This window comes from Salvelinus fontinalis, chromosome 36 (genome assembly GCF_029448725.1).
Source record: "Salvelinus fontinalis isolate EN_2023a chromosome 36, ASM2944872v1, whole genome shotgun sequence".
NCBI lineage: Eukaryota > Metazoa > Chordata > Actinopteri > Salmoniformes > Salmonidae > Salvelinus > Salvelinus fontinalis.
Genome location: NC_074700.1, coordinates 15567280 through 15622609, shown reverse-complemented (window position 1 = coordinate 15622609; position 55330 = coordinate 15567280). Strand labels below are relative to the sequence as shown.

Below are 55330 nucleotides of genomic sequence, written 5' to 3'. Positions count from 1 at the left end.
TGAGCAAGGCACTTTACCCAAGTCGCTCTGGATAAGAGGGTCTGCTAAATGACTAAGATGTAAATTATTTAACCTTTACATAGGATGACAGCAGTGAGCTCAACTCCGCTTGACATCTCGGATCACCCTGATGGTTAGACATAAACCTGACTGCAGCACCTTGGACAGCGCACACAGGAAACGGATGGCACATGCAGCTCTGATATCACAAGTGCTACACACAAACACTTGTGATAGGCTTACTGATGACAAGCAAAATGATAATGTCTGCAGTCACTCGCTGCAATTATAAATTGGGAGGACAACACTGACATGCTGGAATGTTTTTTGTGCATGTTTGAGAATATATTATACATAATGAAATGGTTTATATGTGTTAGAGTCAACCAATCACTTATAACGAATAGTTTATTAGAGGGACAAAATGTGGCTTTTGTAATTTTTCTGTGGTTCTTTACTAATGCAACATTGCCGTCTAGTGGTCATTTCTTTGTAATTGTTTTAATCTGACAAAATGTATTTAGGCTACGTCATGTATTGTTGCATAGTTCAATTCTTTGGTGAGCTCACATTTGCATCGAAGTTACATTATGAGATCACATAGCATCGTGAAGTTAAGTTCTCTGTCTTGTGATAACATTTCTAGAATGGCTGGTTACAGTTACATTCAAAGGCCGATTATATAGATGTGTAGATCCGGTTTCCTGTTCCTCTCTATCCTCTGAGTATCATCGGAGAATTTAGGAAAAGAGAATGTCGGACCAATCAAAATGCACCACCATCTATATGTCTCGGGAGTTGAGACAGGCCAGCGACAAGGCTCTATCGACAGGTGCTCAAGAGATACGCTTTCCAGACCATAAATCACCACCATCTCTTCGGTAAGAATGTTTATTTTATAGCCAGATCCAATGATATTCGGATAATCTGTGATTTCCATCAAGTGCATACCTTGGCATCCAGGCCTGCTACTTGTAGTTTATTGATAGGAAGATGACTGATAGCAAAACCGAGATGCATTTTTAAAAATGATTCCTTGAATGTGAAAATGTTTCAATCCCTCTCCCTCTCTCTGTGCTGTCTGTTGTGTGTGTAAATCAGAATTGGTCAAATTCAGTCACACCATTTGAGTTTAGGAATCCGCCGCTCTTTCGCCTCCACGGACCTGCTCACCAATGCGCATCCGCATTCAGCACACAGTGCACTTTCCCTGGACAGCCTGGAGAGGGTGCTATCGCTACACTCAGGTATGGACCAACCACAGCCATTGATTTATATTCTCTCTCTCTCTCTGTCTCGCTCTCTCTCTCTCTGTATTTGTATTTTTTATTTTATTAGGATGCTACTCGTCCTGGGGTCTCTTTCTCTTCTTTACTTCTTGCTGTGGATGGATGCCCAGTTTCTTACACACACTTCTCCTTTCACCTTAAAACCCCACGTGTAACTTTATGGGACACTCCCTTTCTGTCTTGCATTTCTTACAGAAAAAATCCTCAGTAATGTCTCTCTCTCTCTCTGTCTCTGTCACTCCCACTTCCCCTCCCCCACCTTCTCCAAACACTTACTAATTTCATGACAAAAGAAAGTGAAAGATACAACACACCCAATTTATACAGGAAATAGGTGAGGAACGGGTTTAAGAATTTCTAGAAGTGCACTCAAATTCAAAGCCCTTGAGCATTTGTGTGTTTTAAGTTTCATAAGTCATATGTGCGGGATAATGCTTCTCGATGCATCAACAACAAGAAATAATAAAAGATAAGAATAGGAACATAAAGTAAATGGCTCAGTAGAATAGAGTTTATATTTTAGCATAAGTATAATACAGGAAGGCACAATTTATAGTCCAATATTTACTCGTGTTTTGGGGGAGGGGGGATTGGGGGGCAATTGTTTAAATTGCGCAGTATTTATCAATCTTAATAAGAGTCTGGAGATTTTTTAACAAGTTGGTGCTGCTGAGTGTGGTGGGATTTTAGCATTTTTTAACAGCTGTAACTGCCATTACCTGCAATCTATAGCAAAAACTTGCCTTATATCAGTGCTATTCAAACTTTTTCAGAGGGGACCCCATTTTTTTCTGCCAGAATTTCTTGGGAACCCAATTGTTTTACAATCACTATATCGTGACCGCACCACACCCCAAATATAATGACACTATGACACAACCTTGCTGCTAATGTGCTGCACGCCAAACGGCAGTACATTGGCACACACAGTAGTGGCTTGTATGGCTCCCTGGGCGAACCCTCCCACCCCACTCCGACAAGGTTAATTAACCCACAGTCCCACATGGTCACATGATATCGTTGACGTGATGTGTAAATGAGAGATAGCAAACCGATCCCGCAAATGTCACCATTCCCAAAAATGCTGGTGTGGGCGCTTCGTGCCGCCCCTGGCATGTTGCCTCCCTGGGTGTCTGTCCATGTCGCCTATAACTATCTGCCACTGGGAACACACACACAGCTCCTCCCAGACAACCACACACCCACACACCAGCCAGGCAGTGCACTGTATTATATCATCACTAATGGCACTGAACAAATCTACCAGACTGAACGTTTTAAAAGTGTTGTAGGCTAAATGTCAATGCCAAGTTTCGGGTCCAACGGGTCATTGCTGTAGCCTACAAAAAATGTAATCTCGGTTATAAATTGCTAGGACAATAGGACACACAAGCGAGTATAAATGAGTCAACTGCTATGTCATCTACTTTATGAAATTACAGCCTGAGGCGCTTGTATCGGTGAATTCAACTTCAATCGCGCTACTTTCCTGTGTCCCATAATGTGCAGCGGAGGGAAAGTGTAAGGACATGTGCCACATTACTAGCTAGGCTACTAAAATGTAGCAGTCTACCTTTGGTTTCTAAAGCTTGACAATGAATAACCCAAAAACAAAACCTGCAATAACAACAAAAACTTGCAAAAGGAAAATGTGTAGGCCTATACCAACATTTGAGCAGTGGCCTAGGCTGGCTACTCAACTAGGCCTACAAGACATTTTGAGTGCACCATACAGCAATGCTGCATTGAGCCACACTGGTGATCCATGAAATGCAAAAAAATAATAATGTTTTATGTTTAAATGTTACAACAACCTAACTACGTTTTTGTTATTTTATTATGGTCTCAGGATATTATGCACATCTGCTAACAGCAAAGGCTGAACACATTTTATTTATCTCTTGTTTTGATATGTTAAAATGCTATATACAGCATCTTATGTGCATAAGTGGACATTATAAAGGGTCATGTTTTTTCTAATAAAACAATGGCCAGTTTGGTTCGCAGTAATGTGCAGGCTTCAGTGGAGGCTCCTCAGAGGAGGATGTTCCAGAGGAGGATGAGGAGGAACATCCTCCTCGGTGAATTTAATAAAAATAAAGATTGTAAAACATTTAAGTTATCCTTTTTAGATAAAACTAAACTAAATATATTCACGTCAACAAATAATTTATTAAAACACACTGTTTTGCAATGAAGGTCTACAGTAGCCTCAACAGCACTCTGTAGGGTAGCAGCACCATAAGCTACAGCTAGCTTGCACTGCAGTGCATAAAATGTGGTGAGTAGTTGACTTAAAGAGAAAAACAATAGTTGAACAGTTTTTAACAAATGTATTTATTGAAAAATGAAGGAGAAGCAAGAGATAGAGATTTCATCCTCTTTTTCACTTTCAGTTGCACTTAGCTAGCAAATGCAACTAGCTAGTTTAGTTACTCAAACACCCTGCTCAAACAGAGGGATGCTATGTTAGATAGCTGGCTATGACTATCCAACACAACACTGGAACTCTTTCAAGTCAAGGTAAGCATTTGGTTTTACTAATTTATTGCCACCAGGGCCCGTTTAACTGTTAAACTGCTAACTGACTATACACTGTAAAGTTACTGCATGATTGTAGCGGGTTTACTAACGAATTCATTCTATTAGCTATGTCAACTATGACGTTACTTTAGCTAATATGGTGACAACAATGTAGGCTGTCTGTAGCAGTTATATGGTTAGGGTTGGAAAGTATTTTTTTCACCTGATCACATACAGCTGATGTATTGTGCATTTAAGTCCACAAACAAAGGGAAAAGGTGTGAGGAGGAGAGTGCATAGATGCGAGAAGAAAGAGACGATGGTGACAGTTGTGCGTGATAATCAGCAGCCTGATGACCTAGAGGCAGGAGAGGGAGTTTTCGTGACACTTCTATCTCCCTCCCCTGCTTTCCCGCTCTCTCAATCACTCCCTTCTCTCTCCCTCTGTCTCTCTCTCACCCTCTCCCTCAAATTGACTAATTTCATGAGAAAGGAAAGTGGAAGACACAACACACCCATTTTACACAACCTACACAGGAAAAAGGCGTGGAAAGGGTGCACCCAAGTTCAAAGCTCTTGAGCATCTATGTGTTTCAGGTTTCAATAGTCATATGTACGGAATAGGCTTCCAACAAAATGCTTACTTGCAGGTTCCTTCTCGACAATGCAACAACAATAACAAATAATAAAAGATAAGAATACAAACACAAAGTAAATGGCTCAGTAGAATAGAGTTTATATTTTAGCATAAGTATAATAGAGGATGTAACGGCTGTCTAATTCCTCCTCATCGGATGAGGAGAAGGAGTAAGGGTCGGACCAAAACGCAGAGTTGTTAGTGCTCATATTGATTTAATCAAAACGAAACTGAACACTTCCAAATACAAAAAAAACAACAAACGTGACAAAACCGAAAACAGTCCCGTGTGGCACGAACACGATCACTGACACGAGATACAAACACCCACAAACACACACGTGAACCCCGGCTGCCTTAGTATGATTCTCAATCAGGGACAACGATTGACAGCTGCCTCTGATTGAGAATCATACCAGGCCGAACACAAAACCCCAACATAGAAAATAACACATAGACAACCCACCCCAACTCACGCCCTGACCAACTAAATAAATACAAGGAAAAACAGGTCAGGAACGTGACAGAGGAAGGCACAATTTATAGTCCAATGTTTGGGGGAGGGAGGATTGGGGTGCAAGTGTTTACATTGTTCAATATTTAGCTATCATAATAGGAGTCTGATAGCATCAGTTGTGATCTGTGTGCAGCATGAATGTGTGTGTGTGCAAAAAATAAAATACATGTTTTAAGTTTAAATGTTATAACAACCTAACTATGTTTTTGTCATATGGAGTTATTAAAAACTTTTTGATTATGGTCACAGGATATTATGCACATCTGCTAGCAGCAAAGGCTGGACAAATAGGATTTATCTCTTGTTTTAATATGTTAAAATGCTATATACGGCATCCTATGTACATACAGTCCCTTCTGAAAGTATTCAGACCCCTCGACTTTTTCCACATTTTGTTAGGTTACAGCCTTATTCTAAAATTGATGAAATCATTTCCCCCTCATTAATCTACACACAATACCCCATAATGACAAAGCAAAAATCGTTTTTTAGATTTTTGTATAGATTTCTGTATAAAAAATTTAATAACAGAAATATCACATTTACATAGGTATTCAGACCCTTTACTCAATAGTTTGTTGAAACACCTTTGGCAGCGATTACAGCCTCAAGTCGTTTTGGGTATGATGCTACAAGCTTGGCACACCTGTATTTGGGGAGTTTCTCCCATTCAGGTTGATGGGGAGTGTTGCTGCACAGCTATTTTCAGGTCTCTCCAGAGATGTTCGATCAGGTTCAAGTCCGGGCTCTGGCTGGGTCACTCAAGCACATTCAGAGACTTGTCCCGAAGACACTCCTGCGTTGTCTTGGCTGTGTGCTTAAGGTCGTTGTCCTGTTGGCCACTGTGTACTCTCTGTTTAGGGCCAAACAGCATTCTAGTTTGCTCAATTCTTTTGTTAATTCTTTCCAATGTGTCAAGTAAAAACATCCCCACAGCGTGATGCTGCCACCACCATGCTTCAACGTAGGGATGTTGCCAGGTTTCCTCCAGATGTGACGCTTGGTATTCAGGCCAAAGAGTTCAATCTTGGTTTCATCAGACCAGAGAATCTTTTTTCTCATAGTCTAAGAGTCTTTAGGTGCCTTTTGGCAAACTCCAAGAGGGCTGTCATGTGCCTTTTACTGAGAAGTGGCTTCCGTCTGGCCACTCTACCATAAAGGCCTAATTGGTGGAGCGCTGCAGAGATGGTTGTCCTTCTGGAAGGTTCTCCCATCTCCACAGAGGAACTCTAGAGCCCTGTCAGAGTGACCATCGGGTTCTTGGTCACCGCCCTGACCAAGGCCCTTCTCCCCCGATTGCTCAGTTTTGCCAGGCTGCTAGCTCTAGGAAGAGTCTTGGTGGTTCCAAACTTCTTCTATTTAAGAATGATGGAGGCCACTGTGTTCTTAGGGACCTTCAATGTTGCAGAAATGTATTGGTACCCATTCCCAGATCTGTGCTTTGACACAATCCTGTCTCGGAGCTCTACGGACAATTCCTTCAACCTCATGGCTTGGTTTTTCCTCTGACATGCACAGTCAACTATGGGACCTTATATAGACAGGTGTGTGCCTTTCCAAATCATGTCCAATCAATTGAATTTACCACAAGTGGACTCCAATGAAGTTGTAGAAACATCTCAAGGATGATCAATGGAAACAGGATGCACCTGAGCTCAATTTCGAGTCGCATAGCAAAGGGTCTGAATTCTTATGTAAATAAGGCATTTCTGTTTTTAATTTTTAATACATTAACAAAAATGTCTAAACTGTTTTCACTTTATCATTATGGGTTATTGTGTGTAGATTGCTGAGGAAATTGTTTTATTTAATCCATTTTAGAATAAGGCTGTAATGTCACAAAATGTGGAAAAAGTCAAGGGGTCTGAAATCTTTCCAAATGCACTGTAAGTGGACATTATAAAGGGCTATATTTTAGGCCAGTTTGGGTGGCAGTTGCATGCACTTTAAAAAAAATATATATAGGCTACGTAATAGGCTATTTTTGTTAGCCTACATGCCAATCGCAAAAATGCTTTTGGGAACATCCAGAAAAGGTTAATGTAGATCCACAGAGGAAAAAAGGCCACTGTCGGAGTTTAATACAATAAGAGAAAAGCTGTGTAATGAAGAGTTGGAAAAAAAAGAAGAGGGCCAGAAAAGTCCTGTTTGGGAAAGATTTGGTGAAGTGGTTAAAGGGGGTGATAGCAGTGCGATGTTGTTTGTGATGATTGTGAGGCACTATACACATTTGACAGTCACAAGATTAGGACTTCAAATAGGCCTATGTCAAGGGAACTGTAGCCTACTGTTCAGATTGGACACTGACTGTAGGTCTATAACCTCTCACATAGTCTTAATATTAACTCCTGCAGAATTTCTTGCAGTAAAATTAAACACCAAATGTACATTATTTCTTTCATTCAGCATCTTGAAAGAATGTGAATGGCAGGTAGGGACCATCTGTAGAGGTGATATCTTTATCAGCATCATACAATCTGATAGTAGGCCTATATCAACCACATAAAATATGAATCCAAGCTGAAATCTGATCACAAACATGTTGGGCCGTTTTCACAGCTTTCTATTTCCTTACAACCAGTCTCACTGATTTCATTTGGAAATTTTGCACAGAAAATCTTTCTTATTTCTTTGTTTTTCTGTTATTGCATTTTCTTCCTGGTCCCTAAATGTATTTGCTTCACACAAAAAAGCAGAGATGATAGAGAACTTTACTGATGTCAACTAGATTGAAGCATTCGTTCGACCATTTATGACATTCTTCTGGTGAGCAATGGTTTATTTAGTCTTCTAGTGCAACATACTGTATAATGACTGAGGAGAAGCTGCATGTATCTAATTACAGACAACTTGACTAACAAGTAGCTGGCCAAAGTATTGGAAATTATAAGCAGAAAGATATCTAAATTAGGCAACAACAAAATAATCCTGCAACCCCGGTCAAAAAATAATTCCACTGTCTCTGGCTGTAGCCTACAGCTCATTTTCTATATTTTGCGGGTTAGAGTCGGGTGCGGGCTTCAGATTTTTACTTTATCACATATAGTCAGGCGGTTGAAGATGGGTTATTAGCAATTGTGTGTGCGGGAGCGGGTGAACAAACCGTTGACCCGCTCACCACTATCTCTTATATTCTTTGGGGAGAACCCTGATGTCTGTGTGGGAGTGTGTGTGTGAGCAAATGCATCTGCGCTAAGGTGTAGAGAATCAGAGCAGGTGGTCAGTCCAGTTCAAGTGTTCAGCAGATGGCTTGAAGCAGAGACGAGCCTGTTGGTATCAGACCTTATTAGGGGTGTGCCGAGTAGTCGGACAAAACGAGTATCATAACGGATATGTGCAATTTTCTGGATACGTTTATGTTCAGAGTATTTTTTTGTAATTATCCGTGATAAAAAAATACAATTAAAAATGAGGTGCCAGCAAACATCTTTTCATGTCAGTCAGTCATGTGCAAGGTTCCATGTGGTTTAAATCATGGTACCGGGCCGTAATGCAACCAGTCAGGATACTCTCGATGGTGAAGTGGTAGTATTTGGAGAGGACCCAGGGTGGCATGTCTATTTGTGTGTGTGTGTGTGTGTGTGCAGGCCTAAGTGCGTGCGTGCATGCATGCAATTGCCTATAGCCTTGTCATGTTTCTGCTAGTATTTTCCAGTTCCCCACATGCTGTGTACCACAACTCATCAGGATCAAATTTGTCCTCCCTGGTTTACACTTTAACCCATGTCATCTAAAACCATGACATCCTTTTCCCTATATAGTGCACTACTGACCAGAGCCTCTTGTCTTCAAAGTAGTGCACTACTAAAGTAATAGGGTGTCATTTGAGATTTGGACATTATTGAAAGTTTAAATCAAGGTGGACAACTCCAGTCCTGAAGAGCCGCAGTGTGGAGGCTTTTGTTCAAAACCAGATTTGGCCCATGAAACATAATAGACTACCTTTCCCCTTCTCTATCAGACTCTAGAGTGGAGCTCCAGCCTACCAGTGACACCACCCTGAACCCCAGGAGCTCCCACAGCAGCCGGCTCTCCCTGGAGGACATAGCGCTGCCTGCAGGTGGGGAGGGGAAGTGCAGCGACGGAAAAAAGAGTTTGGGCACGGAGCACGAGGAGAACTGGCAGGACGCCAGGGACAGCGCCAACGAGTTGCACCCTGAGGATGATGAGGATTTGGGGTCCCTTGAGTCCATCGATGAGGAAGAGGAGGAGGAAGGGTTAATGGTGGTAAACCTCAAAGCAAGTCAAGAGAAAAGGAAAAAGAGACATGATGTGGAGGGGACTTCAACTGAGAGCCCATCAAAGTACCTACAGGTCAGGCAATGTAGAACTGATGTTTGGGGTTGTTTTCTTTAACATATTGGGAGACATGTGGATGGTACATATTGATGGAGGATGGGGTGAGAGTTACACAAGTTATTCCCATTCAATGTTTTTCAATGAGTCCCTTGTAAAAGTACTTAACTTAAAAGAAAACCCACTGTTATCATTAAGGTTGTTTGAATGCGCAATTTCGATGCTGAAACTATTGTGTTTTTACATTTCCAATGGTTACATCCACCACCCAGGAAGTGAAAAATATGTGGCAAGGCTTTGAATACTATTGTGGTTCCCCTGGCTTTAGATTCTGCAGCATTATAAGAAACTTTTGTCTTGTTTGTTTCTGTATTTTCTATGGCTTTTGTCCCTGCAGGAATTCCATAGTTTACCCAAGAGGCTAGTGCCCTCTGAGATCACCCACTGTCTGTATGAACTAGAGGTAAGTAACAGACAGAAAGCAACTAAAACTGTGGGCTGGGTTCAAGTAGTATTGGGTTTTCTTTAAAATACTTTGAGCATCTGATAGAGCCTGTCCGGAGTGTCAGATGGGCGGGTTCTGCACATTTTGGACTATTCCGTTGGTTCTATTGTGCCGGGCAAGCTCAATCAATTGCAGTTAACGTTTCTTTACGATAGCAGATACTATTTGAACTCAGGTCTGGTGTGAACAATAAAATCTGTCAAGTTCCTTCTCAGAAAATGTTCAGATTTTTTAATGGTCATTGCAGTCAAAAATATGTTTTTCCTGTGTTTTATATACTGTACACTGAGTGTACAAAACGTTAAAAACACTTGCTCTTTCCATGACATAGACTGACCAGGTGAATCCAGGTGAAAGCTATGATCCCTTATCCACTTCAATCAGTGTCAATGAAGGGAAGGAGACAGGTTAAAGAAGGATTTTTAAGCCTTGAGACAATTAAGACATGGATTGGGTGTGTGTTTCTGTGCTTTTGAACGGGGTATGGTAGTAGGTGCCAGGCACACCAGTTTAATAACTATGTCAAGAACTGCAACTCTGTTTCCCATGTATATCAAGAATGGTCCACCACCCAAAGGACATCCAGCCAACTTGGCACAACTGTGGGAAGCATTGGAGTCAACATGGGCCAGCCTCCCTGTGGAACGCTTTCGACACCTTGTAGAGTCCATGCCCCGAAGAATTGAGGCTGTTCTGAGGGAAAAAGGGGGTGCAACTCAATATTAACAATGTGGTCCTGATGTTTTGTACATTCAGTATATATTTCCACACTATGAAGTTGGAATAATATTGTAAAATGTGAAAATTATGATAATGTCATTTTGGTCTTAGAGCTGTTTGAAAAGACTGAAATTTTAGCTTGTTTGCACAGGTGGGGTTTTTGGACCGGCAGACGACATTGCCAGACGATATAAGTTATTAGACCAATAAAGAGTTTGCCCTCGTCTCTGACAATAATAGTTCGTTTTCAGGTTACATATCCCACCCATTAGGCTCCTCCAATTAGGTCCCTCACTCAGGCCACTCCCAGACAGTGCTATCTTGAGAAATAGCTTTTTGATAAGAATCTATTTTTGTTTCCTTTTTGACCATTTTAATTAAACAATCAAAGTACGGTACTTAATTCTTACCCAGAAAATCTTTGATATTGACATGAATATGGCTGCAGTGAACCTTTAACCTCAACAGATGTGTGTGGAGATGTGGGTTCGCTACTAACTCCTCTGTCAGCTCGTAGTGCTGGCATCTTGCCAGGTCTTTCCCGGATGCAAATAATAGTTAACATCCTTCCCTCCATTTCTCATAGGAGGAGTGCAGGGGAGTGGAGAGAGAGAGCGACAGTGTCAAATGGAAAATGGAGCTAATTCATTGCAGTGTGGTCACAGTCCAGGTGAAAGAAGGAGGTGGGAAAAGGGAGGAGTGAGAGAGGGAGACCATGGCAAATGTGAAGAGGGATGAAGTGTTTTTAGCGTTGATAGCTTTCTCATGACTGAGGAATAAATATGTTGCTAAATATGCCATGCTGGAGACAAATTCCAAATAGATACAGAATACTGTACATGGAATGCTCCTTTAACATAAGTTTTTCTGCTGTAGCTAAATGAATTCATTCTATACTAGATTTTCAGGTTTGTACGTTATTTTCAGGAAACACTGCGGACTCTTCTGAAACGCCTGGTGGAGGCTCAGAGCAACGAAGCCCTGGACCCAACCCCAATACCGACCACTCACCACCTCCTCTCCACTACCCACCACCGCCCCTCTCACTCCCTCTTCCACTCCGCCAACCCTCTCCTGCCAGCAGACGCCCCCACCAAGATCCATTCCACCTCCCAGGTGAACCAGGTGCCCTCCAACCTGTCCCAGTGTACACACCACCACTGCCTGGCTCACCGTGCCGTGGCGCGCCGCCCATCCGAGACTTGCCTGACTGAGGCCAACGCCACCCTGACCCAGGGCCACTGCTGCCCCAGGACCACCAGCCCTGGAACCGCCACCCTGACCAGCTGTGCCCAGCGGGGGAAGGAGAGGGCAGCAGCCCTCCATGCCATCACTGACCTGAGGTGTTGGCAGTATAGATGCAGGCAGCCAGTCAGAATAATAATAATAATAGATGTATTTTATACAGCGCTTTTCATTACATACAGAATCTCAAAGTCACAAAGACAAACAGACACAGAAGCACATTTACATTTCCTTTCACCATATTCAGCAAACCAAAAAAACACCAGTTTCATGAAAAAGATTGATTTACAGTATGTGGCCTTCTCCCCCCTAACCTCTAACCCCCTATAGGATGGACGTCGAGCACCTGCGCGTGGCCTATGAGGAGGGGCGCCAAGAGCACCGGGAGACCCTGGGGTTGCTGAGGGCCTTCCAGAAGGACATGGGTACCCTGGTGTCCCACTGGCGGAGAGACAGACACGACAGACAGAAGCAGAGTGACGTCGGCACACAGCTGGAAGCTATCAGACAGCAATCCAACAATGTCACTGAGATGTGAGTGGGGGGGGAGAGTGGAGGAGCGAGAGAAGATCTGGACAGTTGGAAATGTGTTAGAGATGGGGATTGAAGGGGGGGGGGGTGTAAAAAGAGGAGAGTGATGAGAAATGAGAGCAAAGGGAAGGAAAGCGAGGGAACGGTATGGTAAAAAGGGGTCACCTGAGGCCTCCAGGGAGAGGCTTCGGAGGAAGAAAGAGAAGTCAGCAGACATTTTGAGACGAGTCTGTTCTTATTTGCCCTTTTCGATTATTATCATCCTCTCTGAACCATCGCAGAGGACTGGTAGCTAAAAGAAAACAACCACATTTCCTCAAGTCTTATCACTATTGTATTAGTGTTTCTTTATGCAACCAAATGAAATGGTGGTCGCTGAATATGATGCTGAAAACAAAAGGCTTGTTTGGTGAAACATTTGGCTAAAATCAAATCACATTTATTCGTCACAATCACAGTTTATAGCATGGATAAAAGGTGCAGTGAAATGCTTACGTGTTAGCACCCTCAACAAAGAAGTACATTAATCAATTATCAATAATAACAATGAAGAGTCAAGTCAACAATAACAAGTAATAGTAGGAGTAATAGCAAGTAGCAGAAGTGGGCTCTGGGGTGAGGTGTGTGTGTGTGTGTGTGTGTGTGTGTGTGTGTTTGTGTGTCAGGACTCGACAGGCAGTTGCTGTGTTCGGTAAAGTGGGGCTTCAATTGGAGGGGCTGGGAGCAGTAGGAACTCTGGTCCGCTCTGCCTCTACCAAGCTGACACCCAACAGGTAGGAAGGAGTGAGTGTGTCTGTGTGTGTTACCTATTGGTACGACTGTTGCATGCACCATTTTCTGTGATCTGATACTAAATACTTGTGTTTGTGTAGCTCCCTACTGTGCCAGTGCTGCACTTCCAAGACAATGGATGGAGAGAGCAAAGAAGAATGAGAGCGAACATATAGTATTGTCTTGATTGAAACCGTTGAAATAAAACGTTTATCTGGAAATCTTCTTTTTTTTTTACATTCTCAAGAGTTCAACTTAACTGCACATTAACTTATGTTAATCTTTAACTTTTTCAAAAAGGGAAACAGGTAAGTCATTCACTATATGCTGCTTTATGATACAGTACACATAGACCTCTTTGGAGTCCAGTCACGGATAAATGTCATAAATGTACTGAACATCTTGTGGGACACTGTTGACGGTAACACACACACACGCACACACAAAAGGATCACCAATACTAATTTTAACAACTTTGTAAAGGTAAGACGTGTAAATGCTTTATTTAAAAACACTTATTGAACAAGCAGGTGAAATCAAGGACAAAGCAACAGAGAAAACAGTGTTCCGCTGGAGCTCATTTGGAAGAGGATAATGGGTTCGATTCCCGGGACCACTGGTACGTTATATTTATGCACGCATGTCTGCTAAATGGCATAAATTATCATTTATATATAACATTCAATTTGAAATGTTGTTGCCATTTGAATCATGGTTCAAGCATTTTACATTTACAGTACATTTTAGTCACTTAATTAAGTGTAGGGGGCAGTATTTTCGTTTTTGGCTTTAAAACGTACCCATTTGAAACTGCCTATTTCTCAGCCCCCGAAACTAGAATATGCATATAATTGTCAGATTAGGATAGAAAACACTAAAGTTTCCAAAACTGTCAAAATTTTGTCTGTGAGTTTAACAGAACTGATATTGCAGGCTAAAACCTGAGGAAAATCCAATCAGGTAGTGCCTCTGTTTTTGAAACCTCTCTGTTCTTATGCATCCCTATTACCCATTTAAAGGGATATCAACCAGATTTCTTTTTCTATGGCTTCCCTAAGGTGTCAACAGCCTTTAGACATAGTTTCAGGCTTTTATTTTGAAAATGAGCGAGAACGATCACATTGCGTAAGTGGATAGGTGGGGGCTCTCAGAGTGAGTTGTGCGCAACAGAGAAAGGCGGCCATTGTTACTCCCGGTCCTAGTGAAAAACCAACACTCCCGGTTGATATATTATCGAATAGATATTTGAAAAACAACCTGAGGATTGATTATAAAAAACGTTTGACATGTTTCTGTGGACATTATCTGGAATTTTTGTCTGCGTTGTCGTGAACGCTTTTTCCTGTAGATTTCTCAGCATAACGCGCGAAACGAATGGAGGTATTTTGATATAAAAATATCTTTATGGAACAAAAGGAACATTTGTTGTCTAACTGGGAGTCTTGTGAGTGAAAACATCCGAAGATCATCAAAGGTAAACGATTAATTTGATTGCTTTTCTGATTTTCGTGACCAAGTTACCTGATGCTAAGTGTACTTAATGTTTTGTCGAGCGATCGATAAACTTACACAAACACTTGTATTGCTTTCGCTGTAAAGCATAATTTCAAAATCTGAGACGACAGGTGGATTAACAAAAGGCTAAGCTGTGTTTTGCAATATTGCACTTGTGATTTCATGAATATTAATATTTTCTAGTAATATTATTTGACTGTGGCGCTATGCTATTCAGCGTTGCTGATGACACTTATCCCGGATCCGGGATGGGTGGTTCAGAAAGGTTAATACTTATCTAGAGTACTCATCTTTAGGTAGCTAGGTAAGACAACCAAATAGTCATAATAGACCAAACTTTTTCTCAGTAGAGCAACTATCAACAAAGTCAGGGCTAGTCATAAAAGACAAGTGAAAGTGTGCAAGAAAGGCAAGTAGTCCACATGTTAAACTGTAAAAGAAATGTTTAAAAGGTCCAATGCAGCCATTTTTATTTCAACATCAAATAATTTCTGGGTAACAATTAAGTACCTTACTGTGATTGTTTTCAATTAAAATTGTAAAAATATACAAAAATATCTTCTTAGCAAAGAGCAATTTCTCAGGCAATGATTTTGTTAGGACTGTCTGGGTGTGGTTTAAGTGAGGAGGGGAAAACTGACAATATGCTGTTCTTGGCAGAGAGGTTTGGAACTCTCTTTCTTATTGGTCTATTAACTCATTTACAGCCTGGTGATGTCACCGTGGAAGGCCAAAACCCTCCTACCAAAACAGGGGCACATTTCAGGCGGTCTTTTTACACAGCTCTTACACTAAAAGGGCCACAGATCGCATTGATGTGCCATCCTGGATGAACTGCACTACCTGAGCCACTTGTGTGGGTTGTAGACTCCGTCTCATGCTACCACTAGAGTGAGAGCACCGCCAGCATTCAAAAGTGACCAAAACATCAGCCAGGAAGCATAGGAACTGAGAAGTGGTCTGTGGTCACCACCTGCAGAATCACTCCTTTTTTAGGGGTGTCTTGCTAATTGCCTATAATTTCCACCTTTTGTCTATTCCATTTGCACAACAGCATGTGAAATTTATTGTCAATCAGTGTTGCTTCCTAAGTGGGCAGTTTGATTTCATAGAAGTGTGATTGACTTGGAGTTACATTGTGTTGTTTAAGTGTTCCCTTTATTTTTTTGAGCAGTGTATATATAAAACACAGACAAATCCCGTTTTTGACTGCACTGGACCTTTAAAGCCTGAGATTAACATTCAATGGTTACTATGAGATGAGTAAATTATATAAAATGTCTCTCCTACAGACACATCTGAAGTATGCAGTACATTCAACATATGTTTGCTATAGACTGGAATGGTATTCTATCCCGATATGGCCCTCTTTCTTGGCCATCACTATTTGGCAATGCTACAAATTATGAAATTGTGTAATTTTTCAACCACAAACTGTAAGCCCTATCCTTAACCTTTAAACATTATAAGGAACAAAAAGTAAGTAAAGCACTTGCTCAGCAGTTAAGACCCTTCTAGACTGGCCATCTAGTCCCTACACTCATTTTGGGGTCCTAAGCCATGCGAACTTGTTGGGTGACCACGTGAACCTGTTGGGGGCCTGATGTGGTCTGCGTCTTAACCTCACGGGCCATCTGGCACCAGGTACAGACGTAGCAGCAACACACCAATGCGACGTCTCCACACGTCGAACCCTGAGAGGGGGAAGAAGGAAGGAGAGATGGATAGAAAATGAAAGCAGAGGACAAGAACATGTCAACAGGACAGAGTTAAAAGGGGATGAGGACAGAGGTGGAGAGAAGAATAGGGGGTGTAGCACAAGTTCAGGAAAGGAGAGAGAAAAGGTTGAGTTTAATTCCATATTCAATGTTATTTTTAAAGGGTAATCAAGGCAATAACAACACTAAGAACAACAGCATTGGGGTGGGTTTAAAAGCCCATGATCTATAACAGACTGAAAACACTATACTGTATAATGTATACCGGATGTGTTTAAGTGCTATCTATCCAGATGTCATGTACATCAAATAACTGTATTTCGCTATGTAAGTGTGTAAAAAAACAAGGCCATGTATGTTAAATAGGTGTAGAATGTGAGAATGTGAATGCAACAAAAAAGAAAAAGCTGTAAAAACAAAAAAAGTGCACCAATAATATTTATTCACACCTCAAACATCTGGTAGTTTCCAAAACCATTTCCCCTCAGAAAGGAAAGTAAGAGACGTTGTGGATAGCAACGGATGTGGGTGCTGTGGATACCACCACCCACCTATCCCCTCCCTGTCTCCACTCTCACCTCCCCCTCCCTGCTCTCCCCGATCGGCACCCCCACCCTCTCGCAGGGCTCCTACCTGGATGCCGTAGCGTTCTCTCATGGAGGAGCGCATGCAGCAGGAGACAGCCAAAAAGGCACAAGGGTCCAGGAGGGGCATGCAGAGACACCAGCCGAAGTGGGAGGTGGTCTGACACTGAAAACAGGGGAAGCACCACAACGCACAACAACCTGGGAGACACATACACACACAATTGAAGGTCAACGTAGTCGTGGCCAAACGTTTTGAGAATGACACAAATATTAATTTCCAAAAAGTTTGCTGATTCAGTGTCTTTAGATATTTTTGTCAGATGTTACTATGGAATACTGAAGTATAATTACAAGCATTTTACAAGTGTAAAAGGCTTTTATTGACAATTACATGAAAGAGTCAATATTTGCAGTGTTGACTCTTCTTTTTCAAGACCTCTGCAATCCGCCTTGGCATGCTGTCAATTAACTTCTGGGCCACATCCTGACTGATGGCAGCCCATTCTTGCATAATCAATGCTTGGAGTTTGTCAGAATTTGTGGGTTTTTGTTTGTTCACCCAATTTGAGGATTGACCACACATTCTCAATGGGATTAAGATCTGGGGAGTTTCCTGGCCATGGACCCAAAATATCGATGTTTTGTTCCCCGAGCCACTTAGTTATCACTTTTGCCTTATGGCAAGGTGCTCCATCATGCTGGAAAATGCATTGTTCGTCACCAAACTGTTCCTGGATGGTTGGGAGAAGTTGCTCTCGGAGGATGTGTTGGTACCATTCTTTATTCATGGCTGTGTTCTTAGGCAAAATTGTGAGTGAGCCCACTCCCTTGGCTGAAAAGCAACCCCATACATGAATGGTCTCAGGATGCTTTACTGTTGGCATGACACAGGACTGATGGTAGGCCATCCTCCAAAAGTCTTCGCCTCACTGTGCGTGCAGATGCACTCACACCTGCCTGCTGCCATTCCTGAGCAAGCTCTGTACTGGTGGTGCCTCGATCCCACAGCTGAATCAACCTTAGGAGACGGTCCTGACGCTTGCTGGACTTTCTTGGGTGCCCTGAATACTTCATCACAACAATTAAACCGCTCTCCTTGAAGTTCTTGATGATCCGATAAATGGTTGATTTAGGTGCAATCTTACTGGCAACAATATCCTTGTTTTTTGCAATTGCAATTCATCTGATCACTCTCCATAACATTCTGGAGTATATGAAAATTGCCATCATACAAACTGAGGCAGCAGACTTTGTGAAAAATAATATTTGTGTCATTCTCAAAACTTTTGGCCACGACTGTAGTATGTAACACTTGATAGTTCATATACAACAGATTAGAATGTCATGAAACAATGTTTGATCATAGAGTGAAAGTAGGGGTAAAACTATAAACAAATGTATGTAAATTAACTCATTTTCAACACATATTTCTCCTCTCCCGATCTTTCTTCCTTCTCTCCGTCGAGAATTTCTCCTAACTTCCTCCCTCTGCCCCTCTCCTTCTGTCTCTAGAGAGCTCTCAACAACCAAAGATGAACTCTTTATTTTTAAGGTAACCGACTAATAAGTATACGATAATGGATGGGCAGGGATGGCCTCAAAATAATTCAGCTTTCTCTCCTGTTCACTGTGGATGTTAGCAGAAAATGTCCTGATAAAACCAACTCTATCCCTCCCTGTAACGTTTAAGGATCTGATTTCACCAGTTTATTGACATTCCAGTAACACAGCCCCCACTGTGTTACTGGAATGTGACGTCACACATTTGGTTCCAGCTTTCTGTTTTTCATTATCCAGTGAGGTCGTTTCTCATAAACCCTCCCATCCCCTAAAATTCAGTATGACATATTTCCGGTAAATGTAAGATTTGCAAAGTATGAGATGAGCTATAAAACTGCCCCCCCCCCCCCCCCCCACACACACACATGGCAACAAGTATGGATTTGCAGGAAATTTAGCTTTAAAACTGCAACATTTTCTCTTAGCCTCAGGACAATAAGTGTAGAATAGCATTATAAAACTACAGTTTCTCTCTGCACCATGGCTAAATGTGTTTCAAATGCAGGAAGTTAGCTGATTTCCCTGGGGAGGTCGGTTCCCTGGGTCCGGGGGGTATCAGGTAAATGTCTGGTTCTTGGTACAGTATTCTCTCAGTAAATCAGAGATTTTAAGTTCAAGTATATGAAGTGCAAGATGCTTCAAACTAGTCTCTAGTCACGACAGACTGATTTTAATTTAAATATATAACGAATATATACTCGGAAAGAAGAGCCCGAGGAAAAAAATTACAAAAAAAGATATATACATTACAAAATAAAAACTGGTTCTGGGTTTTGAGATGAGCATATTAGGTAAGTGACTCTATGATGACTTACAGGTGCCCATGTCAGAGCAGCAGTCACACAGTCCTGTGCTCCATTCCCCCGACCTCTGGGTGGTTGTTACAGTGGTGATCTGCTGCTGGTGGACAGCCATGGCTACACCACACCCAAGGAGAAAGGAGGAGGTAGGGAGAAAGGGAAGGAGGGAGGGAAGGAAGAAAGGGGGGAGGAAGAGGAGGAATTACATTTAGTGGGGAGAGAAATACATCGGTCTGATAAGAGGTTTTAAATCCATGAAAGGAAGTAGTTACACGGAACAAAAATATAAACGCAACATGAAACAATTTCTACGATTTTACTGAGTTACAGTTCAAATAAGGAAATCAGTTTAATTGAAATAAATGAATTAGGCCTTAATCTATGGATTTCACATGACTGTGAATACAGATTTGAAAAAGGTAAGGGCGTGGGGGAAAAAACAGTCCGTATCTGGTGTGACCACTATTTGCCTCGTGTCACAAGACATATCTCCTTCGCATAGAGTTGATCAGGCTGTTGATTGTGGCCTGTGGAATGTTGCCCCACTCCTCTTCAGAGGCTGTGCGAAGTTACTGGATATTAGCGGGAACTGGAACACGCTTTCGTACACATCCATACTTGTTTTATGCCTGCCCATACCATAACTCCACCCCCACCCTGGGGCACTCTGTTCACAACGTTGACGTCAGCAAACCGTTCGCCCACATGTCGCCATGCAGGCGGTCTGCCATCTGCCTGATACAGTTGAAAACGACGTTAATCTGTGAAGAGCAGACTTCACCAGCATGGCAGTGAGCATTTAGATACTGAAGTTAGTTACGACGCCAAACTGCAGTCAGGTCAAGATCCTGGTCAGGACGAAGAGCATGCAGATGAGCTTCCCTGAGACGTTTGTGCAGAAATTCTTCAGTTGTGCAAACCCACATTTTCATCAGCTGTCTGGGTGGATGGTTTCAGACAATCCCGCAGGTGAAGAAGCCGGATGTGGAGGTCCTAGGCTGCCATGGTTACACGTGGTCTGCGGTTGTGAGGCTTGTTGGACGTACTGCCAAATTCTCTATAATGACGGCATATGGTAGAGAATTTCATGATCATTTATCTGGCAACAGCTCTGGTGGACATTCCTGCAGTCAGCATGCCAATTGCACGCTCCCTCAAAACTTAAGACAACTGGCATTGTGCTGTGTGACAAAACTGCACCTTTTTTAGTGGCCTTTAATTGTCCCCAGCACAAGGTGCACCTGTGTAATGATCGTGATGTTTAATCAGCTTCTTGATATGCCACACCAGTCAGGTGGATGGATTATCTTGGCAATGGAGAAATGCTCACTAACAGGGGTGTAAACAAATTTGTGCACAACATTTTAGAGAAATACGCTTTTTGTTCATATGAAACATTTCGGCGATCTTTTATTTCCGTTCATGAAACATGGGACCAACACTTTTTCTATTCAGTATACATGCTGTAACATTTCCAAAAATGTTTTGTTGTTGCTGCAAACATTGACCTGTGCCTGTATCAAATAATGTTGAAGATTAATATTGAATAATATCAAAGATTCACTTTGAAAATCATCATGATTGCTCTATCTGTAAGATGATTTTCTGATGTGACTGCAGTACCAACTTTTCTATGACATAAAATCATACTTCCCTTATTATACCACATTTTACAGTCAATACCGTTCAGTCACCTTGCTAGACACGATAACTGGCCCACCACATGCACATAAAAAATTATACGAAACGATAGGCTATGCAAAATACTCATTGCTTTCTGACAGATATATTAATTGAACCTTACTTTTGATTGATTTAATTATTATAGTTTCTTGAATCTTCAGGATGCCCAGGCCACATCGGGTTACAAGACACTGTATTTGCAATAGCAAAGGGAAATAATAATATTTTGACGTTTACATATACGGTATACATCAATTTTCACGAAAACGAAAGACTATTGGAAACAAAACAAAACCTGCAATTTCAATTATATCGCGTATCCTGTCGAATCTGCCGTGCTTTTGAAATACGATTTGCAACCATGAAGACTTATTTTCTAATTAACCATTCAAGTTTCTCTAATTCAGGGTAGTTCTGGTTTCTTATTAGTGGGGTAAGTATAAACACACCTCATTCGATTAAATCAAATAGCCAAATAAGTCACGTTAGTACTACATACAAGATCCATCATCGTAATGAACGTCTACAATAAAATATTGACTAGACTGAAACGAACCGAAGAGACTGTTTTAACCGCAATGTGCTGTTAGTTGAAGACGGTATATGTTTTTAGCAATTGGCAACTAGCTTTACAGATACATGTAATTTATAATCTTACCTTTCTATTCGTCTTAACTATAAAGTCTGAGAAGAGAGAAGTTGCAACACAGAGATCAACGGTTGTGCTGCTTTGGTATGTGGCGGCAGGCAGCCTAAAACACCTACAATGGAAGTTGACCTCGGTGGAGTTTCGTTTTACAGAAATAGTAATGTTTAGTCCAATCAACGTAAGCTAAAATATATATATATATATATTTAATGACCCTTTATTTAAACAGGGGAACAAGCTGAGACAGTCTCTTTTACAGCTGTGCCCTGTGATACAACTATAAAAACAACACAGTAATCAATAAGAATTTAAAACCAAACAAAATAATATAAAACTTACAAGATGGAGATTAAAGCTATTAAAATAAATAAACTTCTATAAGAAAAACACACACTACAAAAAGCAATCACAGTTTATAATAAAAAGTTAATGTAATGTGCATTTAAACTGTTTTACAGGCACCAAAACATCTAAATGGAGTTCTTTCTGCGATTCCTTCCATGACTGGTGGAGCGTGATATTCAAGTACCGTATTGCCAAACTCAGAGTTAATACGGGGTATCTCTAGCACTAGCATGTCCTGTGACTGCGATTATAACGGTGATTCTGATCCAACCATTAATTCATACATTGTTGTGCCCCTGGCCTGATAGGATGTAAATTCAATATGTAGCTAGATGAGGAAGGCTAATGTTAACTAGCTAACGTTGCCCATGAAAGGAAGTTAGGCTAGCGGGCAAGCATTTTAGCCAGGTAACCTAGGACAACAAAAAATAAAAGCGTGCACTGTATGACAGACTTATAGACTGTTTTGTCAACATGAAAGAAAGGAGGCTGGCATTGGCGTTTCTCTACAAGTAGGGTGAGTAAACATGTTTTTCTACTTGCACAAACACACGCGAGCACACACAGAAATCAGAAACCATGGACAGCCACATCATATTTAGCTTACGTTGATTGGACTAAATTGTTTTCCGTATCTTTTAGTTGTCACTGTATTAGACTAAGCAGAGGTGATTACATGATGTTGACATTTTGTAGTTGAAATGGTGCTGGAATAGTGGAGGCAGCTACTGTTTTCTTTCTGACTTGTGGTAACTCTGTGGTTCTACATTAACTTACTTGACCATGCTGTACGTCATGTAACTGTTTGTTACATGCAAAATGCTTTGTGGACTTCACCGGACAAATATTGCTCTCCAGTTTAGTGATACAACAAAGGTGTGGTTGAATTAATTCTGCTACTATCCTCCTATTGTCTCGGCCTTAGGCCTGTATTTCACGGTCGAAAGGCATATGAAAGGTTGTAGAAAACCCCCCACAATTATCACAACACATACAGTACGAGTCAAAGGTTTGAACACACCTACTCATTCAAGGGTTTTTCTTATTTTTTTCTATTTTCTACATTGTAGAACAAAGAGTGAAGACATCAAGACTATGAAATAATACATAACCGCCAGACCCAACCCCATATTGATCCGCCTTCGGCCCGCCGACTGACACCACCCCGACTACCCCCCGGACGCAGCCCCTTGCACGGCCATGCACGAAAGACCGCGAGATGGGCCGCATAACGAACTTCCAACTGTTCCGAGAAGAGGGCGACGGATCGACTGCTCCACCATCCGCGGCTCGAGCCCAGCCCATGAAAATGGACTAACTAAAGGGTGTGCAATATAGAAGGGTACTCAGTGGACATTCTGAACCTTGTGTCCAGCAGGTCACATGACCACGGAGTTATTGAAATTAGAAAGTTAGAAAAATGACTATAAAATCAAGTGAGATGAAAATGGACAAACTAAAGGGTGTGCAATATAAAAGGGTAGTCAGTGGACATTCTGAACCTTGGTTGAAGTCAGTAGGTCACATGACCAAGGAGCTATTGAAATTCGAATGTAAAAAAAGTTAGTACTTTGCTTCAATTCAACTAGGAATACAAAATGCTGCTTACATTTCCACATGTTTATTTTGCTTTGGCAAGCTTGTTAATGTCCAAATTGTCAAAATAAGACCTGTGCAATGTTGTGCGCAATTTTTACAACATCATGACACTTATTTGGAGTCTGTGGCTCAAGTGGTTTGAAAGCTATTGAGATTTGAAAGCGTGAATATCCGTTGAATATCCAACCTGAAACTGACTTTACCTCGGTTCTAATGGGCTTGAGAAACTCAGCTGCTGCTGCAACATGCTGCAAGTCATAAGAAGTATATGAGAACAAACCTATAGGCTACTGTAGATAACTAGTTATATGGTGGTATTAAAGCTGGTATATATTGTAGCTAGTTAGCTAACAAACAGTCAAAGAAAGGTAGCTAGTTATATTTGTTTATGGCAGAAGGTTTGTTACACATGACTTCAGCCAATAGCTAGTTAGAGCCAGTCATCAACAGCTGACCTCGACACAAAAGTTAGCTCACGTCCAAATGCCAGTGCTACGTTTTTCCACAAAACATAAAGGGAAAGGATTGGTCTTTTTGGAGAAATGTCCTCTGGTCTGATGAAACGACCCTGCCTCACACAGGAAGCGGCGCAGGTCCTAATCCAGGCACTTGTCATCTCCCGTCTGGATTACTGCAACTCGCTGTTGGCTGGGCTCCCTGCCTGTGCCATTAAACCCCTACAACTCATCCAGAACGCCGCAGCCCGTCTGGTGTTCAACCTTCCCAAGTTCTCTCACGTCACCCCGCTCCTCCGCTCTCTCCACTGGCTTCCAGTTGAAGCTCGCATCCGCTACAAGACCATGGTGCTTGCCTACGGAGCTGTGAGGGGAACGGCACCTCAGTACCTTCAGGCTCTGATCAGGCCCTACACCCAAACAAGGGCACTGCGTTCATCCACCTCTGGCCTGCTCGCCTCCCTACCACTGAGGAAGTACAGTTCCCGCTCAGCCCAGTCAAAACTGTTCGCTGCTCTGGCACCCCAATGGTGGAACAAACTCCCTCACGACGCCAGGACAGCGGAGTCAATCACCACCTTCCGGAGACACCTGAAACCCCACCTCTTCAAGGAATACCTAGGATAGGATAAAGCAATCCTTCTGCCCCCCCCCCCCCCCTTAAAAGATTTAGATGCACTATTGTAAAGTGGCTGTTCCACTGGATGTCATAAGGTGAATGCACCAATTTGTAAGTCGCTCTGGATAAGAGCGTCTGCTAAATGACTTAAATGTAAATGTAAATGTAAACGAAAATAGAACTGTTTGGCCATAATGACCATCGTTATGTTTGGAGGAAAAAGGGGGAGGCTTGCAAGCCAAAGAACACCATCCCAACTGTGAAGCACAGGGGTGGCAGCATCATGTTGTGGGGGTACTTTGCTGCAGGAGGGGCTGGTGCACTTCACAAAATAGATGGCATCATGAGGAAAGAAAATTGTGTGGATATATTGAAGCAACATCTCAAGCCATCAGGCAGGAAGTAAAAGCTTGGTCGCAAATGGGTCTTCCAAATGGACATTGACCCCAAGCATGTTGTGGCAAAATGGCTTAAGGACAACAAAGTCAAGGTATTGGAGTGGCCATCACAAAACCCTGACCTCAATCCTATAGAAAATTTGTGGGTGTAACAGGGTTGGTTATGTTTCCACTTGCCTCTAAAGAAATGTGTATTTAATGTTCAAGCATTCTTATTGGTTAGTTCAACTCTGATGACAATAAGGGGTGTTGTGATTGGCCCCGCTTGCAGATAGGGGGAGATCGCGAACGTCAGGTCTTCCCAGTATGAAAATGTGATGCAAGGGGTACCGGTAGGTCACGTTCTGAATACTGTTTTCTATTTTCTATTTTACAATGTGTACAAGTTTGCTGTACGTTACTGATTTTATACATGTGTGGGTATATGGTACCTGTTAGGGATTGAGGGGCTTTCTGGGATGTGCTTTGGCATATGATTGCTGTAAATAATGCTAATAATGCTACAGATTTTGCCATCGACAGCCATCAACACTGTTAAGCCCTGCACAACTAACGTGCTGTTTCCCATTTAACAACAGCAGAAATAAATTATGCTCAACTGGGACCACTGGCCGAAGTGATTTATTATGAGAAAACACAACGCATGGAGAGTACACTATACATCTGTTACATGGGCAGAACTAAAAAGGTGTGTACGAGCAAGGAGGCCTACAAACCTGACTCAGTTACACCAGCTCTGTCAGGAGGAATGGACCAAAATTCACCCAACTTATTGTGGGAAGCTTGTGGAAGGCTACTTGAAACGTTTGACCCAAGTTAAGCAATTTAAAGGCAATAATACCAAATACTAATTGAGTGTATGTAAACTTCTGACCCACTGGGAATGTGATGAAAGAAATAAAAGCTGAAATAAATCACTCTACTATTATTCTGAAATGTCACATTCTTAAAATAAATGCACTCCCCAAACCCATATTTGATATTTGTATAGGATGTATAACTCTGCAACGCTTTAGGCCAGAAACAAGCTGTAAAAGGCACAAGAAAGACGTGGCTCTAGTGTACATGGTATATATTTGTTGAGTTTCTATGCCTGAGTTATACAGCTAGCTTCCATCCTCCTCTGGGTACATTGACTTCAATACAAAACCTAGTAGGCTCGTGGTTCTCACCCCCTTCCATACTTGCAAAGTAATTATGACAACTTCCGGAGGACGTCCAACCCATCAGAGCTCTTGCAGCATGAACTGAAATGTTGTCCACCCAATCAAATGATCAGGCAATTAATCTAGTACTGAAAGCATAAGGTACAGCTAGCTTGCACTGCAGTGCATAAAATGTGATGAGTAGTTGACTTAAAGAGCGAGAAAGACAATAGTTTCTAACAAATTAACCTAGAAAATGCAGCTAGCTAGTTTAGCCTACTGAAACACCCGGCTCAAACAGAGGGATGCTATGTTAGCTAGCTGGCTATAACAATCCAACATAACACAGGAACTCTTCCAAGTCAAGGAAAGCATTTGGTTTTACTAATTTATTGCCACCAGGGCCCGTTTAACTGCTAAACTGCTAACTGACTATACACTGTAATGTTACTGCATGATTGTAGCAGGTTTACTAACACGTTAGTTCTATTAGCTATGTTGACTATGATGTTACTTTAGCTAATATGGGGACAATGGTGTAGGCTGTGTGTGGCGGTTATGATATGGTTTGGAACCTTTTTTTCCCGCCTGGTCACATACAGCTGATATATTGTGCATTGAAGTCCACAAACGAAGGGAAAAAGTGAGAGGAGGTGAGCGTTTAGATGCAAAAAGGAATACAACGTGGCTGTTGTATTATCTTGATGGCAGTGTGTGATCCCTGCTACAGTTTCACAGTGGTGGATGTAGGGGCATACGGCAGAAGAGTGATGGTGGAGTGTTTGAAGAGAGTTATTTTGGGTCCAAACTGCTGTAGAAGATCCTCGATTTACACTCGCCAGCTGTCCTACCAGGTACCACAACGCTAAATCCTCACGTTTTCCTGGGAGATGCAGCTTTCCCCTACATGAGAACCTAATTTGCCCTTATCCAGGTATGTTGATAATAGAATGTTGGAATCAATTAACTTTTTCTGTTTCTAATTTCCCTTGTTACTGCAAACATGTACGCACCTCTATATCAAATCAAATTAAATCAAATTGTATTAGTTGCATGCGCCGAATACAACAGGACCTTACAGTGAAATGCTTACTTACAAAATCAACAATGCAGTTTCCAAAAAATACGGATAAGAATAAGAGATAAAAGTAACAAGTAATTAAAGAGCAGCAGTAAAATAACATATATAAAATAACTTTGTAAAGGTAAGACGTGTAAATGCTTTATTTAAAAACACTTATTGAACAAGCAGGTGAAATCAAGGACAAAGCAACAGAGAAAACAGTGTTCCACTGGAGCTCATTTGGAAGAGGATAATGGGTTCGATTCCCGGGACCACTGGTACGTTATATTTATGCACGCATGTCTGCTAAATGGCATATATTATCATTTATATATAACATTCAATTTGAAATGTTGTTGCCATTTGAATCATGGTTCAAGCATTTCCAGTCCAGTAAAATGTACATTTCCAGTACATTTTAGTCACTTAACACTTATCTAGAGTACTCATCTTTAGGTAGCTAGGTAAGACAACCAAATAGTCATAATAGACCAAACTTTTTCTCAGTAGAGCAACTATCAGCAAAGTCAGGGCTAGTCATAAAAGACAAGTGAAAGTGTGCAAGAAAGGCAAGTAGTCCACATGTTAAACTGTAAAAGAAATGTTTAAAAGGTCCAATGCAGCCATTTTTATTTCAACATCAAATAATTTCTGGGTAACAATTAAGTACCTTACTGTGATTGTTTTCAATTAAAATTGTAAAAATATACAAAAATATCTTCTTAGCAAAGAGCAATTTCTCAGGCAATGATTTTGTTAGGACTGTCTGGGTGTGGTTTAAGTGAGGAGGGGAAAACTGACAATATGCGGTTCTTGGCAGAGAGGTTTGGAACTCTCTTTCTTATTGGTCTATTAACTCATTTACAGCCTGGTGATGTCACCATGGAAGGCCAAAACCCTCCTACCAAAACAGGGGCACATTTCAGGCAGTCTTTTTACACAGCTCTTACACTAAAAGGGCATTATCATAATTTTCACTATTTCACAGTATTATTCCAACCTCATAGTGTGGAAATATATATAAAACACAGACAAATCCCGTTTTTGACTGCACTGGACCTTTAAAGCCTGAGATTAACATTCAATGGTTACTATGAGATGAGTAAATTATATAAAATGTCTCTCCTACAGACACATCTGAAGTATGCAGTACATTCAACATATGTTTGCTATAGACTGGAATGGTATTCTATCCCGATATGGCCCTCTTTCTTGGCCATCACTATTTGGCAATGCTACAAATTATGAAATTGTGTAATTTTTCAACCACAAACACAAACTGTAAGCCCTATCCTTAACCTTTAAACATTATAAGGAACAAAAAGTTAGTAAAGCACTTGCTCAGTAGTTCTTGCTCAGCAGTTAAGACCCTTCTAGACTGGCCATCTAGTCCCTACCCTCATTTTGGGGTCCTAAGCCATGCGAACTTGTTGGGTGACCACGTGAACCTGTTGGGGGCCTGATGTGGTCTGCGTCTTAACCTCACGGGCCATCTGGCACCAGGTACAGACGTAGCAGCAACACACCAATGCGACGTCTCCACACGTCGAACCCTGAGAGGGGGATGAAGGAAGGAGAGATGGATAGAAAATGAAAGCAGAGGACAAGAACATGTCAACAGGACAGAGTTAAAAGGGGATGAGGACAGAGGTGGAGAGAAGAATAGGGGGTGTAGCACAAGTTCAGGGAAGGAGAGAGAAAAGGTTGAGTTTAATTCCATATTCAATGTTATTTTTAAAGGGTAATCAAGGCAATAACAACACTAAGAACAACAGCATTGGGGTGGGTTTAAAAGCCCATGATCTATAACAGACTGAAAACACTATAATGTATACCGGATGTGTTTAAGTGCTATCTATCCAGATGTCATGTACATCAAATAACTGTATTTCGCTATGTAAGTGTGTAAAAAAATAAGGCCATGTATGTAAAATAGGTGTAGAATGTAAATGCAACAAAAACAATATTTATTCACACGTCAAACATCTGGTAGTTTTCAAAACCATATCCCCTCAGAAAGGAAAGTAAGAGACGTTGTGGATAGCAACGGATGTGGGTGCTGTGGATACCACCACCCACCTATCCCCTCCCTGTCTCCACTCTCACCTACCCCTCCCTGCTCTCCCCGATCGGCACCCCCACCCTCTCGCAGGGCTCCTACCTGGATGCCGTAGCGTTCTCTCATGGAGGAGCGCATGCAGCAGGAGACAGCCATAAAGGCACATGGGTCCAGGAGGGGCATGCAGAGACACCAGCCGAAGTGGGAGGCGGTCTGACACTGAAAACAGGGGAAGCACCACAAGGCACAACAACCTGGGAGACACACACACACACACAATTGAAGGTCAACGTAGTCGTGGCCAAACATTTTGAGAATGACACAAATATTAATTTCCAAAAAGTTTGCTGATTCAGTGTCTTAAGATATTTTTGTCAGATGTTACTATGGAATACTGAAGTATAATTACAAGCATTTTACAAGTGTAAAAGGCTTTTATTGACAATTACATGAAAGAGTCAATATTTGCAGTGTTGACTCTTTTTTTTCAAGACCTCTGCAATCCGCCTTGGCATGCTGTCAATTAACTTCTGGGCCACATCCTGACTGATGGCAGCCCATTCTTGCATAATCAATGCTTGGAGTTTGTCAGAATTTGTGGGTTTTTGTATGTCCACCCGCCTCTTGAGGATTGACCACAAATTCTCAATGGGATTAAGGTCTGGGGAGTTTCCTGGCCATGGATCCAAAATATCGATGTTTGGTTCCCCGAGCCACTTAGTTATCACTTTTGCCTTATGGCAAGGTGCTCCATCATGCTGGAAAAAGCATTGTTCGTCACCAAACTGTTCCTGGATGGTTGGAAGAAGTTGCTCTCGGAGGATGTGTTGGTACCATTCTTTATTCATGGCTGTGTTCTTATGCAAAATTGTGAGTGAGCCCACTCCCTTGGCTGAGAAGCAACCCCATACATGAATGGTCTCAGGATGCTTTACTGTTGGCATGACACAGGACTGATGGTAGCGCTCACATTGTCTTCTCCGGACAAGCTTTTTTCCGGCGGCCAAAAAATCTGAAAGGGGATTCATCAGAGAAAATGACTTTACCCCAGTCCTCAGTAGTCCAATCCATGTACCTTTTGCAGAATATCAGTCTGTCCCTGATGTTTTTCCTGGAGAGAAGTGGCTTCTTTGCTGCCCTTCTTGACATCAGGCCATCCTCCAAAAGTCTTCGCCTCACTGTGCGTGCAGATGCACTCACACCTGCCTGCTGCTATTCCTGAGCAAGCTCTGTACTGGTGGTGCCCCGATCCCACAGCTGAATCAACCTTAGGAGACGGTCCTGACGCTTGCTGGACTTTCTTGGGTGCCCTGAAGCCTTCTTCACAACAATTAAACCGCTCTCCTTGAAGTTCTTGATGATCCGATAAATGGTTGATTTAGGTGCAATCTTACTGGCAACAATATCCTTGCCTGTAAAGCCCTTTTTGTGCAAAGCAATGATGACGGCACGTGTTTCCTTGCAGGTAACCATGGTTGACAGAGGAAGAACAATGATTCCAAGCACCACCCTCCTTTTGAAGCTTCCAGTCTGTTATTCGAACTCAATCATTATGAAAGAGTGATCTCCAGCCTTGTCCTCCTCAACACTCACACCTGTGTTAATGAGAGAATCACTGACATGATGTCAGCTGGTCCTTTTGTGGCAGGGCTAAAATGCAGTGGAAATGTTTTTTTGCAATTGCAATTCATCTGATCACTCTCCATAACATTCTGGAGTATATGCAAAATGCCATCATACAAACTGAGGCAGCAGACTTTGTGAAAAATAATATTTGTGTCATTCTCAAAACTTTTGGCCACGACTGTAGTATGTAACACTTGATAGTTCATATACAACAGATTAGAATGTCATGAAACAATGTTTGATCATAGAGTGAACGTAGGGGTAAAACTATAAACAAATGTATGTAAATAAACTCATTTTCAACACATATTTCTCCTCTCCCGATCTTTCTTCCTTCTCTCCGTCGAGAATTTCTCCTAACTTCCTCCCTCTGCCCCTCTCCTTCTGTCTCTAGAGAGCTCTCAACAACCAAAGATGAACTCTTTATTTTTAAGGTAACCGACTAATAAGTATACGATAATGGTTGGGCAGGGATGGCCTCAAAATAATTCAGCTTTCTCTCCTGTTCACTGTGGATGTTAGCAGAAAATGTCCTGATAAAACCAACTCTATCCCTCCCTGTAACGTTTAAGGATCTGATTTCACCAGTTTATTGACATTCCAGTAACACAGCCCCCACTGTGTTACTGGAATGTGACGTCACACATTTGGTTCCAGCTTTCTGTTTTTCATTATCCAGTGAGGTCGTTTCTCATAGACCCTCCCATCCCCTAAAATTCAGTGTGACATATTTCCGGTAAATGTAAGATTTGCAAAGTATGAGATGAGCTATAAAACTGCCCCCCCCCCCCCCCCCCCCCACACACACACATGGCAACAAGTATAGATTTGCAGGAAATGTAGCTTTAAAACTGCAACATTTTCTCTTAGCCTCAGGATAATAAGTGTAGAATAGCATTATAAAACTACACATGTTTCTCTTTGCACCATGGCTAAATGTGTTTCAAATGCAGGAAGTTAGCTGATTTCCCTGGGGAGGTCGGTTCCCTGGGTCCGGGGGGTATCAGGTAAATGTCTGGTTCTTGGTACAGTATTCTCTCAGTAAATCAGAGATTTTAAGTTCAAGTATATGAAGTGCAAGATGCTTCAAACTAGTCTCTAGTCACGACAGACTGATTTTAATTTAAATATATAACGAATATATACTCGGAAAGAAGAGCCAGAGGAAAAAAATTACAAAAAAAGATATATACATTACAAAATAAAAACTGGTTCTGGGTTTTGAGATGAGCATATTAGGTAAGTGACTCTATGATGACTTACAGGTGCCCATGTCAGAGCAGCAGTCACACAGTCCTGTGCTCCATTCCCCCGACCTCTGGGTGGTTGTTACAGTGGTGATCTGCTGCTGGTGGACAGCCATGGCTACACCACACCCAAGGAGAAAGGAGGAGGTAGGGAGAAAGGGAAGGAGGGAGGGAAGGAAGAAAGGGGGGAGGAAGAGGAGGAATTACATTTAGTGGGGAGAGAAATGCATCGGTCTGATAACAGGTTTTAAATCCATGAAAGGAAGTAGTTACACGGAACAAAAATATAAACGCAACACGAAACAATTTCTAAGATTTTACTGAGTTACAGTTCAAATAAGGAAATCAGTTTAATTGAAATAAATGAATTAGGCCTTAATCTATGGATTTCACATGACTGTGAATACAGATTTGAAAAAGGTAAGGGCGTGGGGGAAAAAACAGTCCGTATCTGGTGTGACCACTATTTGCCTCGTGTCACAAGACATATCTCCTTCGCATAGAGTTGATCAGGCTGTTGATTGTGGCCTGTGGAATGTTGCCCCACTCCTCTACAGAGGCTGTGCGAAGTTACTGGATATTAGCGGGAACTGGAACACGCTGTCGTACACATCCATACTTGTTTTATGCCTGCCCATACCATAACTCCACCCCCACCCTGGGGCACTCTGTTCACAACGTTGACGTCAGCAAACCGTTCACCCACATGTCGCCATGCAGGCGGTCTGCCATCTGCCTGATACAGTTGAAACCGACGTTCATCCGTGAAGAGCAGACTTCACCAGCATGGCAGTGAGCATTTAGATACTGAAGTTAGTTACGACGCCAAACTGCTGTCAGGTCAAGATCCTGGTCAGGACGAAGAGCATGCAGATGAGCTTCCCTGAGACATTTGTGCAGAAATTCTTCAGTTGTGCAAACCCACATTTTCATCAGCTGTCTGGGTGGATGGTTTCAGACAATCCCGCAGGTGAAGAAGCCGGATGTGGAGGTCCTAGGCTGCCATGGTTACACGTGGTCTGCGGTTGTGAGGCTTGTTGGACGTACTGCCAAATTCTCTATAATGACGGCATATGGTAGAGAATTTCATGATCATTTATCTGGCAACAGCTCTGGTGGACATTCCTGCAGTCAGCATGCCAATTGCACGCTCCCTCAAAACTTAAGACAACTGTGGCATTGTGCTGTGTGACAAAACCGCACCTTTTTTAGTGGCCTTTAATTGTCCCCAGCACAAGGTGCACCTGTGTAATGATCGTGATGTTTAATCAGCTTCTTGATATGCCACACCAGTCAGGTGGATGGATTATCTTGGCAATGGAGAAATGCTCACTAACAGGGATGTAAACAAATTTGTGCACAACATTTTAGAGAAATACGCATTTTGTACATATGAAACATTTCGGCGATCTTTTATTTCAGTTCATGAAACATGGGACCAACACTTTTTCTATTCAGTATACATGTTGTAACATTTCCAAAAATGTTTTGTTGTTGCTGCAAACATTGACCTGTCCCTGTATCAAATAATGTTGAAGATTAATATTGAATAATATCAAAGATTCACTTTTAAAATCATCATGATTGCTCTATCTGTAGGATGATTTTCTGATGTGACTGCAGTACCAACTTTTCTATGACATAAAATCATACTTCCCTTCCTTATTATACCACATTTTACAGACAATACCGTTCAGTCACCTTGCTAGACACGATAACTGACCCACCACATGCACATAAAAAATTATACGAAACGATAGGCTATGCAAAATACTTATTGCTTTCTGACAGATATATTCATTGAACCTTACTTTTGATTGATTTAATTATTATAGTTTCTTGAATCTTCAGGATGCCCAGGCCATATCGGGTTACAAGACACTGTATTTGCAATAGCAAAGGGAAATAATTATATTTTGACGTTTACATATACGGTATACATCAATTTTCACGAAAACGAAAGACTATTGGAAACAAAACAAAACCTGCAATTTCAATTATATCGCGTATCCTGTCGAATCTGCCATGCTTTTGAAAAACGATTTGCAACCATGAAGACTTATTTTCTAATTAACCATTCAAGTTTCTCTAATTCAGAGTAGTTCCGGTTTCTTATTAGTGGGGAAAGTATAAACACACCTCATGCGATTAAATCAAATAGCCAAATAAGTCATGTTAGTACTACATACAAGATCCATCATCGTAATGAACGTCTACAATAAAATATTGACTAGACTGAAACCAACCGAAGAGACTGTTTTAACCGCAATGTGCTGTTAGATGAAGATGGTATATGTTTTTAGCAATTGGCAACTAGCTTTACAGATACATGTAATTTATAATCTTACCTTTCTATTCGTCTTAACTATAAAGTCTGAGAAGAGAAAAGTTGCAACACAGAGATCAACGGTTGTGCTGCTTTGGTATGTGGCGGCAGGCAGCCTAAAACACCTGCAATGGAAGTTGACCTCGGTGGAGTTTCGTTTTACAGAAATAGTCATGTTGGCAATGTAATGCCTGTACGGGGGTCCATCATACTTTAGCGAGAAACCTTGTGGACTACAGTTAGTGTGGGTTCAGTGAAATTATGATGAATATCAGGATGATATTTTTCTTTATTACTGTGCTTTCTACAAGTAGGTACACTCTACACTAATAATCTGACATACTCATTACAGAGTAATGGGATTGATTGAAGTTCAATTTTAAATTCAAATCTCCCTACCATCATATCTAAGACAGTATGACAACCGGGGCGTGTATTCATTGATGCCAAGGGTAGCTAGAATCCTTAATAAATCAAAAACCAACCTTTATTTAAACAGGGGAACAAGCTGAGACAGTCTCTTTTACAGCTGTGCCCTGTGATACAACTATAAAAACAACACAGTAATCAATAAGAATTTAAAACCAAACAAAATAATATAAAAAATACAAGATGGAGATTAAAGCTATTAAAATAAATAAACTTCTATAAGAACAACACACAAGCACTAGCATGTCCTGTGACTGCGATTCTAACGGTGATTCTGATCCAACCATCAATTCATACATTGTTGTGTCCCTGGCCTGATAGGATGTAATGTCACGCCCTGACCACAGTTTGCTTTGTATGTTTCTATGTTTTGTTTGGTATGGGTGTGATCTGAGTGGGCATTCTATGTTGTATGTCTAGTTTGTCTGTTTCTGTGTTTGGCCTGATATGGTTCTCAATCAGAGGCAGGTGTTAGTTGTTGTCTCTGATTGGGAACCATATTTAGGTAGCCTGTTTTGTCATTGTGGGTTGTGGGTGATTGTCCTTGTTAGTTGCCTGGTTGCACTACGTTGGCGTCACGTGGCGTGTTGATATTTATTGTTTTTGTTGGCGTCATCGGTAAATAGATAAGTATGTACGCTCAAAACGCTGCGCCTTGGTCCACTCCTTTAAACGGCCGTGACATGTAAGTTCAATATGCTAACGTTGCCCATGAAAGGAAGTTAGGCTAGCGGGCAAGCATTTTAGCCAGGTAACCTAGGACAACAAAAAATAAAAGCGTGCACTGTATGACAGACTTATAGACTGTTTTGTCAGCATGAAAGAAAGGAGGCTGGCATTGGCGTTTCTCTACAAGTAGGGTGAGTAAACATGTTTTTCTACTTGCACAAACACACGTGAGCACACACAGAAATCAGAAACCATGGACAGCCACATCATATTTAGCTTACGTTGATTGGACTAAATTGTTTTCCGTATCTTTTAGTTGTCACTGTATTAGACTAAGCAGAGGTGATTACATGATGTTGACATTTTGTAGTTGAAATGGTGCTGGAATAGTGGAGGCAGCTACTGTTTTCTTTCTGACTTGTGGTAACTCTGTGGTTCTACATTAACTTACTTGACCATGCTGTACGTCATGTAACTGTTTGTTACATGCAAAATGCTTTGTGGACTTCACCGGACAAATATTGCTCTCCAGTTTAGTGATAAAACAAAGGTGTGGTTGAATTAATTCTGCTACTATCCTCGGCCTGTCTCGGCCTTAGGCCTATATTTCACGGTCGAAAGGCATATGAAAGGTTGTAGAAAAAAACCTGCAATTATCACAACACATATAGTACGAGTCAAAAGTTTGAACACACCTACTCATTCAAGGGTTTTTCTTCATTTGTTCTATTTTCTACATTGTAGAACAAAGAGTGAAGACATCAAGACTATGAAATAATACATAACCGCCAGACCCAACCCCATACTGATCCGCCTTCGCGGTCATGCACGAGAGACTGCGAGATGGGCCGCACAACGAACTTCCAACGGTTCCGAGAAGAGTGCGACGGAGCGACTGCTCTCCAGCCGCGGCTCGAGCCCAGCCCATGAAAATGGACAAACTAAAGGGTGTGCAAAGTAAATGCCCACTGAGTGTACATTCTGAACCTTTTTTGAGTCCAGTAGATCACATGACCAAGGAGCTATTGAAGTTAGAAACATTTATGTAAAAACGTGTGAGATGAAAATGGACTAACTAAAGAGTATGCAATGTGTAGGCCCACTGAGTGTACAATCTGAACCTTGTTTGAAGTCAGTAGGTCATATGACCAAGGCGCTATTGAAATTAGAAAGGTAGAAAAATGTATGTAAAAGCATATGAGATGAAAATGGACTAACTAAAGGGTGTGCAATATAGAAGGGTAGTCAGTGGACATTCTGAACCTTGGTTGAAGTCAGTAGGTCACATGACCAAGGAGCTATTGAAATTCGAATATAAAAAAAGTTAGTTTGCTTCAATTCAACTAGGAATACAAAATGCTGCTCACTTTTCCACATGTTTATTTTGCTTTGGAAAGCTTGTTAATGTCCAAATTGTCAAAATAAGACCTGTGCAATGTTGTGCGCAATTTTTACAACATCATGACACTTATTTGGAGTCTGTGGCTCAAGTGGTTTGAAAGCTATTGAGATTTGAAAGCGTGAATATCCGTTGAATATCCAACCTGAAACTGACTTTACCTCGGTTCTAATGGGCTTGAGAAACTCAGCTGCTGCGGCAACATGCTGCAAGTAAGTCATAAGAAGTATATGAGAACAAACCTATAGGCTACTGTAGATAACTAGTAATATGGTGGTATTAAAGCTGGTATATATTGTAGCTAGCTAGCTAACACCAGTCAGCCAAAAGCTAGCTAGTTAGCTAACAAACAGTCAAAGAAAGGTAGCTAGTTATATTTGTTTATGGCAGAAGGTTTGTTACACATGACTTCAGCCAATAGCTAGTTAGAGCCAGTCAACAACAGCTGACCTTGAAACAAAAGTTAGCTCACTTCCAAATGCCAGTGCTACGTTTTTCCACAAGACATAAAGGGAAAGGAATAGGGGATACCTACTATTAAAGTCGGAAGTTTATATACACTTTGGTTGGAGTCATTAAAACTCGTTTTTCAACCACTCCACAAATTTCTCGTTAACAAACTATAGTTTTAGCAAGTCGTTTAGGACGTCTACTTTGTGCATGACACAAGCAATTTTTCCAACAATTATTTACAGACAGATTATTTTCACTTATAATTCACATTCCCTGGGCTCCTCTACCAACATGTCACCATTTCAGTGCGTGTTGGGGTATCAGCCGGTCCTGGCACCATGGCATCAGAGTCAGACCGAGGCTCCTGCGGTGGAAGAGTGGGTTCAGCGCTCTGAGACCTGGAGGGCCGTCCAGGAATCATTACGTCAAGCGAGTGGACGGCAGAAGAGGAGCGCTGACCGTCACCGCAGTGAGGCCCCCGTATTTGCACCGGGAGACAGGGTCTGGCTCTCGACCCGAAACCTGCCCCTCCGCTTGCCCTGCCGGAAGCTGGGTCCGCAGTGTGTAGGGCCATTTAAAGTCCTGAGGAGAATAAACGAGGTTTGTTATCGATTATTACTTCCTTCGTATTATCGTATTAACCCCTCGTTTCATGTGTCTCTCCTCAGGCCGGTGGTAGCTGGTCCCATGCAGGAAGGTGAGGTTCCGGAGGTCCCTCCGCCCCCTCTGGACATCGAGGGGTCCCCGGCGTACACGATACGGGCTATTCTGGACTCGAGGCGCCGGGTGAGGGGCCTGCAGTACCTCGTGGACTGGGAGGGGTACGGTCCGGAGGAGAGGTGCTGGGTCCCGGTGGGGGATATATTGGATCCATTTATGCTGAGAGAGTTCCATCGCCTCCATCCGGATCGCCCTGCGCCTCGGCCCCCGGGTCGTCCTCGAGGCCGGCGTTAGCGCACTGCGGGAGCTGCGCGTCGGGGGGGGGGGGGGGTACTGTAACGAGCATTACCGAAGGTGGCTCCCCTTCCTGTTCGAGTGGCGCTCGGCGGTCGTCGTCGCCGGTCTACTAGCTGCCACCAATCCCTTTTTCCCTTTTCGTTTGGTTTTGTCTAATTGTTTTCACCTGTTCATTGTTTGGTTGTTAGGGTGGTGTTATTTAAGTTAGTTTAGCCCGCTTCTGTTTGTGCGGGCTTGTCCATCTGTTTTTGTATGAGGTGTTTTCGTGTTTATTGGGGTTTTCCACTGTCCGGATTATTTTTCCAGTGTGTACTGTATTGGAATGGATTTTACGCCAATGTTTTGACGTTACCAGTTGTACTTCTGGTTGGACATTAAAGTGTGGTTTTTCCCCCTATCTTTGCTCTCTGCGCCTGACTCCTCACCCATTTTCCTCATCGATCGTAACACACTGCTCCAAAACCGCCATAGAAAAGCCAGACTACGGTTTGCAACTGCACATGGGGACGAAGATCCTACTTTTTGGAGAAATGTCCTCTGGTCTGATGAAATGAAATTAGAACTGTTTGGCCATAATGACCATCGTTATGTTTGGAGGAAAAAGGGGGAGGCTTGCAAGCCAAAGAACACCATCCCAACCGTGAAGCACGGGGGTGGCAGCATCATGTTGTGGGGGTGCTTTGCTGCAGGAGGGACTGGTGCACTTCACAAAATAGATGGCATCATGAGGAAAGAAAATTGTGTGGATATATTGAAGCAACATCTCAAGCCATCAGGCAGGAAGATAAAGCTTGGTTGCAAATGGGTCTTCCAAATGGACAATGACCCCAAGCATGTTGTGGCAAAATGGCTTAAGGACAACAAATACAAGGTATTGGAGTGGCCATCACAATGCCCTGACCTCAATCCTATAGAAAATTTGTGGGCAGAACTGAAAAGGTGCGTACGAGCAAGGAGGCCTACAAACCTGACTCAGTTACACCAGCTCTGTGAGGAGGAATGGACCAAAATTCACCCAACTTATTGTGGGAAGCTTGTGGAAGGCTACCTGAAACGTTTGACCCAAGTTAAGCAATTTAAAGGCAATGCTACCAAATACTAATTGAGTGTATGTAAACTTCTGACCCACTGGGAATGTGATGAAAGAAATAAAAGCTGAAATAAATCCCTCTACTATTATTCTGAAATTTCACATTCTTAAAATAAATGCACTCCCCAAACCCATATTTGATATTTGTATAGGATGTATAACTCTACAACGCTTTAGGCCAGAAACAAGCTGTAAAAGGCACAAGAAAGACGTGGCTCTAGTGTACATGGTATATATTTGTTGAGTTTCTATGCCTGAGTTATACAGCTAGCTTCCATCCTCCTCTGGGTACATTGACTTCAATACAAAACCTAGTAGGCTCGTGGTTCTCACCCCCTTCCATACTTGCAAAGTAATTATGACAACTTCCGGAGGACGTCCAACCCATCAGAGCTCTTGCAGCATAAACTGAAATGTTGTCCACCCAATCAAAGGATCAGGCAATTAATCTAGTACTGAAAGCATAAGGTACAGCTAGCTTGCACTGCAGTGCATAAAATGTGATGAGTAGTTGACTTAAAGAGCGAGAAAGACAATAGTTTCTAACAAATTAACCTAGAAAATGCAGCTAGCTAGTTTAGCCTACTGAAACACCCGGCTCAAACAGAGGGATGCTATGTTAGCTAGCTGGCTATAACCATCCAACATAACACTGGAACTCTTCCAAGTCAAGGAAAGCATTTGGTTTTACTAATTTATTGCCACCAGGGCCCGTTTAACTGCTAAACTGCTAACTGACTATACACTGTAATGTTACTGCATGATTGTAGCAGGTTTACTAACACGTTAGTTCTATTAGCTATGTTGACTATGATGTTACTTTAGCTATGTTACTTTAGCTATATGGGGACAATGGTGTAGGCTGTGTGTGGCGGTTATGATATGGTTTGGAACCTTTTTTTCCCGCCTGGTCACATACAGCTGATATATTGTGCATTGAAGTCCACAAACGAAGGGAAAAAGTGAGAGGAGGTGAGCGTTTAGATGCAAAAAGGAATACAACGTGGCTGTTGTATTATCTTGATGGCAGTGTGTGATCCCTGCTACAGTTTCACAGTGGTGGATGTAGGGGCATACGGCAGAAGAGTGATGGTGGAGTGTTTGAAGAGAGTTATTTTGGGTCCAAACTGCTATAGAAGATCCTCGATTTACACTCGCCAGATGTCCTACCAGGTACCACAACGCCAAATCCTCACGTTTTCCTGGGAGATGCAGCTTTCCCCTACATGAGAACCTCATTTGCCCTTATCCAGGTATGTTGATAATAGAATGTTGGAATCAATTTCACGTTTTCTGTTTCTAATTTCCCTTGTTACTGCAAACATGTACGCACCTCTATATCAACTCAAATGAAATCAAATTGTATTAGTTGCATGCTCCAAATACAACAGGTGTAGACCTTACAGTGAAATGCTTACTGACAAGCCCCTAATCAACAATGCAGTTTCCAAAAAATACAGATAAGAATAAGAGATAAAAGTAACAAGTAATTAAAGAGCAGCAGTAAAATAACAATAGCCAGACTATATACAGGGGGGTACCAATACAGAGTCAATGTGCGGGGGCACCGGTTAGTTGAGGTACTATGTACATGTAGGTAGAGTTATTAAAGTGACTATGCATAGATGACAACATAGAGTAGCAGTGGAGTTTTTGGAATATGGTTACTGGTAAATGGTATGGTGTTTTTTGTTCTTGACCAAATCGGCTTCATTTTATATCCGACATATATTATTTTGTTACCTTTCATTCAGTTGTCCATATCAATGAACCTGGGCGTACCTAGAACTACCGCCACTCTCATTGTCGGAGAGTCATAGAGAATGCATTCGGCATCATGGCTGCAAAGATTAGGATTCTTGGTTGTCCAATCGAGTGTACCCCTGAAAAGGCTAAGACCATTGTGAAGGCATATGTGGCCTCCACAACTACCCGTCTTCCACAGATGAAGCTCATGAGCTAAACGCTAGATACGTGCCTTCCGCTTTTGCTGACACGTCCCTCCCTTCTGGTAACTACCAACCTGGAGAGTGGAGGAGGGTTGAGGCAGAGGACAACAATCTCCAAGAGCCAGGGAGACTTGGCTTGCAAGTGAAACAGGAAACAAGCTCAGGGACTTCTTCCTCTCCCCCCTGGACTTGCCATGGCAGGAAGACAAGGTTAGGAGAGTACAACTCAACCCAAGGCCAGCAAATACTGCAGAATAGGCCTTTGTTTGGATTGCAAACACACACACCCCTTGATGGACGCACACAGTTATTTGTGTGCACTGTAAACCAAAGTACTTTGTACTAAAATGTAGTTTTAATCTTGTTCATAAATTGAAACCTGATTCTATGACATCTGTGCTCCCCAAGCTCTTGTTTAAGCCTGGGGTGGCATAAGTCATCACCTTTATCCCTCTACATCTACACGTATATGTTTAAGATCATATGATTTCCTTTTCATCAGCAAGTAATATTATACGGTATAGAAAGAAAACCCTGCACAGTATACCATTTACGATGTGGGAACTGACACCTAGACCAAAATGAAAGGAAGAAAATGTATACATCCATTTGTACTGCTTGTTATTTTTTTGACCATTGCAACTGTCAACAGGAAGAAGTACCAAAATGTAGCGTGCATAGGCGTTATGTAAATGATTTGTGAGATGGGCATAATGAAACCGCATGGGAATGTTTTTGAGACGTTGTTAGTAATGCATTCAGCTACAAGTGTTTGTACCCGACAAGACTAATCTATAAAATCATATCAGGAAAGAGTAACACAATGTGTAGTCAACAAGTAATGATTATTAGTTTATGATAAATCAGTTGTAATCAAACAATCATTTTATTCATCTTGTGATGGATAGTGTTCTGGTTTGCCTGTCAAACAGACAGCCTTATGTAATTGTGTCATTTAAAGTATTTGGGTCAGCCAGTATCCGTCACAGCAGTGCATTTATTTTCCTGTGTCGTGGAAATTCAGTACTGAGAGAGACTTGGTCATTTCTTCAAACAATCGTCTTTATTTAATATCAATTAATTATTGCAAAATATATATATTTTACCAGGCAAGTCGGTTAAGAACAAATTCTTATTTTCAATGACGGCTTAGGAACAGGGGGTTAACTGCCTTGTTCAGGGGCAGAACGACAGAGTTTTACCTTGTCAGCTCGGGGATTTGATCTTGCAACCTTTCAGTTACTAGTCCAACGCTCTAACCTCTAGGCTACCTGCCGCCCGATGATGATACCGTCAACCCAACAGTCTCGACTGCTCGACTGAGAGTCGTCCCTTTACAGACAATGCACAGTTAATATAGCTAATACCCAGAATGCTTGGCAGTTAACCCCCTGTTCCTAGGCCGTCATTGAAAATAAGAATTTGTTCTTAACTGACTTGCCTAGATAAAAAAAGGTAAAATTCAAATAGATTGGGGGTCACCAAAAGCCACTTTGGGCTCATCCTGTCTTTATCTATACCTGGCATTATCTTAACCCCTAATCCTGGCCTAATTTCCCAGACGCCAGGATGTCTAAGGACCATTCAGGCCTTCCAGCTAAACATACACCATATATTGTCTATGGAATGCAGGCTCAATCAGACCGGAGACATATGTCTCACGTGCATCACTAATCATAGAATGGAATGTGGATGTTTAGTTTTTTAAATCACAGAGACATCAATCAATTGGCAGCTTCAAGCCATCTCTGGTAAAACCCATATCCTCGACACCCAGACTAGCTGCAGGAAGCTAGAGTGGACACCATGAAACTCAGCATTAGCAGGACAGAAATATCGTACTGTTTGTTAAGTAAATAATTGTTAAATATCCACCAAATAAGGTGAATACATAATTTTTACCTCACGCCTGTCAGTGTGGAGACGTTTATAGACACAACAATGACCATAGCCACAGCTTCCAGTTTTGCATTTGTTAGTGGTGTGACATCACTCCAGGTCACCTATGCAAAGTTATAAAAAAGCAGAACAAGTCAAGACATGTAAGAACTTCAGTGATACTGAAAGGACCAACCTGGTTGTCAATATTGTGAATTTGGTTCTCTCAGACTGGGCTTCGATGCCCTCTCCTTTATCCAGCAGGATCTCCACTTCAGCATGATCCTCTGCAGCAGCCAGGATTAGAGGAGTGAAACCTGGGGACAGACAGTTTGATTACTCTCCAACAACAACATATACAGATACAGACTCCCCCACTTCTACACACAAATGATCAAGTTCCCTAAAAGATGGACAAATCAATATAGCTACGTGGCGTACAGTACCAGTCAAAAGTTTGGACACACCTACTCATTCCAGGGTTTTTCTTAATGTTTTACTATTTTCTACATTGTAGAATAATAGTGAAGACATCATTGCTAAGAAATAACACATATTGAATCATGCAGTAATCAAAAAAGTATTAAACAAATCAAAATATATTTTATATTTGAGATTCTTCAAAGTAGCCACCCTTTGCCTTGATGACAGCTTTGCACACTCTTGGCATTCTCTCAACCAGCTTCATGAGGTAGTCACCTGGAATGAATTTCAATTAACAGGTGTGCCTTGTTAAAAGTAAATTTGTGGAATTTCTTTCCTTCTTAATGTGTTTGAGCCAATCAGTTGTGTTGTCACAAGGTAGGGGTGTTATACAGAATATAGCCATATTTGGCAAAAGACCAAGTCTATATGACAAGAACAGTTCAAATAAGCAAAGAGAAATGACAGTCCATCATTACTTTAAGACATGAAGGTCAGTCAATCTGGAACATTTCAATAACTTTTCAAGGTGCGTTGGGTCATTGTCAACAGGACAACCAGGGGAGCGCCAGTGATTTTGGGCCCCATGAAACGATATCACATTGGGCCCCACCACAGGCCACACCATCCCTGCGCAATTGCTGTAACCACACACCTCCAGAACCCAATCGACCCATTCAAAGCTTTGAATAACTCTACCTTTGCAGACTTGCAACTTTCTTGTAATCCAATATTTACTGTATGATATTTACTGACAGTGAACTGTGAAAATTTAACACCGTGCAGACATGCATGCAGCATTCTGCAAACAGTGGAATTCACTACTGATGCAAGACTGATACCCTCTATAAGAAATGTGCTAAAGTGTCACGTTCCTGACCTATTTATGTTAGTTGTTATGTGTGTTAGTTGGTCAGGACGTGAGGTTGGGTGGGCATTCTATGTTTTCTGTTTCTGTGTTGGTTTTGGGTTACCTGGTATGGCTCTTAATTAGAGGCAGGTGTTTGGCGTTCCTCTAATTAAGAGTCATATTTAGGTAGGCGTTGTCACAGTGTTCGTTGTGGGTGATTGTCTCCTGTGTCTGTATGTATGTTCGTACCACATGGGACTGTAGCGTTTGTTTGTTTCGTTTCGTTTCGATGTCGTCTGTTTCCTGTACGTAAGTTTATGTTTAGTTATGTAAGTTTATGTTCAGGTTTCGTCAACGTCGTTTTCTTGTTTTTTAGTTTGGAAAGTGTTTTGTTTCGTTTCGTGTTGCCATCGCATTTATAATAAAGATGGCTTATTTCCCAAATGCTGCGTATTGGTCTGAAGATCCTTCTCTCCTCACCTCGTCCGAGGATGAGGAGAGCACAAGCCGTTACAGAATCACCCACCACGCTAAGACCAAGCGGCAAGGGAAAAATAAACGGAGTAAAGGACAGGAGAAAAACAAGGATTTCTGGACATGGGAACAGATAATGAATGGAGAAGGTCCCTGGGCTAAGGCAGGAGAAAATCGCCGTTGTCAGGAAGAGAGGGAGGCAGCTAAAGCCCAGGAGCGGTGGTTTAAGGAGGCAGCAAGGAGACGTGGCTGGAAGCCCGAAAAGCCATGGGAGCAGCTGGAGGCACTGGGGAGTGCAGAGGCTACCGGAGAGAGGAACCGGAACTATGAGGGAACGCGTCTGGCACGGAAGCCCGAAAAGCCCGTAAGTAATTCCCAAAAATTTCTTGGGGGGGGGCTAGGAGGTAGTGGGCCAAGGGCAGGTAGGAGACCTGCGCCCACTTCCCAGGCTTACCGTGGAGAGCGGGAGTACGGGCAGGCGCCGTGTTACGCAGTAGAGCGCACGGTGTCTCCTGTACGAGTGCATAGCCCAGTGCGGGTTATTCCACCTCCCCGCACTGGTAGGGCTAGATTGAGTATTGAGCCAGGTGTCATGAGGCCGGCTCAACGCGTCTGGTCTCCAGTGCGTCTCCTCGGGCCGGCATACATGGCACCGGCCTTACGCATGGTTTCCCCGGTTCGCCTACATAGGCCGGTGCGGGTTATTCCACCTCCCCGCACTGGTCGGGCGACCGGGAGCATTCAACCAGGTAAGGTTGGGCGGGTTCAATGCTCAAGAGTGCCAGTACGCCTCCACGGTCCGGTATTTCCGGCACCACCTCCCCGCCCCAGCCTAGTACCTACAGGGTCTACACTACGCACTAGGCTACCAGTGCGTATCCTGAGCCCTGTTCCTCCTCCACGCACTCTCCCTGTAGTGCGTGTATCTAGCCCGGTGCCTCCAGTTCGGGCACCACGCACTAAGCCACCTGTGCGTCTTCAGAGCCCTGAACATACTGTATCTTCTCCCCCTACTAATCCTGATGTGCTTGTCCTCAGCCCGGTGTCACCAGTGCCGGTACCTCGCATCAGGGATAGAGTAGGCTTTGAGAGTACAGTGTGCCCTGTTCCTGCTCCCCGCACTAGTAGGAAGGTGCTTGTCATTAGCACGGTGCCTCCAGTTCCGGCACCACGCACCAGGTCTACAGTGCACCGTATCCGGCCAGAGCCATCCGTCTCCCCAGCGCCATCTGAGCCATCCGTCTCCCCAGCGCCATCTGAGCCATCCATCTCCCCAGCGCCATCTGAGCCATCCGTCTCCCCAGCGCCATCTGAGCCATCCGTCTCCCCAGCGCCGTCTGAGCCATCCGTCTCCCCAGCGCCATCTGAGCCATCCGTCTCCCCAGCGCCGTCTGAGCCATCCGTCTCCCCAGCGCCGTCTGAGCCATCCGTCTGCCATGAGCCTGCAAAGCCGCCCGTCTGCCATGAGCCTGCAAAGCCGCCCGTCTGCCATGAGCCTACAGAGCCGCCCGTCTGCCATGAGCCTACAGAGCCATCCGCCAGACAGGAGCCGCTAGAGCCGTCAGCCAGACAGGAGCCGCTAGAGCCGTCAGCCAGACAGGATCTGCCAGAGCCGCCAACCAGACAGGATCTGCCAGAGCCGCCAACCAGACAGGATCTGCCAGAGCCGCCAACCAGACAGGATCTGCCAGAGCCGCCAACCAGACAGGATCTGCCAGAGCCGCCAACCAGACAGGATCTGCCAGAGCCGCCAACCAGACAGGATCTGCCAGAGCCGCCAGCGAGCCATGAGCAGCGAGAGCCGTCAGCCTGCCATGAGCGTCGAGAGCCGTCAGCCTGCCATGAGCGTCGAGAGCCGTCAGCCTGCCATGAGCGTCGAGAGCCGTCAGCCTGCCATGAGCGTCGAGAGCTGTCAGCCTGCCATGAGCGTCGAGAGCCGTCAGCCAGCCATGAGCGTCGAGAGCCGTCAGCCTGCCATGAGCGTCGAGAGCCGTCAGCCTGCCATGAGCGTCGAGAGCCGTCAGCCAGCCATGAGCGTCGAGAGTCGTCAGTCAGCCATGAGCTGCCCTTCAGCCTAGAAAGGCTAGATACCCAGAACTGCCCATCAGTCCAGAGCTGTCTCTCTGTCCGGAGCTGCCTTTCAGTCCGGAGTTGCCCCTCTATCCTGATCTCCCTCTCTATCTTTATCTACCTCTATATTCTTATCTATCCCTCTGTATTGATTTATCTCTCTGTCCCGGTGTTGTCCTTATTAGGTAGATTATTAAGAGGATTTTGTGGGGGGAAAAAGAGGGTGGACATTCTTGGAGGGAGGAAGCTAGGATGGATTATGGTGGGGTGGGAACCGCGCCCGGAGCCTGAGCCACCACCGTGGTTAGATGCCCACCCAGACCCTCTCCTAGACTTTGTGCTGGTGCGTCCGGAGTTCGCACCTTGTGGGGGGGGTAATGTCACGTTCCTGACCTATTTATGTTAGTTGTTATGTGTGTTAGTTGGTCAGGACGTGAGGTTGGGTGGGCATTCTATGTTTTCTGTTTCTGTGTTGGTTTTGGGTTACCTGGTATGGCTCTTAATTAGAGGCAGGTGTTTGGCGTTCCTCTAATTAAGAGTCATATTTAGGTAGGCGTTGTCACAGTGTTCGTTGTGGGTGATTGTCTCCTGTGTCTGTATGTATGTTCGTACCACATGGGACTGTAGCGTTTGTTCGTTTCGTTTCGTTTCGATGTCGTCTGTTTCCTGTACGTAAGTTTATGTTTAGTTATGTAAGTTTATGTTCAGGTTTCGTCAACGTCGTTTTCTTGTTTTGTAGTTTGGAAAGTGTTTTGTTTCGTTTCGTGTTGCCATCGCATTTATAATAAAGATGGCTTATTTCCCAAATGCTGCGTATTGGTCTGAAGATCCTTCTCTCCTCACCTCGTCCGAGGATGAGGAGAGCACAAGCCGTTACATAAAGGCCATCTTTTACACTCTAAATGTAATTTGAATGGTACAATTCTTGAATGGAAAATTCTCTTAACATTAATGGATAACTTAAAATAAGTATAACTTAAATATACATTAACCTCACCAATTAAAATAAATTAACATTATCTATAGAATGATATAACAATCAAAATAATAAATTCAGCAGCAGATTTTTAAACTAAGTATACATACCAACTAGAAAATAAGCAGCTGGAAAAGTGGAAATAAAAAGGCCTGATGGTGGCGCTAGAGGAAATGTCAAGAGATCACCAAATCAATAGGTTTCTTCCACTTGGGGTCTTGATTAGGCACAACAAAATGTATGGCAATCCAGCCATTACTTTGAGATATATCTTGTTCTCAGTCTGTTCTCCGTCTTGTTCTTAGCCTGTGGGCATCATGTGTGTAGTGATCCAATAGCCATCGTCATGACATTTAACAGTTATCACTGGCCCTTGCTCAGCCTTACTCACCAAGAGCCCAGCGCCAAGCCTTCTTGCTTGCAAAGTCACTGATCAGCTTGTTTTTCAACATCCTCACTTTGTCTGTCTCTTTCTGTGCAACTTCTCTCATTTTCTCCACCCTCATCATCTGCATTGGTACTGCCGGCACTGTCCTTCACCTCTTCCTCCACTTCCACACTCCTCCCTGACAAAACTGTATCACTTGAAGAGGGTCCTGGCTGTCTTGAAGAGTGTAAATGACGCATATGATAATATATCCTATAATATAATACCATTTGTAGTAACATCATAACCAAAGTTTCAGTTACTACCATTTTGTTGACTTAAATTTACTGCTCGCACCACAGAAAAAATTTAACAGCACTGAATCCTGCAAAAATATTGACCCAAAGTAACTGCAGTTGCTAATCCCCACCACCTGATATCAGTAAACGACCATATTTCAGTCTGCATCAAAGCCATACCTTGGCCATATTTTTTTATTTATCCTTTATTTAACTAGGCAAGTCAGTTAAGAACAAATTCTTATTTACAATGACGGCCTACCAAAAGGCAAAAGGCCTCCTGCGGGGACAGGGGCTGGGATTAAAAATAATAAAAATAATAAAACAATATAAATATAGGACAAAACACACAACAAGAGAGACCTAAGACAACAACATAGCAAGGCAGCAACACAACATAACAACAACATGGTAGCAACACAACATGGTAGCAGCACAAAACATGGTACAATCATTATTGGGAACTTACAACAGCACAAAGGGCAAGAAGGTAGAGACAACAATATATCACACAACGCAGCCACAACTGTCAGTAAGAGTGTCCATGATTGAGTTTTTGAATGAAGAGATTGAGATAAAACTGTCCAGTTTAAGTGTTTGTTGCAGCTCGTTCCAGTCGCTAGCTGCAGCGAACTGAAAAGAGGAGCGACCCAGGGATGTGTGTGCTTTGGGGACCTTTAACAGAATGTGACTGGCAGAACGGGTGTTGTATATGGAGGATGAGGGCTGCAGTAGATATCTCAGATAGGGGGGAGTGAAGCCTAAGAGGGTTTTATATATATATATATAATCATCAACCAGTGGGTCTTGCGACGGATATACAGAGATGACCAGTTTACAGAGGAGTATAGAGTGCAATAATGTGTACTATAAGGAGCATTGGTGGCAAATCTGATGGCCGAATGGTAAAGAACATCTAGCCGCTCGAGAGCACCTTTACCTGCCGATCTATAAATTATGTCTCCGTAATCTAGCATGGGTAGGATGGTCATCTGAATCAGGGTTAGTTAGAGGAAACCAAGTCTAGATTTAACTTTAGCCTGTAGCTTTGATATGTGCTGAGAGAAGGACCGTCTAGCCATACTCCCAAGTACTTGTATGAGGTGATTACCTCAAACTCTAAACCCTCAGAGGTAGTAATCACACCTGTGGGAGGAGGGGCATTCTTCTTACCAAACCACATGACTTTTGTTTTGGAGGTGTTCAGAACAAGGTTAAGGGTATAGAAAGCTTGTTGGACACTAAGAAAGCTTTAATGTAGAGCATTTAACACAAAATCCGGAAAGGGGACAGCTGAGTATAAGACTGTATCATCTGCATATAAGTGGTTGAGAGAGCTTCCTACTGCCTGAGCTATGTTGTTGATGTAAATTGAGAAGAGTGTAGGGTCAGGATCGAGCCTTGGGGTAGTTCCTTGCTGACAAGCAGTTGCTGAGACAGCAGATTTTCGGACTTTATACATTGCACTCTTTGAGAGCGGTAGTTAGCAAACCAGCCCAAAGACCCCTCAGAGACACCAATACTCCTTAGCCGGCCCACAAGAATGGAATGGTCTACCGTATCAAAAGCTTAGGCCAAAAATAGCAGCACAATATTGCTTAGAATCAAGGGCAATGGTGACATAATTGAGGACCTTTAAGGTTACAGTGACACATCCATAACATGAGGCGGAAACCAGATTGCATACCCGAGAGAATCAAATCAGATTTTATTGGTCACATACACATGGTTAGCAGATGTTAATGCAAGTGTAGCGAAATGCTTGTGCTTCTAGTTCTGACCGTGCAGTAATATCTAACAAGTAATCTAACAATTTCACAACAACTACCTTTTACACACAAGTGTAAAGGAATGAATAAGAATATGTACATATAAATATATGGATGAGCGATGGCCGAACGGCATAGGCAAGATGCAGTAGATGGTATAGAGTGCAGTATATACATATGAGATGAGTGATGTAGGGTATGTAAACATTATATAAAGTGACATGTTTAAAGTGGCTAGTGATACATTTATTACATCCAATTTTTTATTATTAACGTGGCTAGAGATTTGAGTCAGTATGTTGGCAGCAGCCACTCAATGTCAGTGATGGCTGTTTAACAGTCTGATGGCCTTGAGATAGAAGCTGTTTCTCAGTCTCTCGGTCCCTGCTTTGATGCACCTGTACTAACCTCGCCTTCTGGATGATAGCGGGGTGAACAGGCAGTGGCTCGGGTGGTTGTTGTCCTTGATGATCTTTATGGCCTTCCTGTGACATGGGTTTATGGCCTTCCTGTGACAAGTGTTCTGGAGGGCAGGTAGTTTGCCCCCGGTGATGCGTTGTGCAGACCTCACTACGCTCTGGAGAGCCTTACGGTTGTAGGCGGAGCGGTTGCCGTACCAGGCGGTGATAGAGCCTGACAGGATTCTCTCGATTGTGAATCTGTAAAGGTTTGTGAGTGTTTTTGGTGACAAGACAAATTTCTTCAGCCTCCTGAGGTTGAAGAGGTGCTGTTGCGCCTTCTTCACCACGCTGTGTGGGTGGACCATTTCAGTTTGTCCGTGATGTGTACGCCGAGGAACTTAAAACATTACACTTTCTCCACTACTGTCCCATCGATGTGGATAGGGGGGTGCTCCCTCTGCTGTTTCCTGAAGTCCACGATCATCTCCTTTGTTTTGTTGATGTTGAGTGTGAGGTTATTTTCCTGACACCACACTCCGAGGGCCCTCACCTACTCCCTGTAGGCCGTCTCGTCGTTGTTGGTAATCAAGTCTACCACTGTAGTGTCGTCTGCAAACTTGATGATTGAGTTGGAGGCGTGCATGGCCACGCAGTCATGAGAATGCACCCTTGTGGGGCCCCAGTGTTGAGGATCAGCGGGGTGGAGATGTTGTTTCCTACCCTCACCACCTGGGGGCGGCCCGTCAGAAAGTCGAGGACCCAGTTGCACAGGGCGGGGTCGAGACATAGGGTCTTGAGCTTAATGACGAGTTTGGAGGGTACTATGGTGTTAAACGCTGAGCTGTAATCGATGAACAGCATTCTTACATAGGTATTCCTCTTGTCCAAATGGGTTAGGGCAGTGTGATTGCGTCGTCTATGGACCTATTGGGGCGGTAAGCAAATTGAAGTGGGTCTAGGGTGTCAGGTAGGGTGGAGGTGATATGATCCTTGACTAGTCTCTCGAAGCACTTCATGATGACGGAAGTGAGTGCTACGGGGCGATAGTCGTTCAGCCTGTGTGCCGAACCTTTCGCCAAAAGGTGGGGGAATACAGGGTCTCTCTGGATAATTACTTTTTGCCAAAAACAAGAAAATAAAGAGAAACCGTTTGTTTTATTAGTACATTGTAAAATAATATATACATTAATGATGATAGGTTAATCATTTAATTTTTTTTTTTAAATGTACCTAATGTTCCAATAATTTTTTAGGCCACCTGTCAGTCACAGGTCCTTAAACGAGTATACGAGTCCTCGTATACTTTATTTTAACTTTACTCAGAAGTAAATCCTGGCATTACATACTGTAGATCACATGGCATATTCCTCCCGCCGCCTGGCTACTGTAAAACACGGAACTGGAATCCCACAGCACGAATACACGGACTGGAAAATGGCATAATGTTCACTACATTACAGATTTCGCCATAAGAATGCCCATCCATGGATATCACGAAATTGGGGAGAAAAAAAGCGTAAAAAAATATGAAACCAAAAATAAAATATAAAGAATGCCCATTCCGTTCCTGAACTAAGTGGAATTGTGAGTGTAGAGCTCCCTAGGTGAGCCATGCTTACCTTTACTCCACGAGAACTCGGGTTTAGAGTTGCTGTCTTTATCTTGTGATTTTTGAAAAACAAAATCCGCGACACGTCTGCTGTAGTCCTTTAGTAGTGGACGACAGGTTGCGGTCACAGCAGTCATTTAGTTATGTAAAGGAGTTAATAATATATACCCAGTGTATTATGTTTGTGCGTGCCTATGTATACTATTTAGGTTATTATAGCACTTAAGTGTGCCTTTTAGTGTATAAGCCTTTTATGACAGTTAGTGATTATTAGTTAGTAAAACCTAAAATTGTGCCAGTGCATGTTAGTCAGTATTATGCCCAACCCTTTTCCGATGTTTGCGATTCCACCGTTCAGTTATGTAGTAATGCCCTAGTCATTAATGTGTTACTACTGCCACCTATTGGTACTTTAGAATAGGGCCTGTATCTGTAGTAAACTGTGCAGTAAAGTGATGCCTTTGAACTGTGGTTTAAATTGCAAGTGGTGTCATGTAATGTCGTTGTATAATTGTTGTATATTATTCCTGATATTAATGGCACTCTGCATTCCGCCTTCTCCTATAGGACAACCACACACAAGCACTATCACCTTTCCACATCCACAGTTATGGATCAGTGGCACAAGCAGGAGCCTTCCTAGTGATCAAGCCATAGCCCTGTACATATCATGCTGTTATTTACTGTCTTCTGTTCCTTCAGTAAACTACAAGCCAACCGCTCACCGTGTCTTGCCATCCTTGCGTTCTGACCGACGCCCAGAGGTGAACACACCCAAACCAAAGCAGAAACATAAGAGTAAAACAGAGGTGAACACACCCAAACCAAAGCAGAAATAAGAGTAAAACAGAGGTGAACACAACCAAACCAAAGTAGAAACATAAGAGTAAAACAGTCCTTTAGTTCTCCATTACACATACTATTTGTAAACTGATAAAAATTTCCTTAGAACTACAGTCATGAAAATAAATAAGTAATTTGGACACATGGATATTTGAGCTAAATTCCAACCACATGAATTGATAAAGGTAACCCAATTTAACAAATCACACAAAAAAAATGTACTTTGAAAATGTTATGCAAATAAAAACAACAACAATGCAATTTCCTTATGAGGAAAAAGTTTGTACACTGCTACATTTACCATCACATAAAATGTCTCAACTTTGAATCAGGTGCACCAAAACAGGTGCAAATTATTAGAAAATGATTATAGAGTAACTTGGGAGGGTCCAGCCTTTCATAAAGATCAGAAACTTGGTCTGGTTTGGTCTTGACCATATGGGTGTGTGGTAACACATCATGCCAAGATCAAAAGACCTACCCGAGGCCCTCAGAAGAAAGATTATTGATGCCCATGAGTCTGGGAAGGGTTACAAATCTATTTCTGAGCAATTCGAAGTACATCATTCCACTGTCCGACGGATTATCTACAAATGGAGAAAATTCCAGAACAATGGCAATCAGCCTAGGACAGGTTGTCCCACCAAATTCAGTCCAAGAGCTGACCGAAAAATGCTCATTACTGTCTTAAAGAACCATAGGGTAACATCAAGTGATCTACAGGCCTCTTGCCACAATCAATGTCAAAAGGAATGAGTAAACTGTCAGAAAGAGACTGCACAAACTTGGCCTACATGGGAGGTCAGGAAGGTGGAGCTGTTTGGCCGCAATGCCAGACGCCATGTTTGGCGAAAAAAACGAAACACTGCCTTTGAACAGAAGAACCTCATACCAACTGTAAAGCATAGAGGCGGTGGTGTTATGGTTTTTGCCTGCTTTGCTGCCTCAGGGCCAACTTGACATCATTGATTCAACCATGAATTCCATATTGTACCAGAGAATTCTTGAGGAGAATGTGAGGCCATCTGTCAAGAAGATGAAGCTCAACCCGAACATGGATCTTGCAACAAGACAATGATCCAAAACACACAAGCAAAGCTACAAGAGAATGGCTCAAAAAAATGAAATGGAGAGGGCCGTGCATGAAAGAAAACCTTTGACCATGACACAGTTGAAGCAGTACTGTAAAGAAGAGTGGGCAAAAATTCCTCCCAGTCGATCTAAGAGGCTGATAGACAGTTACAAGAAACGGCTAAATCAAGTTATTTCAGCCAAAGGGGGCAACACCAGCTATTGAAGCTAGCAGTTTACTTCTTTTTCCCACACTATGGAATTGCATTTCTGTTGATTTTTCAAATAATAAACGATTGCAAAGTAATGTAATTTGTTGAATTAGATTACCTTTATCTGTCAATAGTGTTGAAGTGAAGATTACATATCCATGTGTCCAAATATGTACAAAAAAAGACAACTTTCCAGGGGGTGTTCTTACTTTTTCACATGACTGGATATGACACAAAAGATGAACAATGCTTACAATTTGGAGTCTGCAAATTACCTCCCTAAACATGGGTTCTTCTAAGACTGCCATGTCATCATTGCAGCTGGCGATATCAACCATAGAAAGAATAAAGAAAAAGAAAAGTTAGGAGCAATTACAAAGAAGAATCACTTAGGACCCAAGGCCAAGGAGGACAATGGTTGATTTACTTTCAGTTTCACACGAGACACAGACAGACAGACAAACAGAGAGAGGGGTAGACAAAGAGAAACAGACACAAATAGAGCAAAGAGAGATGGAGAGACAGACAGACAGACACAGCCAGAGAGACAGAGACATACAGTGAGACAGCCAGAGACAGACATCCAGAGAGACAGAGACAGCCAGAGAGACAGCCAGAGAAAGACAGACAGACAGCCAGAGACAGACCGAGACAGCCAGACAAAAAGACAGCCAGAGAGACAGACACAGACAGCCAGAGAGATAGACAGTGAGA

The 55330-nt window shown here is 42.6% G+C and overlaps 3 protein-coding genes across 5 annotated transcripts; 1 reads left to right on the top strand and 2 right to left on the bottom strand.

Annotated features, from left to right (window-relative positions):
- Positions 1–528: 528 nt before the first annotated feature.
- Positions 529–13204, top strand: LOC129835275 (uncharacterized). Its single transcript, XM_055900836.1, has 8 exons — positions 529–881; positions 1102–1247; positions 8928–9280; positions 9660–9725; positions 11074–11157; positions 11415–11830; positions 12063–13036; positions 13136–13204. The coding sequence occupies exons 1-7, from the start codon at positions 754–756 to the stop codon at positions 12268–12270; spliced, it is 1401 nt and encodes a 466-aa protein (XP_055756811.1). The 5' UTR covers positions 529–753; the 3' UTR covers positions 12271–13036; positions 13136–13204.
- A 304-nt stretch (positions 13205–13508) lies between these two features.
- LOC129835276 (cornifelin homolog) lies at positions 13509–21681 on the bottom strand. Its single transcript, XM_055900837.1, has 4 exons — positions 21556–21681; positions 19230–19331; positions 16901–17052; positions 13509–16243 (listed from the first exon to the last, which is right to left on the bottom strand). The coding sequence occupies exons 2-4, from the start codon at positions 19327–19329 to the stop codon at positions 16103–16105; spliced, it is 393 nt and encodes a 130-aa protein (XP_055756812.1). The 5' UTR covers positions 19330–19331; positions 21556–21681; the 3' UTR covers positions 13509–16102.
- A 5622-nt stretch (positions 21682–27303) lies between these two features.
- LOC129835273 (placenta-specific gene 8 protein-like) lies at positions 27304–53138 on the bottom strand. 3 transcript variants are annotated; one of them, XM_055900834.1, is made up of 5 exons: positions 52501–53138; positions 43449–43569; positions 32119–32220; positions 29332–29483; positions 27304–28723 (listed from the first exon to the last, which is right to left on the bottom strand). In XM_055900834.1, exons 3-5 carry the CDS (start codon positions 32216–32218, stop codon positions 28583–28585), a joined length of 393 nt encoding a protein of 130 aa, XP_055756809.1. In that variant the 5' UTR covers positions 32219–32220; positions 43449–43569; positions 52501–53138; the 3' UTR covers positions 27304–28582. The 3 variants fall into 3 exon arrangements, with proteins under 3 accessions (XP_055756809.1, XP_055756808.1, XP_055756810.1); XM_055900833.1 differs by lacking the exons at positions 43449–43569; positions 52501–53138 and adding an exon at positions 34451–34562; XM_055900835.1 differs by lacking the exons at positions 43449–43569; positions 52501–53138 and adding an exon at positions 33914–33989.
- Between the last annotated feature and the right edge of the window lie 2192 nt (positions 53139–55330).

Coding starts and splice junctions, on each gene's coding strand:
- LOC129835276 (XM_055900837.1), bottom strand. CDS start 19,329: ATGGCTGTCCACCAGCAGCAGATCACCACTGTAACAACCACCCAGAGG. Junction 17,053..19,229: donor CTGCTCTGACATGGGCACCT/GTAAGTCATCAT, acceptor TGTGTCTCCCAG/GTTGTTGTGCGTTGTGGTGC. Junction 16,244..16,900: donor GAGAACGCTACGGCATCCAG/GTAGGAGCCCTG, acceptor TCCCCCTCTCAG/GGTTCGACGTGTGGAGACGT.
- LOC129835273 (XM_055900834.1), bottom strand. CDS start 32,218: ATGGCTGTCCACCAGCAGCAGATCACCACTGTAACAACCACCCAGAGG. Junction 29,484..32,118: donor CTGCTCTGACATGGGCACCT/GTAAGTCATCAT, acceptor TGTGTCTCCCAG/GTTGTTGTGCCTTGTGGTGC. Junction 28,724..29,331: donor GAGAACGCTACGGCATCCAG/GTAGGAGCCCTG, acceptor TCCCCCTCTCAG/GGTTCGACGTGTGGAGACGT.
- LOC129835275 (XM_055900836.1), top strand. CDS start 754: ATGTCGGACCAATCAAAATGCACCACCATCTATATGTCTCGGGAGTTG. Junction 882..1,101: donor AAATCACCACCATCTCTTCG/GTAAGAATGTTT, acceptor TGTGTAAATCAG/AATTGGTCAAATTCAGTCAC. Junction 11,158..11,414: donor GCAGTGTGGTCACAGTCCAG/GTGAAAGAAGGA, acceptor CGTTATTTTCAG/GAAACACTGCGGACTCTTCT.